The following is a 72,089-nucleotide window of genomic DNA, read 5'->3' on the forward strand; positions in this document are numbered from 1 at the left end:
TGGGGAGTTCTGCTTCAAGATGTGGGTCATCTTGACTTGGCCACAGGTCGAGTTCAAGTCTGTTCCTGTGTATCTCATCCTCTTTGGACCCAACAGCTAACTTGGGGTAGACTCTGCTCATGACAATGTAGAATCACAGGGAGACAACTGGAAACACGTGATAGGCCCAGAACTTACACACTGTCACTTTCACTCATATTCTATTAACCAGTACAAGTCACATGGCAAGACTAACATCAATGGACAAGGAAGTACTTTATGCCCAACCAGGTGGGAGAAATTGCAAAGTCACACAGAAAAGGCTGTGGGTGTGTAATTCTAATGGAGGGTGCAAAAATGAAAACCAGTGATCTAATCTGCATACATAGATCAAAACAGGTAGAGCTGGGACTCAGACTCAGAGTGATCAGGTTCTAAAGCCCATCCTTCTAACCTTCATGCTGCATGCAAACATCTAAGAATAAGAAAGTCAAGCAGTGAAGCGGTGGCAAATGAATAGTAATGACACCTTCTGACTGCGGGATTGGATCAGGCTGCACAGAGGTGATACCTGGGCCTGAAGATGAAGAGGATTTCTGACAGGCAGAGACAAAGATGAGGACATTGCTGCTGGAGGAAAGAGCCTGAGGATGGATGGAAGGACGTGATGTGATCACAAGATTGGAGTGGAGGGTTCCAAGGGATGATAAGGAGTGGCGAGAACTGAGGATGGGAAGTTAGGATGAGATCAGAATGGAGTTGTGAGCATGGCTGTGACATGATCAGATTTAGAATCTCTTGGGCTAGCTCTTCTCAAACTTTTTGTGCATAAGAACCCCCTGGGGATCTTGTTAAAATTCAGATTCTGATTCAGTAAGTCTTGGATGGGGGTGACTGAGATTCTGCATTTCTAACAAGCTCTCTGGTGATGGTGATGCTGCTATTTCCCACTTTGAGTTGCAAAACTCTGAGCAAACAGCCTGCTGTCCATTCAAGATCAGGGATTATGTTTTCCTTCTCTTGGTTTCCACATGTTAGCTGAGATATAACAGACCCACCATTGGGGTTGGAAGTTGTTGCGGCCGCTCCCGCCATCCCTTCCTTCTAATTGGCCTCCTCACCGTCACCAAGGCTTCCCAACTCTGCAGTAAAAAGCCAAGGTTCTCCATCTGCTTGCTGCATTAGCTACCTGCATCCCTATGCTCTGGCCCATTTTCTTGTTAGAGAAGGAGTAAAACAAAGGGCAGCAAAAAGCAATCTTGTGTTACTGGAGGTCTACGCAGATTCATTAGAACTTTGGGGAAGCCATCAGAAGTTGATTGTGCTTGAAGGGGTTGCTCATCTCCTCCCATTTCCTAATTTGATTTCACGGCTTTGCAATGAAGTCAGAATTAGAGCCACATTAAAGCTGGGAAGAGACAGAAAAAATTCCATCACCAATCAAGTTGTGAAACTTGCAAGGTGCTTTCTCCCAATCTCCCTCAAGGAATCACCCATTTTACTAGCATGAGGGTGACTTCAAGTGGGACCGTGGGCTGAAGAATCCCATTGGATGGATTCCAGAGAAGTCTCACATTTGTGGGTAAGGGGCTCTGGAAAAAGGAGGGAGTGAAATGCTGAAAGATCTCCTTCGATCAGGATACACTTTAGAAATAAGTGGCTTTTGGGGGTACCAGGTGAATGGCACTGGGTCTCAAACCTCAGGATGTCCTGACCTGACTGCCTGTCCTTGAGCTTAGAGAAGTTCTTGAGTTTAATGAACAGAATCATTCCTTTAAGTTCAGATGATGTTCAGGTGCCTGTGGCAGATGCGGTGATACGCTGGCCTCAGGCTCTTGACACTTCCTCCTATAGCCTGCAGGCATTTACAGCTAGTACCTGCCAAGGATTCTGGCCATGGGAGCACATTTAGGAGGCTGAGAAGGCAAACGAGTTTATACCCTGGGAATCCATCGTCCACCAATGAGTTGGTGGATATACACACTGACTTCCTCACTTCTTGCTTGGGATAACTCTGGGGCAATAGTAGAATATAGCCATTTCTGTAGCTCAAAAATAGGCAATATCATGTGATTCTAATTAATGTTCTTTCTCCATTTTATAAAGGCACGATCTCAGAGATGTTAGGTGGCACAAGGTCGGCCATTGAGGAACAGGCAAAACTGAGGTTTAGACCCAGGCCTGCAGAGCCTGAGGGTTCTTCTCTATCCCAAGCTCTTTGCAGCTTAGTTCAGTGTGCGTTATTATTACAATCTCCATCATCTTACATCCAAGGACGTCACTGAGAAACAAGATGACTAGGATACACACCCGGGAAGAGGCAAGGCAAAACTCACACCCTGTGTCTTAAGGGAACCCATTCATCTTTCCCATTTCACAATGAAAACCCCAAAATAGGATAAGCTCCAAGCAGAACTGCAATGAAAGATGAGCCGGAACCTTTCCACTTGGTAATCAGCAAGTGGAATCACACCTCCTGTACCTAGTCTCCCCAACCCCCCAACACACCTGTTACTCCCATCCTTGCCCGAAGGATTAATCTTAAGTTTCTGTCCCACGTTTCATTCACAACTTGTTCAGTCAGAAAGCCCCACTTCTTCCTGAACCCCCAAATCTTTGCCACCCTGGAGTGGTGGCATTTTAGTGGAGGAAGTTTGGGGCACTGTCTTAGCTTGGGTTCCCCCAGAAGCAGATCCTAAGACACAGATTTGAGTACGAGGAGTTGATTTCAAAGTTAATCCTAGGAAGCTCTGATAGAGGAATGAAGCAGTGAGGAGGGGAAAGAAAGAACACTGATACAAGCAAGTAACCAATGGGGAGCCCACAGAGAAGAACCCTCAGGCTCTGCAGACCTGGGTCTAAACCTGTTCTGCCTGTTCCTCACTGGCTGACCTTGTGCCACTTATCTAACATCTCTGAGATCGTGTCTTTATAAAATGGAGAAATAATGTTAATTCGAATCACATGACATTGCCTGTTTTTGAGCTACAGAAATGGCAATTTCATGTGGTTCAACCTAAGACCTATCTTGCAGGGTTGATGTGATGATTTAAATTAAAAATTGAAAAGCATGTAGTGTACTGACATGACCACTGTAGGCACCTGACATACCATTACAGCTGCTGTGACTATTATTGAGATAACATCTTATGGAGATCACACTGTAAAAAGTATAAAACTCTACTCACATTTTGAGTAAATACTGATAATAGCATCCCACCACCCAAGGACCCTGTTTACTTATCTTAACACCAACCAAGATCAAAACAAAGTGACAATCAGTGGACATCCAGATGCGGGGAGAATATACCAGGCTTTCCGTGTTTCCCAGCTCCCTGCTTAACACATTTTTTTTGTTTGTTTGTATTTCCAAATGTCATAGCAAAACCATTGTGAATAAAAGAATAAGAGGTGATTTCAGCTTCCATCTTTTGTGAGGCTCAGGTTTAAAAAATAAAAAAGGGCCCCGCAAAATTAACTTTATCATTTTAAGAAACAACCATTGAAACAGCCGTTGTGAATATATTCATTATTATACAATGCTGAGCGCTGTGCACCAGTGCGCGCAGCATCTGTCTGCTCACTAATTCTCCCGTTATTATTACCCACTGAAAGGGCAGGCGGGAGAGGATTCCAGGCAATCTCCCTTGGCAGAGGTTTGCAGGTTCCATGGAGCACTCAGAACTCCCCCAAATGTGCTCCTTGAGCATTTGGCTTGCTAATCTTGTTGACAGGACAGAAAAAAAAAACCCATAGAAAATAGCTAATGGTCTTAATTTTCCTATACCTGACAGCTAACCAATTCCTCCCAAACCAAACAGTTACTCATCTTATTCACCTCCTCTCCCCTTCCCCAAACACACACACACACACACACACACACACACACACAAACACACACACACATCCCACACTCCTCCAAACCTGTCAGTCACAGCCGTGTCTGTGCATGCATGTGCATGCGTGAGTGTTTGTGTGTGCGTGTGAGAGAGAGAGATGGGGCTTCATTGTATTTCTTTGCCTCTCAGGAAGGTCACAAATCACAGATGCAAAGAGACTACCCCAGTGGCAAGCTGGGAGGGACAGAGCGGGCTCACCTAAGTCCTATGGCAAGTAGGCACCATCAGGACAACACGTGGTATCAATCACTCAAGGTGACCACTGGGAATAAGATAAAGAAACAGTAGAGTCGGGCCTGTGGGAGAGATCTGGCAAGTGTCTTGTGGGCTGTGGGGTCTGGTGGTGACAGCTGCCCTGGCAGATCATTTCCAGGAAAGCGGGAAGCTCAGGCAAGGCAGGAGGTTCTAGAAAGGACACCAGCTACTGCTGCATCAGGATCCAGGCCAGAACTGGGTGAAAAGCTATATAGAATTTGTGACTTCTCTTTTGTTCTCCACCCCTGGGTCCTGTTGCTGGTTTAAACTCTTTCAAATGGACCCTGGACTGTGTCTGTGAACCTGAAAAGTATAAGAGCAGCGGCTGCTGTAGCTGCACCAAATGAAATGGAACTATCCTTTGTGTGCGTGTTTGTGTGTGTGTGTGTGTGTGTGTTAGGGGTGGGCTGGTTCTGCATTTTAAAGGGATGGATTAATGGCTAAATGGCTGTTCTATGCTTTAAAGGGCCAGCTGTTCTGCGGTTAGTATTACAAGATTTATCTCTTGGAATGGTTTTTTTAAATCACCACGCCCCCTCTTCCCCAGCTGTAGGCTTGTTGTTATGGGAGACGAAAAACATTGTCTGGGTGGAGGAAAAGCACCCGAGTGTGTAACTTAGACGCTTCCTGTACAGCAGACGCCTGGACACTGCTTCCCTCCAAGGGGTTCCTCTAAATTTCTTCAATTTCCTGGATAACATGGATTCTCCTCAAATACATTACAGACTCACTGGCAAGCTCCTGGAAAACAGGGATCCTACCTTCATTTCTATTTGTGGTCTCTCCACCTTCTGCTGCAGGTTTGAAGCTGTGCTTATCTATCTCCTGTCCTCAATTCTGGCCTCTGCTTCCCACTTCCTTCTCCCACCCAGAACCTTCCACCTCTACCTCTCCACAGGCGGTTCCTTCAGCTCAAATGCTTTTTGCCTTCCTCTCGAGATGCCTATATGTGCCCTTTGAATAGTCAGGTAGCCACCATCCTCCAAAAAGCTTTCCCTCCCTCTCTCCACTGAGCTCCAATGGCTCTAGGGGTCCCCAGAGATGCCCTGCCACTATGTAGGTCTCTGTTCTTCCCTTTTGCCCTCCTTTCTGAAGACAGGGTCCTCATCCTTGTTTTATTTCTTGCCCTCTTCTGCCTACAGCCAGACTCCAGCTGGGGAGTTGGGTGCCCAGGGATTCCCCACGATCGATGACAACAGACTGAGGGGCAGCTGCGGAACAACTGGAACAAATGAAACCAAGGCCAAACGTTAACTGCCTCTGGCAACTTCTCCTCTTGGGCCTCTCGTGCAGGTCCCGGAAAGGCTAAAGGTTCAGGTCATAAAATCCCAACTCCCAGACCCACAAATCATCGTTTCTAGCCTGAAGGAGACACCCAACCCAGCCAAGGTCTTCCTGGACACATATTAGTCATGAAGCGGTTCTCCCCGCCTCAGGGCCCAGTCATTTTGACTCTCCTCAGATCATCCCAGGACTGGTGGGTGGTCAAAGAAACGGTTCTCAGGGAGAACCGAGTCTCTCCTGGAATTGTGGATTCCTGGCAGCTAACTCCAGGCACCTGACCCAAAGGAGCTTAGGATGGGTTTTAGCTCCTGAGGCGGAGGCCAGAAGAGCTCACACACCCACAGGCCAGAGTTCCCTGCTGTGAACAGATGCAGCCAGAGCCATGACATGCCCACATGTGTCCTCCCCCAAGAAACCAGCTAGAGACTGCTCTTTCAAAAGGCATGTCTTTCCCTCTTTAATAAAAACCCATATTCAACCATGGGACATGCTGTCACAGACACATTATGAAGGGTTCTTGTAGGTTATGAGATACTCATTTTTAGCGGTGAGAAGGCAATAGAAGGTAGAAGTGAGACCACTGACAGGAGGGACTGTCATTGAGGCTCATCCGGAACACTGCCACTAACTAGCTGTGTGACCACTTGCAAGTTACCTCTCCACTCTGTGCTTCAATTTCTGCATCTGTTAAATGAGGGCAATAATCATAATAACCTCATGAGGTTGATTTGAGGACCAAGTGAGATAATCCAGGCAGAGCACTGGGCACAGTACTTGGCACAGAGTAAGTCCTCAAAATAGGTGAGTTGTTACTTGAATTTTGATGTTTTTAAAATCAAAGATCCACCTACACTCCTCTTGGGGAAGGAACAAAGGTCAAAGATAAGCTGAGAACTTCACATTCTTGGAAAAAACTGATTTAGCCTGGAAAGACACTGAGCAGATGGTTCATTTTAACATTTTATCATGTTGAACATCTTCTATCTCTAAACTTCCTTTTGACTTTGATTATTAAAAACAACCAGAATAGCAAGCAAAGTACTCTGTGTGTGTGTGCGCTCAGTTGCTCAGTTGTGTCCGACTCTTTGTGACCCCATGGACTGTAGCCCACCGGGCTCCTCTGTCCATGGAATTTTCCAGGCAAGAATAATGGAGTGGGTTGTCATGGCCTCCTCCAGGGAAATTTCCTGACCCAGGGATCGAATCTGGGTCTCCTACATCTCCTGCATTGGCAGGCAGATTCTTTACCACTGAGCCACCTGGAATCCCAAGCAAAGTACTAGTCCTTTAGATATTGTCCATTTGTGGGGAAAAAAATAAAGGAATTAGATCGGAAATCCAGTGGGGTTTTTTGTTTGTTTGTTTGTCTAGTTTCTATTTCCTGATTTCCCCCGAAACATCACCCCTCCCCCACTTTTAGTCCTGGGACTTGGGCAGGGTTTTGTAGTGGTGTGCTGGCCATCACTTCCATTAGCTCTGTTTGTGATCCTGCCATCCCTTCAAACTCTGTGTTCAATGACATCATGACAGCCACATGCAATCAGCCATGGTGAGAATATTTATACCAGTGACCCTGGCAAACCCTGCAAATAAGCATCTCCCTCTTCTCACTCCAGAGCTGGTTGTTGAATGTTTAACAGCACACCCTTGAGTTTCTACTGCATTCCATAGCCATATTATCTAAGAATGGCCAATCAGCATATTTCACCTTCTTAGCTTCAGTGACAGGTTCAGAGATGGATGCACGTCCAGAGCCAGACCCCTGATAAGCAATCTTGAGATGTTTGTTGAAAAAATTTGGAGAAAAAGTCCTTTTTAGTGGGAAGGTAAGGAGGAAGCTGATAATGTCAAAGTCACCACTATATGGATGTTGTCTCACCCGAAAGAAGGAAAGAACAAGATACCACGTGCTGGTGACTAGGCTGAACTAACCCTTGGATTTAAAAGGAAAGTGATCCAATAAATCCCCCCAATAAATCCCCCCTTCCTTTTCCTTGATAAGCCAGTTGGAGTCAGAGTTCTGTCATGTGACATCCAGGGGTCCCACTAAGAGAGCTGTGTTACATGTCACCTAGCATCGGGTTTTATCTGTCTGCTTGTGGTAGAGAGTTTAATGGCTACAAATTCCTCCTCTCCCAGTAGGCACGCTCCTTTGCAATGTGATTTGCAGTTTCTTCCTACAAGAAGTGGAGTCTACGTCCCCCTCCCTGGAATCTGAACTGGCCTTGCAACTTGTTTTGCTGATGGAATGTAGCAGGAGCAAGGTAATACAACTTGTGAAGCCAGGAGATCTTGCAGCTTCAACCTCTCACTCTCTTGGAACCCTGAGGTCACTATGCTCTGACATCATCATCCGTGTCGGATGAAGGACCACATAGACAAAGATGCTCAGCAGACCCAGCCATCCCTACTGAGTCCAATGCCCAGCCATTCCTCAGCTGAATGCAGCCCATGGAGTGAGCCCAGGCAAGATCAACAAAGAACCTGAAGTCAACACCCAGAATCAAGAAAAATAATAAATCACTGTTTTAAGCCTCTCACCCTTGGGGTAGTTGTTACACAGCAAAAGGTACTTAATGGATTTTAGCATCCAAATTTTATTTATCCATTAATGAGGGGATAAAAGTCTTATGTTTGGGAAGAGAGTTGGGGCTCTGGAGCCAGAAAGTTGGACTTGAGCCCAGGTTCCACTGCTTAGCAGCTGTGTGCCCTTGGGACACTTATTTAATTTCTCTGGGCTTCAGTTTTCCCATCTGTCAAGTGGGGATAATAATAGTAACTATTTGCAGGATTATCACAAGGATTAAATAAGCTAAAAGCTTATTATATGCCCAGTCTTTGGCATAAGCAAGCACTCTGTAAGAGTTAGCTACTATAACTATTAGGTATAGCACTATGCTATGTGAAATAAATCTAAACTCTGTTGAATGCAAGAACAGTGATTCTGACTACAGTAATTGTTGCAGATTGAGCTTAGGGTATTATCATGGTAGAATTCCAACTTATCCAGTCATGTCTGTAAGGAGTGGTGGGGGTGAGGGGGCATTTGTGATCAAAGAGACCCCTGGGGAAGAACTCACCCTAAGTGTGAAGGATGGTAGTAAATACTAATAGTCTACATTTATTGAGTACTTATTATATGCCACTCTAAGTTCATGACATGGGTTATCTCATTGAGCTTCACAACAATCTTAGAAAAGTAGGTGCTATTAATATCTTTATTTGCAGATAAGAAACTGAAGCTCAGAGAAGTTAAGTTACAAACCAAAGGTCACACAGCTAGTGAGAGTGGAGCTAAGCATTTCAGCCCCAGCCAGCTGATTGTAGAGCTTGTGCTCCTAACCTCTTACCACACTGCCTTGGTGCTTGGACCAATGGGCCAGAGCTGGTCAGCACCATCAACCTTCACGAAAATGATCCTACCTCCAAGCCCTGAGGTAAGGGGAAGGAATATATAATAAAAGGGCCTAGGAATTCTCCACCCTCAGTGGGCACTGAACATGTACCTGGCAGTTCTGATGCCAGTCCCTTGATGGCCTACCAGAGGTGGTTCCTCTGCCCAGACACCAGCCATCTGGCATAGGGTTTGGGCACTCCAGTCAGACATTGCTGGTTGCCAGAAGCTGTTGGGGCATCTCTGGCAGAGTTGGGTAGCAGCAACAGTGCCTTTGGAAGGCTTTGAGGGTGAAAGGGCCATTTTGACTTAGGCAGACTCTGTCACAGCAGCAATAGGAAGGCTCAGAACCAGTGGGAAGGAGTCTGAGGGGCTCCTGGTCTCTGCAGAGTGAGTGAGTGGGAATAGAGCCAGAGGCACTGGGCTGTTAATGGCTCTGACCATGATGCTATTTTTACTCCAGGGGACTCCAGATTGCAGGACCTGTCAAAGGCCACCATGAATCCAGGTGTTGGCCAAGGCAGCATCCACAGAAAAACCTCTATCCCCAGAAACATCTCCTGGTCTAACATAAGGAGCTCCAATTGTTCACAAAGCAGCCCTGAAGACCCATCACATTGCATCACCCTTTTGCTAAAGTCCATGCTTAAATTACAGCCACTTTGAGACTAGGGTGAGGGAGTCACTTGGCTTCCACGGGAATGTGATTTTGGAGAAAGTCCTCATAAACATTTCTCTATTCAGAGACTTGAGGATTTGCAAACAATGCTTCCATCACAAATAATCAGGCCTGTATAGTTCACCAACTGTCCTCATCTCTGTGCCATTCATCAAGATGTCCAGGAAGCAAAGTGGTTCCAAAGGGACTCATTCATTTATTCATAAAACAAATATTGATCAAATACCTCCTCACTGCCAGGTACGTGCTTGGGTGCTGGGTGTGTGCATGCTAAGTCACTTCAGTCCTGTCCAACTCTTTGCAATCCTATGGACTGTAGCCCGTCAGGCTCCTCTCTCCATGGGATTCTCTAGGCAAGAATATTGGAGTGGGTTGCCATGCCCTCCTCCAGGGGATCTTCCCTACCCGGGGATTGAACTCGCATCTCCTGTGGCTCCTGCATTGGCAGGCGAATTCTTTACCCCTGAGCCACCAGGGAAGTGCCTCCATGGGTGCTGGGTAAGGGGAAAAAAAAACAGCAAAATTGTTATAGATCTTGAACTCATGGAGTTCTTCTAGAAAGAGAGGTAGACATAGATCCAATAGTCAAACCAGTGTGTTCTTATAACCTGTGAAGCTGCAATGAAAAAGGGGAATGGGCTCTTGGAGAGCAAGTTACAAGGGACCAGAGCCAGCCTTGAGAGTCAGGGTTGGCTTTGCCGATAAAGGATAGCTTAAACTGATACCTGAAGGGTGGATAGGGTAGGGGTGGAAGCCAGAGAAAGGCCACTGCCAGAGGTACACTTAAGATTCTTGCCAGCTCTGAATCCCATCTTCCTGTGGTTAGGAATCCCATATCATCCACACTGGGGCTCTAGTCAGGCTACTTTCCAGTCTTCACAAAAGTAAGGAACTGGCAGTCATGCTAGGCTCTTCCTCAAGCCTGTGTTCTACTGTCCAGCTGTCCTGCAAGGACAACCACAGGCCAGTGGGATACCTGGATTTCTTTCAGAGTGATTGCTGTGGGAGGAACTGTGTTCCCTCCATCTTCTCCTCCTACAAAAACATATGCTGAGGCCCTAACACTGAGTACTCACAAATATAACCTTGTTCGGAAATAAGGTCTTTGCAGAGGGTCAAATTAAGACAAGGTCATTAGGTGAAAACTCCAGTTTAAAAAGATGCATGAACCCCAGTGTTCATAGAAGCACTATTCACAATAACCAAGACATGGAAGTAACCTAAGTGTCCATCAACAGATGAATGGATAAAGAAGATGTGGTACCATGGTACCATATAACATGGAATATTACTCAGCCATAAAAAAGAATGAAATACTGCCATTTGCAGCCAACATGGATGGACCTGGGGATTATCACACTAAGTGAAGTAAGTCAAAAAGACAAATACTCATGATATCACTTATATGAGGAATCTAAAATATGATGCGATTGAACTCATTTACAAAACAGAAACAGATTCATAGACATAGAAGGCAAACTTATGGTTACCAAAGGGGAAAGGAGTAGGGAGGGATAAATTAGGGGTACAGGGTTAACAGACACACACTACTATAAATAAAATAAACAAGAAAAATTTACTGTATAGCACAGGAGACTATATTCAATATCTTATAATAACCTATAATGGAAAAGGATGTGAAAAATAATATAAACATATATATGTGTGTGTGTGGGTGGGTAACTGAAACACTTTGCTGAACACCTGAAACAATTCTATTGCAATTTAAAAAAAGAGGTCATTAGAGTGGACTCTAACCTAATATGAATGGTATACATATAGAAGGGGAAATTTGGACAGACCCTTAGGGAGAATGTTGTGGGAAGATACAGAGAGACACAGAAGGAAGACAGCCATGTGAAGATTGAGGGAGAGAATGGAGTGATGCAGCCAAAAGCCAAGGAATGCCTGGAACCACCAGAAGCTCAACAAGGCAATGAAGGATCCTTCCCAGGAGGCTTTGGAGAGAGCATGGCTCTGCTAACACCCTGATTCCAGACATCTAGCCTCCAGAACTGTGAGATAACCCATTTTCCTTGTTTTAAGCCACACAGTTTACAGCAGTTGGTTACAGCAACCCTAGGAAATTAATACAGTGATGGAGCCACTCACAGAACTGTCCCTAGGGATCTGAACTGAGCAGCTCGAGAGGAGGGTCACAGAGGACCATTCTGGGTCAAGAGTGTGGTCACCCAGCTCAGACTACAGTGGGTGGAATGGAATAGGGAGGGCAAGAGTGGAAGTCAAGGGACAATTAGGAGGCCTGGGTAGCAGTCATGAACTCATGAGACACAAAGGAAGTAACATGTTAGTTGCTCAGTCATGTCCGACTCTTTGTGACCCCATGGACTGTAGCCCATCAGGCTCCTCTCCATGGAATTCTCCAGGCAAAAATACTGGCATGGGTAGCCATTTCCTTCTCCAGGGGATCTTCCCAACCCAGGGATTGAACCCAGGTCTCCTGCATTGCAGGCAGATTCTTTATCGTCTGAGCCACCAGGGAAGCCCATGGACAGAATTTAATTATTTACATGGCAGAAGAAGAAGCTGAAGGTTTCAAGGGTGACCCCTAGTTTTAGACTTGAGAACCTTGTGATAGCAAAGGTGAAGAGGGCCATGTGGGGTTGGTTCTGCTTAATCTCACCAAAGAAGTTAATTGTATTCTCAAAACTCTTTGGGGTTTTCTCTCATTTGATAGCTAATTTAAAAATGAAAAATGTTTTCTCATTAGAGAAGGCATTCCTCACAGAGAATGACAAGTAGAGAAAACAACTAAGGTCAGATCAGCTTCCTCCTCACTGCCATCCCGTCTCTCAGTTTGTATTTCTCAAAGGAGGCCAGTCAGCGTGGGTGTGAGGCAGAATTTTAAGATTCTGAATGACTTATGCCCTGTGTAACCCCCTCCCTCAGAGTGTGGGTGGACCAGACTTAATTAGATGAGCCCTTGAAACAGGGTTTAGAAGTCTGAGATAGAAGTCAGGGAGATTCTGCTGCTGGCCTTGGAGAAGCAAGCCATCACTGGTCCTTTAGCTGCAAGGAACTCAATTCACCCAATGCCCACATGAACTGGGGAGAAGCTGGGAGCCTCAGATAAGAATCCAAGCCCCAGTCAACACCTTGACTGTGGCCTTGTGAGACCCTGAGCAGAGGAACCAGTCAAAGCCATATCAGACTCCTGACATGTAGCAAGTGTGAGATAACAAGTGGGTGTTGTCTGGAGCCTCTAAAGGTGTGGGAATTGGTACCATAGTGTTGTTGTTTAGTCACTAAGTCGTGTCCGACTCTTTTGCAACCCTGTGGACTTGCAAAGTCCACCAAGCTCCTCCATCCATGGGATTTCCCAGGCAAGAATATTGGAGTGGGTTGCCATTTCCTTCTCTAGGGGATCTTCCTGACCAAGGGATCAAACCCAGGTCTCCTGCATTGCAGTAGGATTCTTTACCACTGAGCCACCAGGTAAGACCTGGTTGCACAGTAGCAGATTCCTAACACAGTGGGGATTCTGACTTTCTCCCAGTCAGATTTCAAAACCAATTCAGCCCTTCCTTATCTTCTTCCTGTCACATTTCCATCCATGAAATGTGCTAGATCTGTTTAAGGAGTTCCAGTGATCACAACAGCAGATGCTGGAATGCTCATTGAAGGCATGACCAGCAGACACTAAAAGCCTAATAAGGCCCCAGTAGAATTATTTGCCTCAAGGAGGAAGGTGAACTTTTCTATTGCTCAGGCTTCTGCTGGTGACCATGGGTTTGGATGCTGGGGAGCTGTGTTGGGAGACAAAGATCACAAGTGAGAGAAAGCGCTGGCCAGGCTGTGTCCTAGAAGGTAAAGAGAGAAAAATGGTTCCTGCTTCCAGTGGGAATAGCCTTTAGCTGTGGACTTTGTGGCCTCCAAGGTCAAACAGGGAAGCTTTCCTAAAGCACTAGTGGGCCTGAAGGTCTGGCACGACTGTATGGGTCATGCAATGCTCCACACATCAAACCTGGTGTCTTCAGCTGTTTGTCCAGAAAGCAGAGTCTGAAACAGAGGGCAGATAGTTTATTTTAGAGGTCATCCCAGGAATCAGGCATGAGGGAGCAGAAAGAGTGAGACATGGAAGGAAAGCGAGCCAATACATAAGAGTGCATTATTGGGGTGGTGCCATCACCAGGAAGAAGAGCGGTCAGAGACCGGCTAGATCCAGAAGGACTCTGGATGCAAGCTAAGAATTTCTAATGGCTTTGGTATCCATAAAAAGAAGCAATATGCACTTCTAAGCAGGAGTGTTGCATGATTTGGTGTTCATTTTATCAGGCTGAGGCGGGGAGACCAGGTTCAAGGCTGTTGTAGAAGTCTTGGTTGGTTGGTTTCAAAGCGTATTCTTAGAACCCGAGCTTGACAACAGGTTTAGCATAGGAGGCTGTGTGGGACACTATCACCCTTGTCCAGGACAACAGCTTCCAGCAGTTTATCTTGTGGTAAAATTTCCTTGGATGGGAGTGTTTTGCTCTAAGATTGATTAGATCACACTGTTATAGGAGAGATGGGATGTGGGTCTTGGCGAAAGTGACTAGTGAGGTTGACAAGCAAGCAGAGGCCCGATCTGAGTGCTTCTGAGGTTGGTTGGTGGCAGATGGGACATGGGGACAGAAAGCAAGAAGGTGAGCCTGACTGGAGTCTCTGGCTCTGTTTAGTTTGGTCTGGCTTGGGGGCCAGGGGTTTGTTTAATCTGGTACCAGGAACAGCCTGTGCATTTGGCTCCTTGGAGGCCACCTCTGGGAAATGCCTGGATGTTATGGAAATTATATCATTTGTTCCTTCATTCTGGAGAAGGCAGTGGTAACCTACTCCGCTACTCTTGCCTGGAAAATCCCATGGACGGAGCAGCCTGGTAGGCTGCTGTCCATGGGGTTGCTAAGAGTCGGACACGACTGAGCGACTTCACTTTCACTTTTCACTTTCATGCATTGGAGAAGGAAATGGCAACCCACTCCAGTGTTCTTGCCTGGAGAATCCCAGGGGCGGGGGAGACTGGTGGGCTGCCGTCTATGGGGTCGCACAGAGTCGGACACGACTGAAGCGACTTAGCAGCAGCAGCAGCAGGGACTGACTCAAAAATAGGTCAGACAGAGTTCCTGCTCTAAAGGGATTCACAGCCTGGGGTATTATGGTCTGCAGTGAGGAGGCAGGCGGGGAGGGGGGAGCTGTGAGTGCCCCTGAGAAGAACTGTAGCCACCGAGAGCCTGGTTGCTAGGGGCGAGGCTACCCATTCCCCATTGCCTGGTGAGGACCCCACCCTCCCTGCTCCTCCCAGGGCAATGGTGGCAGTGGCGGGGCTTGGCCTCCAGTCACAATGAGTAGGGCTGGGAAGAAGCCAGGCTCTGTCTTCGCCCCAGGCCGGAATGTGCTCGCTCAGCTGGGATTCAAACCCAAGACAATCGTGGGCTTGTGGGGAGCTTGGCCAGGAGGCTCAAGAAGGGTTTCTTTTCTTTCCTTTTAGCCTTTGAGAGCCACTGTAAAAAATGTTTTCTGCTTAATGGGAGTTCTCCAACTAGTCTGTATTTGAGAAAATAGAAAAGAGGGAGAATCAAACATGTAGATTTTTGTTATGGTCCCAGATGACGCATGAGCATGGCCTCAAATTTTAAAGTAACACAATCTAAATTGCTGATGTTCAATCAGATGGAAGATCCCAGGCGGAGTGAGAAGGGCTATTTCGCAAACCAAGCAAAGTTTCTGTAAGTTGCAGGCCAACAGTCTTACAAAGAATCCACAAAAATGGCACAATTAAGCCCCCTCTCCCCTTTTTCACCACATTGCTCTTCACACCATGAATGATTTGAAGGCTGCATGCTTTTGGATTGCCCTGGTGAAGATTTAGTTTCCAGCTCAAGAAAATCCATGTCAGAAAATTGTCTTTCAGCATTCACAGAAGATCCAGTTAAAAAACTGCTACCAAAAGAGTCCAATTTTAGTTTTTCAAAATAAATGAGCAAATGACATAAAAAATGGAATGATAATATCAAAACACTATAAATTGTTATCTATGGATTGAGAGATTATATGCATTTACATTTCCTTCTTTGAGTTTTTTAATTTTCTTGCCAATTAACTTTTTTTTTGTGGTTATAAAACATAGTGGGTTTTTTTTTTAAAGAATCCCTATGAAGATCAGTTTCCTTATCTGTCAAAAGGGAATAATTTTGCCTCACATACGATTCATGAGAATTTGATGATATAATGTATATACTGATCTGGTCATAGACCCTAAAACATATCCCATAGATTGGCATCTATGCTGTGGGCATCAATAGGCATCAATTTATGTTATGTAATTTGAAATTACTTAGTTTTATTAAGATATTCATCTGTAGTTTGATCTTGCTACTTTAGGTATTTTTCCTTCTCCAGGGTCCCCCACAGAAAGGTGAGTTGGGGGCTCCTTTGCTTCAGGGGCTCCATGTGGAATGACTGAAAAGTAGAGTATGCTGGTCCCAGGGCATGGGATGGGAAATGTCACTCCAGTCTGTTGCTTTACAGAAACATTGAGCCACTGAAAAGAATGGCCTTGACAAAATGTGCCTCTGCAGTTACCTGACCAGGGATCAAACCTGGACCCTCTTCATTGAGAGCACGGAGTCATAATCACTGGACTGTCAGAGATCAAGCCCTGAGACTTTGGAGTGGAAGCACTGACTCCAAGAACCTAGACTATCAGAGAACAAACCCTAGGGAGTATCAAATAGTGAGAACTCACACAAAGGAATCCACTTGAATACAAGATCTGGCATCACCCAACCACCAGTAGCACCCAGCACAGGACACCTCATCTAAACAAAAAACAAAACAGAAATACAAACCCAACCATCAGCAGACAGGATTACCACCTCACTCAGCCTTGCCCATCAGAGGAAAAACAAACAAACAAATAAACAAAATCTTAGCATAAATCTCACCCTATACAAAGCTTACACAAACCACTGGAACAAGCTTAGGGGGGAAGAAACCAAAAGGAAGAAAGAATTCAACCTTGAAGCCTGGGAAAAGGAGACCTCAAACACAATAAATTAAAAAAAAAGAAAAGGCAGAGAAACACTACACAAATGAAGGAACAAACTAAAAACACAGATGTCCAAATAAATGAAGAGGAAATAGGCAAACTACTTGAAAAAGAATTCAGAATAATGATAGTAAATATGATCAAAACCCTTGAAAACAAAATGGAAAAAAATAAGAATCAATTAACAAAGACCTAGGAGAATTAAAGAATAAACATACAGAGACAAAGAACACAATTACTGAAATTAAAAATACTCTAGAAGGAATCAATAGCAGAATAGCTGAAGCAGAAGAATGATTCAGTGAGCTGGAAGATAAAATGGTGGAAATAACTTATGAAGAGCAGAATAAAGTAAAAAGAATGAAAAGAACTGAGAATAGTCTCAGAGACCTCTGGGACAATATCAAATGCACCAACATTTGAATTATAGGGGTTCCAGAAAAAGAAGAGAAAAGGAAAGGGTATGAGAAAATTTTTGAAGAGATTATAGTTATTTCCCCAACATGGAAAAGAAAATAGTCAATCAAGTCCAAGAGGCACAAAGAGTGCCATACAGGATAAACCCAAGGAGAAACACACCAAGACACATACTCATCAAACTAACAAAGACTAAACACAAAGGAAGAATATTAAAAGCAGCAAGGGAAAAGCAACAAGTAATATACTAGGGAAACCCCATACGTTTAACAGCTGATCTTTCAGCAGAAACTCTGCAGGCCAGAAAGGAATGGCAGGATATATTTAAAGTACTGAAAGGGAAAAAATCTACAACCAAGATTACTGTACCCAGCAAGGATCTCATTCAAAATTGATAGAGAAATCAAAAGCTTTTCAGACAAGCAAAAGTTAAGAGAATTCAGTACCACCAAACCAGCTCTACAACAAATGTTAAAGGGACTTATATAGTCAAGAAATACAAGAGAAGGAAAAAGAGCTACAAAATCAACCCCAAACAATTAAGACAATGGAAATAGGAACATATATATCAATAATTACTTTAAATGTAAATGGATTAAATGCTCCAACCAAAAGACACATACTGGCTAAATGGATACAAAAACAAGACCCATATATATGCTCTCTATAAGAAACCCACTTCAGACCTAAAGACACATATAGACTGAAAGTGAGAGGATGGAAAAATATCTTCCATGCAAATGGGAAACAAAAGAAAGCTGGAGGAGCAATCCTCATATCAGACAAAATATACCTTAAAATAAAGAAGATTATAAGAGATAAGGAAGGACACTACATAATGATCAAGGGATCAGTCAAAGAGGAAGACATAACAATTGTAAATATCTATGCACCCAACATAGGTGCACTTCAATACACAAGACAAACACTAACAGACATAAAAGGAGAAATTGACAGTAACACAATAATAGTAGGAGACTTTAGCACCCCACTCACACCAATAGACAGATCATCAAGACAGAAAATTAATAAGGAAACACAAGTCTTAAATGATACATTAGATGAGATGGATCTCATTGATATCTTCAGGACATTCCATCCAAATGCAGAAGAATACACCTTCTTCTCAAGTGCACATGGAACATTCTCCAGGATAGACCACATCTTGGGTCACAAATCAAACCTCAGTAAATTTAAGAAAACTGAAATCATATCAAACATCTTCTCCGACCACAATGCTATGAGACTAGATATCAATTAGAAGAAAAAAAACTGTAAGAAACAAACACATGGAGATTAAACAATACGTTTCTAAATTACCAACAGGTTAATGAAGAAATCAAAAGGGAAATAAAAAAATTCTAGAAACAAATGACAATCAAAACATGACAGCTCAAAACCTATGGGATGCAGCAAAAGCAATTCTAAAAGGGAAGTTTATAGCAATAAAATCCTACCTCAAGAAACAAGAAAAACAACCTAACTTTACACCTAAAACAACTGGAAAAGGAAGAACAAAAAACCCCCAAAATTAGTAGAAGGAAAGAAATCATAAAGATCTGAGCAGAAATAAATGAAAAATAAACAATAGTAAAGATTTATAAAAGTAAAAGCTGGTTCTTTGAGAAGATAAACAAAATTGACAAACCCTTAGCCAGACTCATCAAGAAAAAGAGAGAGAAGAATCAAATCAACAAACTTAGAAATGAAAAAGGAGAGATTACAACAGACAATGCAGAAATACAAAGGATTATGAGACTATTATGAACAACTACGTGGCAATAAAATGGATAACCTGGAAGAAATGGACAGATTCTTAGAAAAGTTCAATCTTCCAAGACTGAACCAGGAAGAAATAGAAATTATGAACAACCCAATTACAAGCACTGAAATTGAAGCTGTGATCAAAAATCTCCCAAAAAACAAAAGTCCAGGACCAGATGGCTTCACAGGAGAATTCTATCAAACATTTAGAGAACAGTTAATGCCTATCCTTCTAAAATTCTTTCAAAAAATTGCAGAGGAAGGAACACTACCAAACTCATTCTACAAGGCCACCATCACCCTGCTACCAAAACCAGACAAAGACAACACAAAAAAAGAAAACTACAGGCCGATATCACTGATGAACATAGATGCAAAAATCCTCAACAAAATTTTAGTAAACAGAATTCAACAACACATCAAAAAGCTCATACGCCATGATCAAGTTGGGTTTATTCCAAGAATACCAGGATTCTTCAATATACACAAATCAAACAATGTGATACACCATATTAACAAACTGAAAGATAAAAACCAGATGATCATCTCAATAGATGCATAAAAAACCTTTGACAAAATTCAGCACCCATTTATGATTAAAACTCTTCAAAAAATGGGCATAGAAGGAGCCTACCTCAACAAAGTAAAGGCCATATATGATAAGCCTATAGCAAACATTATACTCAATGGTGAAAAACTGAAAGCATTCCCCCTAAGATCAGGAACAAGACAAGGGTGTCCACTTTCACCACTATTATTCAACATAGTTATGGAAGTCCTAGCTACAGCAATCAGAGAAGAAAAAGAAATAAAAGGAATCCAGATCAGAAAAGAAGTAAAGCTCTCACTGTTTGCAGATGACATGATACCGTACGCAGAAAACCCTAAAGATAGTATCAGAAAATTACTAGAGCTAATCAGTGAATTTAGCAAAGTTGCAGGATACAAAATCAATACACAGAAATCACTTGCATTTCTATATACTAACAATGAAAAATCAGAAAGTGAAATTAAGGAATCAATGCCATTCACCATTACAACAAAAAGAATTAAATATCTAGGAATAAACTTACCTAAGGAGGCAAAAGAACTGTACACAGAAAATTATAAGACACTAATGAAAGAAATCAAAGATGACACAAACAGATAGAGAGATATTTCACGTTCCTGGGTAGGAAGAATCAATATTGTGAAAATGACTATACTACCAAATGCAATCTACAGATTCAATGCAATCCCTATCAAATTACCAATGGCATTTTTCACAGAACTAGAACAAAAAATTTCACAATTTCATATGGAAACATAAAAGACCCCAAATAGCCAAAACAGTCTTGAGAAAGAAGAATGGAGCTGGAGGAATCAACCTTCCTGACTTCAGATTATACTACAAAGCTACAGTCATCAAGACAGTATGGTACTGGCACAAAAATAGAAATATAGACCAATGGAACAAGATAGAAAGCTCAGAAATAAACCCATGCACCTATGGGTATCTTATTTTTGACAAAGGAGGCAAGAATATACAATGCAGCCTCTTCAATAAATGGTGCTGGGAAAACTGATCAGCTACCTGTAAAAGAATGAAATTAGAACACTTCCTAACACCATACACAAAGATAAACTCAAACTAGATTAAAGACCTAAATGTAAGACCAGAAACTATAAAGCTCTTAGAGGAAAACATAGGCAGAACACTCGATGACATAAATCAAAGCAAGATCCTCCATGACGCACTTCCTAGATTAATAGAAATAAAAACAAAAGTAAACAAGTGGGACCTGATTAAACTTAAAAGCTTTTGCACAGCAAAGGAAACTGTAAGCAAGGTGAAAAGGCAACTCTCAGAATGGGAGAAAATAATAGCAGATGAAACAACTAACAAGGGTTAATTTCCAAAATATACAAGCAGCTCATACAACTCAATGCCAGAAAAACAAACAACCCAATCAAAAAGTGGGAAAAAGACCTAAACAGACATTTCCCCGAAGAAGACATACAGATGGCTAACAAACACATGAAAGATGCTCAACATCGCTCATTATTAGAGAAATGCAAATCAAAACAACAGTGACGTATCATCTCACACTGGTCAGAATGGCCATCATCAAAATTCTGCAAACAATAAATGCTGGAGAGGGTATGGAGAAAAGGGAATTCTCTTGCACTGTTGGTGGGAATGTAAATTGATACAGCCACTATGGAAGATGGTATGGAGATTCCTTAAATAACTAGGAATAAAACCACCATATGACCCAGCAAACCCACTCCTAGGCATATACCCCGAGGAAACCAAAACTGAAAAAGACACATGTATCCCATTGTTCATTGAAGCACTACTTACAATAGCTAGAACATGGAAGCAACCTAGATGTCCATTGACAGAAGAATGGATAAAGAAGTTGTGGTACATACACACAATGGAATATTACTCAGTCATAAAAAGGAACACATTTGAGTCAGTTCTAATGAGATGGATGAACCTAGAACCTATTATACAGAGTGAAGTAAGTCAGAAAGAAAAAGATAAATATCATATTCTAACACATATATACAGAATCTAGAAAAATGGTACTGAAGAATTTATTTACAGGGCAACAATGCAGAAACAGACATAGAGAATAGACTTTGGACATGGGGAGTGGGGAGGAGCAGGTGAGATGTATGGAAAGAGTAACATGGAAACTTACATTACCATATGTAAAATAGATAGCCAACAGGAATTTGCTGTATGGCTCAGGAAACTCAAACAGGGGGTCTGTTTCAACCTAAAGGGGTGAGATGGGGGGAGATGAGAGGGAGGTTCAAAAGGGAGAGGACAAATATACATACATACATATATATCTATGGCTGGTTCATGTTTAGGTTTGACAGAAAACAACAAAATTCTGTAAAGCAATTATCCTTCAATAAAAAATAAATTAAAAAAAATGTGCATCTGTGTGTGTGTGCTGGGGGGAGGAGGGGAAGTGGGCAGGAGGAAATGGAGGAGAATGTTGGAGTTCAAAGATTTTAAGAAGGTGAAATCTCCCTTAAGAGGGAGGAGGATTAGAGACTGTCTTGGACTCTTTGATGAAAGGGGCTGGTTTCTTGCAGGTCCTGCTAGCACTGGGCACCCAAACCCTGTTCCTGCACACAGTAACCGAGTAGGGTCACAGTCTCTGACTAAAGGGCTCTGGGATGGCAAGTATAATGATGTCTGTCATTCACTCTAAGTGATTCAGCATAGACCATGTGATTGGATGTATGTGAGAGTTTAAGCTTCAGTGCTAGGGGCCATCAGTTACCCCACACCAGGAGTACTCAGCTGACATTCAATCAAAAAGGTCACCTTTGAAAGGCGGCTCCTTCAAGTATGCCATCCATACTGTTCCAATAAACACTCAAAGCTTTCCTACTAATTAGTACAATGGGTTTTCATGGCTGGAATGAGTGACTTGTTAGCTAGCAGGAGGAATGCCAGAAACGGGCTCTCTTGTCACCTGTACCAGATGAGGTTGCCATGCCAACTGTGGTCCCCTCGCCTGTACACTTTGGGCATACAAGCCCACTGCCAAGGGCCAGTAGCTGCATTGCCTGGCCTGTGGGCTTTATTTTGTCATTGAAGCCCACTTTGTTGTCTGTGTGTCTAGTCACAGGGGTCAGGAAATTTATTCCTCTTGTGTAGACCTTAATCAATCATTAACCAGAGTTGGTGCATAAATACCCCAGCTCCCTTTCCCCTCAAATGGGATAACTCAGGCCTGTGGTATACACTGGCTCCAAGTATTTAGCCTACAGATTTAACTTCTAGTCACCTACAGTGGTAATGGGCTTGGCAATACACCTTTTATTGAATGGCCTTAGCCATTCTCCTATTGGTGGTTCCTTCACCTTCTAAATGGACTATCTGGCTTATGGGAAAACCCAACTGGAAGCATGAACAGGCCATAAGAAGCTAGCAAGGCCTGTAGCCCATAATCACTTGCAGTTCTAAACTGAAATTTGAAATGATCTTGTACCCAACCTTGAACAGGAGAGATTCAATCACACCATTCAAAAATCCTGCCTCTGGAGCTTTGAGATTTACCTCTAGCAAACCTTTTAAACAAGGTGGTTATTGGAGCACCAGAAAGGACAGAGACCCGGAGCTTCTAAGCCTCCAGGTTGTAAGAATTGTTCCTGTACTTTCCTTTTTAAAAAAGTCAATAAATGTCCGTGCAAGTGGCAAAATTTGTTTACAAACGTGCATTCTTTGGGCAAGGTTATAGGAAGGGTAGTTACTGCTTCCTCATCTCAAAGTTTCTCTTGGCTACAATGGCCTACCCAAAAGAACCAAAGAGCTATGCATGCTGGCACAGACTGCTTCAAAATTACAGGGAAACAGGCTACTGAACACCAAGATATATATATATATATATATATATATATATATATATATATATATATATATATAAGCAGCGACTACTGAGCACTAAACACACCCCAGGGTCCTTCCTCAAATGTCATCTGTATAAAGTACTCAAACCTTTCACACAGCCTTGGGAAGCAGGCACATAGAATTAGGAGTAACTGAGATTGACTTCTCCACCAGCTCAGATCAAGTTGAATTTAGTAAAATATACACTTCACTTCTTACACCCAGATTTATAAACTAAAACTCATACTTACACACATTAAAATTTTACATTGTCTATGTTTTTCCACAATTAACCAAACATAGACTGTGTCCTCAGTCACTGAATTTTCCAACAGGCCCATTGATTTCTGTTACTCTTGAGTTTTTCCTACCTCCATCAGCTCTTGACCAGGCAGTCCAGAGTCTCTGTCTGGACCCTGCCACATCTTCTAACTGTAATGGTTTGTTTTTGCCCTACAATGTTCCTGTTCCACAATGTGCCACAGGTAAGAAGACTTGAAAGGCTGAGTGAATCCATGGCTGGGGTCTGGAATGATCTGAAGGCTTCTTCACTTATATGCAAGGTGTCAGAGCTAAGATGATTCAAAGTCTGGGTTTCTCTGGGATGGTTGACCAAAGCATCTAACATATGGTCTCTCCTTGTAGCCTGGATTCTCTCAGCATGAGAACTGGTTTGTAAAGGGAGCATCCAGAGGGAGAGAGTATTCAAAGAATAAGCATGTCAAGAGCCATTGAGGAAGCTGCAGGGTGTCTTATGACCAAATCTCAGAACGCACAACATAACATACTTTTGCCATACTCTACTGGACAAAGCAGTCACAAGTCTGCCTAGATTCAAAGGGAGGGGATCTAACTCCCATCTCTAAATAAGAGGAGTGTCAGAGAATTTAAAGCTTTTTTTAAAAAAACAAAAAACCCACCATGGCCAGGAAGGGGTAAGAGGTGTCAAAGGTAAATCATCCATGTATTTGAAATCCTATAGGATCTTCCCTTGAATGAGCTGATCCTTCATCGAATGCAGATGAAGCTCCGGATGTTTGATATCGACTCAGTTCAGGAATGATTCATGTGATTGTTGCTGCCACATCCAGAGGATGAAATGGAAGGGAAGACAGCTGAAATATTAATCTATGGAGGCCTGTCTTTTCATGAGGTCTTATAAATTATACAAAGTGAGTCACTGGTTCTAAGTGGATTAGCTGCCCATCATGTAGGCAAGGTCATGGCCCATGCTCTAGTTAAGGAAGATTGTTTCCCTCCAGTTTAAATGATAACATATCTAGAGAAACTTTGAACTTGAATGCAAGTAGGCAAGCTAAGTTGAAATTTCTTATCATGAAACCAAATAAATTACCTCTCTTTGAGGCAGAGCAGTAGTTTCTTAAATTCCAAAGGAAGGAAGTAGGAAGTGAAAAATAAACCAAAGTTTTAATGAGTTGCCATCCAGAGAATTTATACAGCTTTCCAAATCCTTCTAGGAGCCTGGATTCTCTGACTTCACAGTGGTCCATCGAGGTCTTTGAAAGTTATTAGGTGATTAGCATAATGATGATTTCCATAATTATGAGATCATCTAATATATTTGGAGAATTCCTTCAAATTTTTGAGGGATCTTTAACAGTGATTATCTAATTTTATTCTCATAATCTTACCATAAGATGGGATGGACTAGTAAGTCCATCTTACAGATAAAGAAAAATGAGGCACTCAGGAGAGTTCATACATTGTCCAACTTAGCCAACAATGTTTTGGCAGGCCGGCCCCTGGAATCGACACTCCCACCCTAATTCTTTAACCAGATAATATTAATCCTGCAATGGTTTCTATGGTGCTCGAGTGAACATCTGTGATGCTCCAGCAATGTTCACAGTTCCTCCCCAGACACAAAATCACAGACCAAGGGCTGAGAAGAAGAAGGCTTGAATTTCTTCCTAGTCAGCCTGTCTCTCAGCATCCTCTAGCATACCCTAAATCTTTCAAGGCATGTGGTGCTTCAGAACTGCTTTGAACTATAATAAAAGGCACCATAGAAATATTCCTTCCAGCTGCTGAGCTTACAAGACTAAGGGTGATCTCAGATGCCTCTGGGCACACTGCCCTGTGCAATGAACAATTAACCTGGAGCCAGTTTCCTCTCCTTAGAGTTCAGGATTTACTGGCTGACACCACACAGTCACTGTGGGTCATGTTAGTCCATCTATCCCTCTACCCCGTATGTCTAACTCATCACCAAATCCTCTCTAATGCTCATAAACACGTCCCTTGGCTGTGGGTATACCTGTGAATGTTTAACAGCGGACTCTACCAAAAAAGCAAAAAAAAAAAAAGCAAAGCAAAACAAAAACAGCCACCTACGATTTGTATGTGGGCCAATTTCACCATTGCTAATTTCAAACTAACAATCTGACCATGTTTCCCTGTTGCATGAGACCCAAGCCTGGTTCCTTAGCCCAGTATAAATCCTGATATCTACAGCAAGATACACAAGTTCCTTCAGGGTCTGAAACAGTGGTTCTCAATGCTGGCTGCCCATGAGAACCACCTGAGGATTCTACCTTTATTTAAAATGTTCATATTTTGTTCATGGAGTTTTTGCATTCATTTTTATTTTTTTAAACTACTGCATTCACCTATCGCTTACTTTGATGACTGGGTTTGTTGCTGTCCCCTTAAATTTCATAGGAAAGGCAAGTACTTCATTTGGTTCACTCTAGTCCCTCTTCTGCTACCTGAAGAATTTTTTAAAATCCCTGTGTCAACACCACAACCCACACTTATTACAACAGAATCTCTGGAGGTGGGAACCAGGCATCAATATTTTGGAAGCTTCCTGATTAATTCTAAGTCCACTTTGAGAACCTCAGTCTAGCTTTCCTGACTTTCTGGCTTCATCTCTTGCCTTGGGTGTACTCTACATTTGCAATCTAGCAGTACAAAATGTCTGTAGGTCCTAGAACATCCCAGGCAGCTTCATATCTCCAAGCATTTGTATTGGCTGTTCTCTCTACTTGCAATATTCTTGCTCCCTGTGCTATCTACTGAAGCATTATTCTTTATCCCAAACATACGCTAAAATGCTTTCTTGGGCTTCCCTCACCCCATGATGCTAATCCCTGACTGTATTAGTCATCCACTGCTTCGTAACAAATTGCCACAAAACTAGAAGCTTAAAGCAACGTACATTTCTTATCTCCCAATGTCTGGAGGTTGACAGTCTGAGCCCACGTGGCTTAACCAGGTCCTCTGTTTTGGAGACTTTCATGAGGCTGCAATCAAGATGTCAGCTAGGTCTGGTGTTTCATCTGAAAGCCCATCCCCCTCCCTTCCCACTCCAGTCCTTCCTGAGGTGGAGGTTTATTGCCAGTTGTTTGCCTCTTTTCCTCTCAGCTTCATTTCTGCCCTTCTGTGCTCTGCTCTGCATCATTCAGGGTTGGAATCCTATGAAACCAATTTCCCAGACTCATTGGCCAGTGGGCTCTCAGGCAGGTTCTTCTAATGGCAAGAAGTGGCAGGTGACTGGGAAGGTGAGAGGAGACAGAAGATCTTTTTCTGTTTTTCTCTTCAGAGTGGCATCTTTATGAGCAGGGGGCATCTCTAGGCTCTAGGGACTTTGGTGATTCTAGAGGGCCTTCTGGAGTTTCAACAATGGCTCTATTCTGGCAAATTCTCCAGCTGCATTGGTGGAGAGCAGGCCTCTGAGCTCTAGTGATGTGCCTCCTGCTGTCTGTCACTCAGCCTAAGAGTGTCTGTGACTTTCCACCAGGAGTTGCTAATCTCTAGCTTACCTCATATCATCGGTTGGGTTGTCTGGAAGCTGATACTGATGTGGAATTTGGGGTCAGGATATTTACCAAGGAGAGGGAGCAGGAGGCAGCAAGATAGGGTAGAGGGAGAAGTCAAACTGTGATTCTGATTTGACCGAGCTTTGGCCAACCCCACAGATGTCGGATATAGAACCCTTCAGAGGTATCCGCCAGTGCACCAAAATGGCGTCTCGGAGGGTGTGGCCTGACCAAGTACTCTCTGCAGCTGAGGCCCACCCTGACAAGAGCTGACAGCTGAAAGCTTTTCTCTCCCAGCACCCCCAACACTCTCGGCATCTGGGACAAAGTCCTTCCTTCCGGGAATTGTGGGTAGAACATCATGGTGTCCACCACACATCTAGTCTCCCTGCCCATCCAATACTTTGGTACCCAATTCTGTGTATCCAGTTTTGAAATACCTAGAGTGTATTATGCTGTCTTGACTGCACATTCACTGATAACAAAAGGCACAGTGCCATCTATGAAATGAAAAGGTCATCATTCAAGGGCAGTTACTAACAGACAAGAGGAGCAAGTGAAAACTCACATGGTGATGGAAGTTGGAGTCTCAGACAGAGAGAAAAGGGCCAGAGGGCAGCTGTCAGCATGCTCACTCCCCATGCACACCTACTGTGGTCAAATCATGAGGGTGGCAGTGGAAGGAACTAGAAACACTGAGAGAGATGTGGAGGGTTCTAAGCATGGGCGGGTGCTGCTCCTTGCCTCCTAGGGGAAGTTGCAAGCCCCTCAGAGTAAGCCCCATATTCAACCTGATGCTTATACCCATGGTCTCAAACAGGTGATTTTAAATCGGAAGAAGGAACCAGAAATGAAGGGGGAAAAATGCATGCTGACCAGTTAGCCCCCTTTAAGAGCTTTCGCAGACATTCCACCCGGTGACCAATATAGGCTGGAAAATGTGGTTTTGATTTGGCCATATTGCCGCCCCAAATAAAATAGTATTCTGTTTATCAGGCAGGAGAGGGAAATGGATACTCAGTAGGCAATTAGCAGTCCTCACCACAGATGGTGATAGTAAATTGGCAAATTCTGAGTATATTCTTCCTTGCCAAAATTAAAAGTTGACATCATTATGGCAGTCCCCTTGATTTTTAAAACATTATATTGGTCTGTGAAATACAAAACCCAGGCCTAGCACTCTTAATCACTTTGCTGTACAAGCTTGGACTAGGGTACACGATTCTGTGATAAAAAATAGCAAATGTGAAAAACTCATCTAGGCTGAATGGCAGATGAAAAAAAGACCCTGAGAGACCTGCCCACCACACATGTGGCCTTTCTTTCTGCTTCTCTTGAGTGACCAGGTGCTCACTGTGCCCTTTTGAGACACTTCTGCTGTCCCATAAACAGGTCCTTAACACGGGGTGTGGTGGGCCATGTTGGAGAGGAGAGTGGCGCAGCCTTCTACCCCATCTCCTGGCCTCGCTAGCTCTGTCCCATACTCTAGTCATCCTGAGTGGCCTGTCCTTCCTGGCATTCACCCAACATCTTGCCTCCATGGCCTTCCTTGAACTGCTGCCAGTTGTATTCTTGCCAATTTCCTACAACTATGTGGGAAAATTCCTTCCATCTCTTCAGGCTTAACTCAAATGCTGCCTCCTCTATGGAGTCTCTGAGCTCCCTTCAACTTGAAGCAGCCCTTCTTGTCTGAACTCCCAGAGAACTTCACTGGTGCCTCTATTATAATACTTTATCCATATTATGGTTATACAGGTATGTTTGATTCCTTTAAGCGAGCATGCTTATCTTTTTTATCTTTTTAAAATCTTTTTTAAAAATTGACATGTAGTTGATTTTTTGGGCTTCCCTGGTGGCTCAGTGGTAAAGAATTCACCTGCAAATGCAGGAGACTTGGGTTCGATCCCTAGGTCGGGAAGATCCCCTGGAGAAGGAAATGACAACCCACTCCAGTATTCTTGCCTGGAAAAGCCCATGGACAGAGCAGCCTGGTAGGCTATAGTCCATGGGGTCGCAAAAGACACAGACATGACTTAGTGACTAAACAACAGTAGTTGATTTATAATATTGTGATAGTTTCATATCAATGTAAGCCCAGAACTTAGAATAGTAACTGGCACACAGAAGGTACTCAGTGCATATTTGCTGAAAGAATAGATATATTAAAAATGCAGAATGAATAAACATTATAATTAATGAATGCAGAGTCAATGGATGCACATATTAAAAAATCAGAATGAATGAATGAAGAAAGAAAAAGAGGGAAAGAGAAAAGGATGAATGAAGGAATGAATGAATAAATAAATAAATGATCACGCAGCTCCTTCTGGGTGAGCATTGGCCGGCCTCAGCCTTGACAGCCTCCAGGGTGGATAACTCACAAACTCAGCAGCATGCACACCTTCTCTTTGTCAGATTTTCCCTGACAGGCATCCTCTCTTGTCATTGCTGGTTATCTTTGCTATCGCTGAGCCACCCTGTGTCCTCTCCCCCACAGATCAAGAAGGGAATCCAACTTAGCAGGCTCAGCATGACCAACAGGGAAGAGCAAGTCTCAGCTGCCAGCAACCAGAGGGCAGCTGGAGTGACAGCCAAGCACACATCTTTCTGAGATGGACAAAGACAGGCACAGAGTCCAAAGGCATCCAGGCAGACTGGAATTGGTGTGAATATAAGGGAAGGCCTGCATTTTCCACAGCTGGGGCGGGTAATCAGGCCACATTGGAGGCCAAAAGAAAGAGCCCCCTTTGCAAAATGTGAATGCATCCCATTTTGTCGAATGTTAAACTGAAACAACAAACTGCAGCCAACCAAGCCACCTACCAACCAAATAAGTAAACAGATAAAGCAAAGCCAAGTAAAACCATCCCCAACACCTTAACTTGGAAAAGCAGCTTTTCTTTTTCATGGTAAACCTTATCTCTTCCAAGACGACATTTGTTTTCATCAGGTTTCACAGAAATAGAAGGGCAGGCTCTAACTCCCTGATCCTGCTAATAATTGGAATTCTCCCTCCCCCCCCCACTCCTCATTTCACCCCCTTCCTTCCTTTTCTCTGGGTCTTACCTCTGCTTCTCTTTCTCCCTCTCTGCCCTCTCCCTCCCATCCCTCACCACTGGGCAAAGTCCTAATGCCATTTCCCTTTTCCCACGTGTCTTTCCCAGATTAGCAAGGAAGCAGGCATCACAGAGCCCGCAAAGAAATAGCTTTGCTGATAGCTGTGATGTCAGCCAGCAACGACATTTCCCCGCCCATGATATCAGAGCTAGAGCTACAATCAGATTGAGTATTGGGGTACAGGAGCTATCTCATTTCAAAGCATTTAACAGGCATTAACTAATCCATCTTTGCTGGTGAGGGAGGTGGCGCCCCACTCTCACAGAGGGGCTGAGTTCGCAGCTGCTTAGCAGACACTGTGCTTTACTGTGTGAAAGTGGAAAACAGGAAAGGAAAAACGCATCTGCCACAGTAAATTGATATTCCTTGTGCAAGCCCTGTTTCCTAGAAAGGCACCTCCTTATCAGATTCCAGACCCGAGTCACAGTTTCTATTTGAGGCTTGAACTGCACACAGGTAATTATTTCCACCCATTTCTCCTTCCAGCTAATGGCAATGTGAAGGGTAGGAGGGCATGTCTACCCTGAGAATAATAAAAACAAAACCCCAAATCTCCACCAACAGTGGAATGACATGCAAATGACCCAAGGCAGGGAGCGGGCTGAAGGGGGCTGCTCTCTGGATGTGATGGTGTCAGCAGCACGCTGAGCTCTGAGTAGTTGGGTGAAAGCATGGTGGGGAATGATTGAGATCAAGACTCAGGAGAATGAGCACGTGCACAAGCATGCATGTGTGTGTGTGAAGAATGCAAAAGTGGGAGAGTGGGTGCACCTTAGCCCATGGTTTGAAAAGCCACTCTGGTCATCCCAAGAACCTCTTGTAAGAAGACAGTACAACCTCACAGGTAAAATTAGTTTTCTGTTTTAAAAATGTTCTGCTTTGTCAATTCTCCAGGTAGCTTTTGACTATACAAGGTATTAATACAAGGCCACTGAGTTGCTTGCAAAGCTCAGTGTATCTGTATGTTTGCCCTCAAACATAGCTTTTGTTCTAAAAGCTGGGACATTGCAGTTTGATTGTTCTTCAGGCCAATCTCTGTGCCTTGCCTTTTCCCTGAACTGATCACTTTCAGCTCATGCCAGAGACCTAGACCATGTGGTCATACAATGCTGTGCATCACATTTCCATGAGGATGTCTGGAGATGCCACCTCTGCTTTCTATTTCTCTTAGAGACACAGAACTTCAAAGCTGCCAGGGTCATTAGAGATCATCTGGGGTCAACTTGTTCATCTTATAGTTGAGGAAACCAAAGCTCAAAGAAGAGCGTTGGCTCTTGAGAAGCCAGCCAGCTAGACCTTGGAAGACAGTACTCTTACTAGACTCCTAGTCTGCTCAAATCCATTGCAAGCTTCTTGAGGGCAGTTCAAGTCATTTGCTGGTTACTTTGCCTGCATTTCCTATACCTTCTTTTTTAAGTCTCTTCTGGGTGAGCAGTCAGCCCCACAACCCCATCTGCTAGCCTCTGTTGGTGGCGGGGGGGACCAAGAATGGATGGCTGATCTAAGCTGTACTGCTCAATAAATCTTTTCCAGGAATTGGGAATTTAAGTATCTGTTGTGTCTAAATGAAGAGCACATGTCAGGCCCTCAAGGGAGGTCCAATTTTTCCCATGAACGACAAGAAGAAAGAGAAAATGCCAGTTGCTGAGATAGGATTTAAGGGCCTCATAGAGAGCATCAGTGGGAAATGGCTCACTACCTGCTTCCCAGTGGATTTTAAGTTCTTGTTACATTCCTCATGAGTCCTGCTGCCATTCCTGCCCTAGAGTTCTGGGAGATAACCACAAACTCTTTCAGTATGTGCTCCTTTTTGCTTAAGACAGTTTGAATAGATCTCCGTCACTTCCTCCTAAGTCCACATACTACTCATACTTTCATTGCCAACTTCTACTGCAATGCCTTCTGTATCAGTTATCTATTGCTGTATAACAGATTACTCCAGAACATAGTGGCTAAAAACACAGACAGATAAAAAAGTAAAACCAACTATCTCACAGTTTCTGACGGTCAGGAATCTGGACATGGCTTAGCTGGGTTTTCTGGCTCAGCGTCCCTTGCAGGGCTGCAATGGATGTATCACTGGGGTTGTAGTCCCATCTCAAGGCTCGGCTAGGGGAGGATGTACTCCCAAGCCCACTCGCCTGGCTGCTGGCGGGCTTCAGGAGATCTGCTTCCAAGCTTGTGCACATGGGCCTCTTTACAGGCTTCCTTTAAGACATAACAGGCTTCCTTTAAGATGTGGCAGCTGGCTACTTCTAGAGCAAGCAACGCAAGAGAGAGTGAGAGAAAGCACCCAGAACAGGAGCCAGTCTTTTCACAGCTGAATCTTGGAAATGACATCCTAACACTTCTGCCATATTCTGTTAGAATAGAGCCACTGGGTCTGGCCCACACTTAAGGGGGTGAGGAATTCACAAAGGCATGCGAGTGTGTGCTAAGTCACTTCAGTTGTGTCTGACTCTGCGACCCCGTGGACTGCAGCCCACCAGGCCCCTCTGTCCATGGAATTCTCCAGGCAAGAATACTGGAATGGGTTGCAATTTCCTCCTCCAGGGGATCTTCTCCACCCAGGGATCAAACCCATATCTCTTTCACCTCCTTCATTGGCAAGTGGATTCTTTACCACTAGCGCCACCTGGGAAGCCCTTCACAAAGGCATGAATGCTTAAAAGTAAGGATCATGGTGCTGAGGTGGTTTCTTGAAGTTCTACACCTGAGCTTGGATTACTACTCAAAGTTTGCTGAATGTATTCATAGATTTATCAGAGATATTCTGTATTTTCTGGGCCTCTTTTGTCTCTTCCTTATATTTCTGGAGCACTGTCCAATTGAATAGGATATAAAAGCAAGTCTCCTTTCTAACAAGTACACATGATGATGAAGTACCAAACTTCTCTCAGCAGCTAGGTTGCAAATTCCTTGAAAGGAGGAATTCTGTCTTATACTTTGTAATCCTGTGAAAACCATCTGCAGTCAATAAATGTATAACCATTGGTTGAATGGATCTGTGTACACCAGAAAGAGCTCTACATGGGTCTCTGGCATCCAAGTTCTACTTTTGGATCAGCTTTCAACTATTTTGATCTTGGGTACATCATAACGTCTTAGGGCCTTGATTTTCTCACCTTTAAAATAAGGAGATTAGCTCTTTAAGGCTACTGTAAACTCACTCCAGTTTTCTTGCCTGGGAAATCCCAGGGACAAAGGAGCCTGGCAGGCTACAGTTCATGGGTTGCAAAGAGTTGGATACGACTTAGCAACTAAACAACAACAATGAGTAATATGTCCTAAAAACTTCCTCCTCATTTAAATTTCCTTTGAGGCAGGGTATCAGACACCTTTAGTGACCCTCATCATCCCCTTGGCCGCAGTCTCATTTCAGCTGCATCTACCATGGGTACATTCATCTCAAGCTGAGGGTGTTCATCTTCTTTCTCTCCTTGGGCCTTCTCAACCCATGTGAGAGTTCGCCTAGTCTATGTGCCTATGTGCAGTTCACAAGTCAGATTGAGTTAGCACCCCAATGACAATCCTCAACCAGGGTCAGATGGCAGCTAGTGGCTAAACACCTCAGCCTCCTGTCCTTCCCGTGGAAAATTCTGCAAGGCATTCTCTAGATTCTCTGTGAAATCATTCACTGTTGACTTCTGTAATATTCGTGTTTCTTCTCTCCCTAAATCACTCTCTCCTTTTCTTCACTCTTAATTGCTGGGATGACCTCTTAAATAAACTACCTTCATGCAGGACCTTGTGTCATGCTCTCCTTTCCAGAGAACCCAGACTAAGAAGGAGGCCATTTCTTTCTCTTCCCATCCTTTGCCATTAAGTCTAAACCATGTGAAAGTTTGTGTCAGGAAGACAAAAATGTGATGCAAGTGGAGTCCCAACCAGACCAGAAGAGCTTGCTCCTTCTGGCTCTCTCTGGATCAAATTTCAAAATGGAGAGTTATCTGATGGGAGTGAAGGCAAAAGCCAAGAGCAGAATTGAAGTCATCCACTCTGCCTGGGAGGGGCTTTCCTGGTGGCTCAGACAATAAAGAATCTGCCTACAGAGCAGAAGACCTGGGTTCAATCCCTGGGTTGGGAAGATCCCCTGGAGAAGGGAATGGCTACCCACTCCAGTATTCTTGCCTGGAGAATCCCAGGGACAGGAGACTGAGTTTCTGGTGGGCTATAGTCCATAGGGTTGCAAAGAGTCAGACATGACTGAAGTGACCTAGCACACATCCACTCTGCCTGGGACTCTGGGAGGAGATGGTCAGCACGGTCCACCTGCAATCACCTAGGGCAGGGAGTGGTCAAGCAGAGAGCAAACCCGAGGCAGCAGCCCTGAGATATGCTGGCAGGCAAGGGATCCAAGACATGCAAGATGCTAGCTGAAGAACTCACCAGAGTGGGTTAGCACTGTGGACTGAAAAAGATCCTAGAGTCAAGGAAATTGGCTGGGCTACCTGAGGTGGAGACTAAATAGGGATCATGACCCATGGCTCAGGGGGTCTTCAATAGCAGCCAGGGCTGAGGAGGACCCAAATCAGCAGGGAGGACCTCAAGGCCCTAAGTACTGATTTCAGCAGTTGCCAGCGTTATGGACATTTATTATAGTGGTGACATGAGGGACCCAGAGAGTGGAACAGTGGCACTGAATTTCAGATTCTAACCCCATAAACATAAGGATGTAGCATACTCCCTCCCCATACCCAGGTGCCATCTTGGAAACGATCAAGATAGGGAGAACAAAATGGAAAGAGTAACTATTTCAAGCAAAGGAGACTGAATTTCCAAAAATGATGGTTTAACTGAGTAGAGTAGACCAGGTCAGAGCCAAGTTTAATACTCACTTCCAGTTCTGTGGCCCACTTCCTTGTGTGTGCTTGTGCCCTCCCATGGACACATACACACACACACACACACACACACACACATGTATGTGTGTGCATATGCTAAGGCATGTTGGGCTCATAAGAAAGCCCCAGTCTGCTGTAGAAAATCTTTTGGAAGATCTGAGCAGAGCATGTAGAAATCTTCATGGTTGTGAATGGGGCAGGGATTTTGGAGGGACCCACCCACAGATACAGGGTCTCCCAGCTGGGGCAGCTTTCCAAGCTCAGACTGGGCTCATTTGGGCTGGAAAAGCCACATCAGCGTCAAACTCATCTCCACAGGTCTGGCTTTAGCTAGGAGGCAGAAGTCAGGGCTCTTAACACACACAGCAAGAACTGTGAAGGAAGGTTGGGGTGGGGGGACCCCAGCGTTTGCCTCTTTCATCTCCGTGGGCAGTCTCAATTTCCCTGGCCTCCAGCTCGGCTTTATCAAGGCTATCTGAGTCCCCCTGTCTTTTCTGGCCTCCTCTGGGATGCTTCCTCTGCCATGACAGTTGCTGAGGGTTCCCCAGGGCAGGTGGAAGCATGATTTGCTTTTCAAGCTCTGCCCACTTATTGATCTCCTGTCTGAGAAATGTCAGCAGCAGCCAGGAGCTCTCCCCACTAAGGCACTTAGCTTGGAAGCCTGTGGTATCTGCCTGGATAAACCCTCCGCCTCCTGCCTCTCTGGCTTTAGAACTCTCCCCACCCCCACCTCGGGAAAAGTCTTCTAAGATGAGATGGCAAGAATCAAACAGCGACATGCTTTGAACACTGGGATGGGAACCAGATTTAAATTGGGTGAAAGCCCTGAGCTCAGAGCGAGTGCATTTCTCTTCCTGCCATCCCTCCCCATCTTTGCCTCTTGTCGCTGGGAGCAGGTTAGGCAATCTCCCTCGAGGAGCCTGGCCAGGGGCAGGAGCTTGGCCCATGAGTCGAAAAGAGGGGCTCTAACCCAGGACCTGGGCAGATAAAGGCCATGCCATTACTTCAACTGCCATCCCCTCTCGCTACACCCCAGCTCTGATATGATTTAAATGCAGGATTGGGAGGAGGGGAGGGGAAGAGAAAAAGACTGTGTGTTTAGTGGTTAAACCTTTTAAAGTTTAAGTGCATAAACAGGGCCTTCTCTGTATCTGTCTATAGCAATTCCCATGACAGTTACAGCAAAATTACAGAAACTGGGTCGTTTATATAACCCTTTGTATTGTCAAAGCACATTAAATGTCTGCCTTCCTGCACCCCGCTGAGCTGTCTTCAGCTGTCAGATCCCCATACTGCAGCTCAGCACACTGAGGGTAAAGCACTTTGGCAATGCCGATGCAGAGAAAGCTGGACCCTCAGGTGCAGCTAGGTCTGGAAAGTGAGATTTCAATTTCCTCTAAGCCTGAGTCCCAAGGTTTCAAACATATTGAACCCTCTAGTTTCTAGCCAAATGTTTTGCCACCTGGCCAATGGGTTTATTCCCTGAGTGGGCAGACACAGCATTTGTCTTTTATTCTGGACAAGTTTGAGAGATTGCCTTCATCTATGTATTCATTTGATAAAAAAAAAAAAGGACTTATTAAATGCTTTCTAAAATGCTAGTACCAGGAATAACATGCAGCCACCACTGTTTAAGGGACTTTGTATCTATGAACTGTTAATCCTCATTTTAATCCAGTGAGAGAGATACTATTAGTATCCCCATTTTACAGGTGAGGAAACTGAGGCACAGTATAATGGATGTTGTGCGCTGCCCGGATGGCACTTCACGACTGAGGCACTCACTCCTCCAGCTGCTGGGAGCATGGACAGCAGACAGTTCACATATAAAGTTTTTTAAATGAAGACTGTATATATCTAAGGTGTACAACATTTAATGCCCCTGTAGAAACTGCCGTTAAGTTCACACCCCCTTCCTGGGGGCAACCTATATTGAATGACAGGCTCATTCAGGGATAGAAAATCCTGCCATCTTGCCTCAAGTCTTCAGAACAACTCCACAGGGCCACCTGAGATCCACTGCTCCCTGGGGGTCCATTGAGGTCTCCTTTGTGACTACATCACAGTTCAACTCTTCCCTTAACCCAATCAGGCTTCCTTTACACTGCCCCCACCCAGTGCTGTGGACCCCAAGGGCCCTTCTCAATGAACCTCTTGCGCTCACATCTTCATCTCCATCTCAGGATGTGTCCCCCAGGGATTGCACCTGAGGTAAGAGGATAAGTAACCTCCAGCTCATCAAGGTCACAAGTGCACTGTTGAGGTAGTTTCAATCTTCTTAGTTGGTAACCACTACTTCCTGTATGAGAGGCTCCTCTCTGCTCAACCCTGAGCCTGGTAATTTATCCATAGTCGAGCCATTTAATCCTTCAACCCTTGGGATGTCACTACCCTATTCTGCACACAGGGGCCTGAGGCTCAAGATGTTTAGCCAGGGGGTGGAGGCTTCAGCAGACTTTGAAAGTCTGGGTCTTTTGGCTCAGTGGACAGCCCTGGCCCCAGCCGCAGCCATCGTTCTACTACAACCTGTACACACCTCATCCAAGGCTTAGGTTGGAAGCGAGGTAGGATGCTCTTCTACATGAGACTGCTCCTGCCCAGGAAGTGGTGCCATCTGCAGTTTCTTTCCACCACTCTGCCTGAATCCCAAAGCTCTAGATTTCTGAGCATTTGGACAGCTGTATGGGTTCCATCAATGCCATCATAACCCTTGCCCTTGGCAAAGCCCTTGCATATGTGTCCCCTCTATCAGGGTTAGGGATCCCTGTCATTCTGTGAGTCAGGCAGCTTGTGCCTTATGATCCCTATTCCACAGATAGGAACGCTGAGACACAGGGCAGAGGGCAAATCACAACCTGGTCCATGGCAGAACTGTGACTTGAACTTAGGTCTTTCCCTTATAAGTCCCATCCTCTTTCCATGTTTCCCTGCCTTATTCAATCTCTATCCAACCACTTCCTTTCCTTGACTCCCTTCTTGTTGCGCAATATACATCAGGAAGTTCATTCCCAGAGGAGTCCCAAACAGCAACTGGTGTGATATGTGGGCTTCTGAGAAACTCCCTAAACTCTAAATGCTCCCTTCCACCGCTGAAACCTGAAATTCCACCATGGCTACAGTCAACCCTGAGAACTAATCATTGCCTTCCCCTTGAAATTTTCTTTCGACATGCAAAAAGCAACTGGAACTCTTCTACAATGCTAATGGGTCTGTAAAATGGTTAAAAAGAAAAAAACCTTCAGAAAATTTGGAAAAGTTGAAGTGTCTTGAAGAGTTAAACATGTGTTTTTCATTCTATCCCTGGGTATTTACCCAAGAGAAAAAAAAACATTATACATTCAAAGACTTGTCCATGAACACTCAGAGCAGCTTCATTTGCAATACCCCAGACCTGGTAATAACCCAAACGTCCATCAACCAGTGAATAGATAAGCCATTTGTGGTTATATCTATATTTTTCAGCAATAAAAAGGTACAAACTATAGATGCATGCAATAACATGGATGAACCTCAAAAACACAGTGAGTGAAAGGAGTCAGGTACAAAAGAACACAAACTGTGTGATTCCATTATTCACATAAAGTTCTACAACAGGCAAAACTCATCTATGGTGATGGAGGTTGGAATAGTGATTACCTTCATTTAGAGGATGTTTTGACTGGAGAAGGGCACAGGGAATTTTCTAGGGAGATGGAAATTTTCTTTATCTTAGTGGGGTAGTGTTTACATAGGTGCAAGCATTTGTCAAAACTCATCAAACTGTGCACTTCAAATGGGTGCATTTTGTATGTTCATTATACATCTGTAAAGGCGATTTAAGAACATAAGTCGCTGACACAGTAGACATGGTATTCTTGATCTGTGCTCTCTGGAGTCTCTGGGATCCATAAAACAATATATACGATTGTGGGCTTAGGTGTCTATTACAGGAAACAGGCTCTCATTTTCTTCAGGTTCTACTCTGACAAGAGTGTCTGCAACTCGATTTTAACATAGACACACAAGAAAAAAGCACCTCAAATAACCATTCTATATGACAAACCCAGCAGACGATTTCCTTCACAGAACTCGGGAGCTTTGGGGAGCAGGATTTCTGCAGGCGCAGGGCCATGGTGGAAAAGGAGAGGTTCCAAAGGCGGGTACAAGGCCAGCCTTGCACCGTGGAAGGGAAGGAAGGGTTGACGGTCAGGTCCAAACCTGAAGAATCACCAAGCTGTTTCACCTTGCCAACCAGTAAGACGGAGAAGCCACAATCACCTAGGTATCTACAACTTACACAGGTTTGAGATCACAACCTTGTCATGCCTGTTTAAACCACCATGATGCAGTGAAATCCTATTATCTGCCATGTATTACTGTGCCGACAGATGTGGGTGGAAACCGTGGACACCATCAGATACACCTCATTCCCTGGGGAACTGGGGGAGCTTGGGAAATTCCATCCTGGCAGAAGCCTCTTTGAACAGTCATCTGAGCACTCCAGACTTCAGCTGGGATGGGGAATGGAATGGGTTATGCCGGAGCAGCACCTGGGGTAGGGCAGCACGTGTGTGCCTGTGGGAGCATGTGCACACACCCGCAAGCACTGTGCTGGCGCTTCGTGAGATATTTCAGAAACTAGCAGCAGCAGCAGCACTTGGGAAGCTGAAAAGCTGAAACCTGTGAATCAATCCAAGCACAAAGCTCTCGGTTTCTAATTCGGTACCTGTGTCCAACACCTTGCAAAGAGTCAATCTGTGCAGAACCTCACACTCTTGGCATTTCTGGTCCTCTGTTCTAAGGAGCATGCAGTAACAGCAGGTGTCTAAACCATTGATTTCTTTTAGAGGATCCTACACCATCAACGACGTTTCTTCTGCTCTTATAAATACTCAGGAACTTTCGATGCCCATACTCAAAACACTCAATAAGAAGTTAAAACTTCTGTCTTCTACAGGCTATGGTTGAAGTAGACTCTGGGGATATTTTAACTCATTCTCTCAAGGTATATTTATCAAACATCTATGTGTCAGGCCATGAACGTACAGCAGGAAACAGGACCCAAAAAAGCCCTGCCCTCATGGAGCTCACATTCTAAAAGAATAATGAATAAATAACTTGTACATTATGTTAGATAATACAGTAGGAGAAAAAGCAGAAAATGGCAAATGTGGGGCTATAATTTTGGATAGGCTGGTCATAAGAAATCTCATTAAAAATAGGACAGTTAAGCAAAGACTTTTAGGGGTGATGGAGTCAGCTGGGTGAATATCTGGATAGACAATCGCAGGGAGCAAGACCAACCAAGAAAGGCTAGGAAGCAGAAACATGCTGAAGTATTAGAGGGACAGCAAAGAGGGCCATGTGGCCAGAATCAAATGAGCAAGGGAGGCTAGAACTATGAGATGAAACTAGCAAGGTAGTGAGGGCCAGATTGTGTCTCTCTCTCTTTAGTTGCTAAGTTGTGTCCAACTCTTGCAACCCCATGAACTGTAGCCTGCGAGGCTCCTCTGTCCATGGGATTCTCCAGGCAAGATACTGGAGTGGATTGCTGTTTCCTTCTCCAGGGGATCTTTCCAACACAGGAATCAAACCCAGGTCTCCTGCATTGCAGGCAGATTCTTTACCAGCTGAGCTATGAGGGCAGGTCCTTGTAAGACATTGTAAGACTTGAACTCTGTAAGGACATTGTAAGGGCTTTGACTCTAAGGGAGATGGAAGGTTCCAAGCAGAGGAAGAAACTGCTCTGACTTCAGTTTTAAATGGATCTTTCTGGCTGCTGTGCTTAGAACAGACTATAGTAGAGGCTGGGCCAAAGGAGTCTGTGAATGTAAAGAGAGATCAATGGAAACTATGCAATCTGAATAACAGACAGAAAAAAATATTGGAAAAAATGAATAAAGCCTCGGGGAACTGTGTGGTCTAGTATTTATGTCATCAGAGACCTAGAGAGGAGAAAGAATGCAACACTGAAAAAATATTTGAAGAAATAATGGCTGAAATCTTCCCAAATTTGGCAAAGGATATAATGTATTCAAGAAGCCGATTGAACCCCAAATAGGATAACCCCAAAGAAATCCATGACTAGACACTTTATAAACTGGTAAAAAATAAAAATGAAGAATACTCGTGAAAGCTGCTTGAGAAAAACAATGCATTACCTAGAGGGAATCAACAATTTCAATGATTGCAGATAGCTCACAGAAATGATAGAGGCCAAAAGGATGTGGGACAGCAGTTTTAAAGTGCTAAAAAGAAAAAACCCCAAACCTGTCAACACAATTCTAAATTGAGCAAAAATATACTTCAGAAATAAACGAAGGTGAAATCAAGATAGTCTCAGATGATAGAAAATTAAGAGAATTTGTAACCCACAAAACTCTCAAAGAATTGCTAAAGGAAGTTCTTCAAACCAAAAGGAAATGACAACAGAAGAAAACTGGGCTATCAAAAATAAAGGAAGAACAACAGAAGTGGTCAACATCTGAGTAAATATAATAGATTATTCTTCTATTTTGAGATATTTAAAATGTGTTTGCCCATTGAAAGCAAAAATTACAACATCATTTTCCGGGGGTTTTAATATACATTGATATAATACATAAGATGGATATAGCACACAAGAGGGAAGATAAAAGACTTTAAACAGTGGTATATTTTGTACATTTCAATAAAAGTGGCAAAATGTTAATTCTAAATTGATGGTGTAAAGTTATATATATATTTTATAATGCCTAGAGCAATCACTAAGATAAATATATTAGTTACAGTCAAAATCACAATAGATAAATTAAAATTGAATACCAAAAAGTTCAGATAACACTATGACTTGATGCAATGTGATATTCTAGAAAAACGGAATGAGCAGACAAATTGGTGAGATCCGAATAGATTCTGGAATTTAATTAATAATAATGTGACAATTTCTGGTTTCTTGATTTTGACAAACATCGTAGTAATGTAAGCTGTTAACATTAGGGGAAACTGAGTGAGGGATAAGAGAATTCTCTGTATTATCATTCCAACTTTTCTGTAAATCTGAAAGTTTTCTAAAATAAAGATTTTACTTAGAAAATGTTCAAATTACCCCCAAATAAGGCAAGAAAGTGCAAACAGAAGAACAAAAACCAGAGGGAACAAATAAAACCAAATAACAAAGTGATGCAGTTAATCCAAACATATCAATAATTAGTCTAAAATACCAATTAAAAGAAAGATAGTCAGAATTGATAAATAGAAGAAAAACATGTCCCAACCATACACTGTCTACAAGAAACTCATTCAAATATAATGATACAGGTAGGTTAAAAATAAAAGGAGAAAAAAGATGTACCATGCAAACACTAATCAAAAGAAAGCTGGAGTGGCTCTATTAATATCAAACAAAAGAGGTTTCACAGCAGAGAAAATTACCAAGGATCAAGAGGGATATTATATAACAATGAAAGGATCAATTCATCAAGAAGACATAAGAGTGCTAAATGTGCATGCACCTAGCAAAAGAGTTTCTACTACATGAAGCAAAAACTGACAAAACTGAAAAGAGAAATAGACAAATCCACAATTATATTTAGCAACTTTTCAACATTTGTTTCAATAGACAGTCAGCAAGCATATAAACAATGACGTCAAACAACTGAATCTAATAGACATTTATAGAACATGCCATCCAACAACAGGAGAATATGCTATATTTTCAAGTGAACATGAAACATTCACCAAGATAGACAGTATGCTACGTGTCTTAACAAATTTAAAAGAATTGAAATTATACAAAGTGTGCTCTCATACCATAATGGAATTTAACTAAAAATCAGTAATAGCAAGGTAACAGGAAAAGCATCAAACGCTGGAAAAGCTAACATACTTCTAAACAATCTTTTATCAAATAGGAAATACCAGGTGAAATTTAAATATATTTTGAACTGCATGAAAATAGAAAGGTAGCTTATTGAAATTTGCATGATATATCTATAGTAGTGCTTTGAGGGAAATTTATAGCATTAAATGCTTACATTAGAAAAGAAGAGTTCTCAAATAATAACCAATAGCTTCCATCTTAAGAAATTAGAAAAATAAGAATAATCTAAATCCAAATCAAGCAGAATGAAGGAAATAATAAAGACCAGAAATCAATGAAATAGAAAACAAGCAATAGATAAAACCAATCAAACCAAAATCTAGTTCTTTGAAAAGATCAAAACAATTGATAAATCTCTAGCCTACTGACAAAAAGGGAAAGAGAGAAAACACAAACTTCTAGTATCAGGGAGGAAAGAGGGAATGTCACTATAGACTCTGCAAATATTAAAATGATAATAAGGAAATGGCATGGGTATCTATGGATATGAATTTGGTAACTTAGATAAAATGGACCAACCAATTCCCTGCAAATCACAAATTAGCAAAGCTCACTCAAGATGAAGCAGATAATCTGAATAGTCCATTAAATATTTAAGAAATTAAAGCTGTCATTAAAATCCTTCCAAAAAAGAAATCTCTAGGATCTGATGGTAAATTCTACCAAACATTTAAAGAAATAACATCAATTATATAAAATATCTTCCAGAGAACAGCAGAGCATGGAACACTTTCCAATTCATTCTGTGTGGCTAACATTACTCTGATACCAAAGACAAAAAGAGCAGAAAAATAAAAAACTACACCCTACTATTTCTCATAAACATAGACACAATAATCCTCAATGAAATATTAGCAAATTGAATCCATCAATATATAAAACCACAGCACAACCAAGTGGGATTTAGCTCAGAAACACAATATTCAAAAATGGATAAACATAATTCACAATATTGACAGTCTAAAGAAGAAAAACCATAAGATCCTGTCGATTAATGTCAAATAAGTACTTGATAAATTTCAATATATATTCATGATTTTTTAAAAACTGTCAGCAAACAAGAAATAGAAGGGCTCTTCTTCTACTTGATAAAGAGGCATCTTTACAAAAACCCTGCAGTTAACGTCATACTTGATGAAAAATGGAATGCTTTCTTCCTGTGATCAGGCACAAGGCAAGGATGTCCACAGCCACCCATCCAATTCAGAACCAGTGGATTAAGCAGTGCAATAAGGCAAGAAAAAGAAATAAAGCATAGGTATCAGAAAGGAAGAAGTAAAATTGTCCCTGATTGCCTACATAGAAAATTCTAAGGAAACTGCAAAATAAAACCTCCTAGAACTAATAAATTTAGTAAGGGTGCAGACATAAGGTCAATACAGAAAAATAAACTGTAATCCTATGTACTATTAATGTACAATTGTAAAGTAAAACTTTAAAAAGCAATGCAATTTATGGTCAAGTCAAAAGAATGAACTTCGTAGGCATAAATATAACAAAATATGTACAGGATCTGTATGCTGAAAAATATAAAGCAGTGATAAAAGAAATCAAAGAAGATCTAAAAGAACTGGAGAAAGAGAATGATAGACCATGCTTATGGATTGTTCAAGTTCAACATAATAAATATGTCAATTCTCACTGAAATGATTTATAGATTTAATGCAACACCAATCAAAACCCCAGCAGACTTTTTGTACAAACAAGCTGAATCTAACACTTATACAGAAAGACCAAGGAACTAGAAGAGCTAAAACAAATTTGAAAAAGAATAAAGATATCAAGTATGATCATTCTCCATTTTCAGACTTACTCGATAGCTATAATAATCAAGACAGTGTGGTATTGGCAAAGGATAGACACAGAGATCAATGAAACAGAATGGAGTGTCTAGAAATAGACTCATAGCAGCATGGCCAACTGATTTTTAATGAAGTTGCAAGAAGCAGGCACTGGCCCTTTTACACATTCTGTGGACAGGGCAGAGATGAGCATGGAGAGCCCTGTACTGAAGAGACTCTTTAACTTTCCCCTTGGCTCCTGAGAAGAGGGCTGGAGACCCTTCCCATTCTCTGCAGCCTTTTCAGAAGTAGCCAACAATGAGGAGAAAGGGGTCCTCGGAAGAGGAAATAGGAAGGCCCTGGTATGTGTAAGGGGTGAGGGGGCCAATGCAGCTGGAGCATGGGCAGCAGGGGCAAGAAGAGGAAGTGAGGACAGAGGTGGCAGGGGACCTAGTTGGTCCCTGGGAGGACTTGGAATTTCCTCAGAGGTGTGCCATGAGAGGGTTTGGAGGCAGGGAGTGATGCAATCTGACTTTACCTTTTAATAGACTCCTTCTCACTGCTGAGTTGAGAAATGACTGAAGGGGGTGAGAGGGATGGAGCTGGGGGTGGGGAAGGATGCAGCAGGGGGACCACGCAGGAGGCTGCTCAGATAATCCAGGTGACAGATGATCATGGCCTGGACCAAAGCAGAAGCACTGAAGGTGAGGAGAAGTGGTCCATTTTGGACATAATTTGAAAGTATGGGTTGTAGAGTGTGTGTGTGTGGTGGGGGTGGGGGGATTTGTGATGAGAATTTCTTACTGTTGCAGTAAAAAAAAAGTTTGAGAAGACTGTTTTTGGAATTCTATTTCCCCTCCACTCTGCTCACTGGAAGGCTGACTCAGGTCTCACAAGTGCTTCAAGCCCTTGGATACCCAAGACTTGGGAATGTGTGCTTGGAATGTGAGCAGAGGGTCACTATCTTGGCTTCATGGGAACGTCTGACCTCTTCCCCTGAGGTCTGTGGAAGAAGAGCCACTCTCCTCAGGTGACACACTAGATGGCTGGGCTTCAGGAGCCCAGCCCGACTTGGGTAGGTTGGACCCACTCAATGGGGTTTCAAGTCACAAATGGACAGGTCACAAAGCCTTTACTTCATTTTATTGATTTTTTAAAAAAATAGGTGTGGAGAACTACCTAGTCTCCCAGACAGAGTCTGTGGCACACTTTCAGTTTCTGTCCGCTGCTCTGACCATGCATGGGAGAGGCACTAGGGTGCTAGCCACCTTCCAGTTCTTGCTGTCCTTAACTGACCCTCTCTAGACAGCCAAAAGGCCTTCACTCATGAACCAGGCCCACAGTGCAGTAGCCAGGGTGGTGGAGCAGGGAGCTGATGCCCTCAAGTCTCCTGCTTTGCAAGTAGCCCCTTGGCTGTCGGCCTGCAAGCTCCGAGCCTCCACTGATCCAGGCAGGGAAGGCTGACCAGACAGCAGAGGCAAAAGACCAAAGCGGGGTGATGAATAGTGGGAGGTGTCCACCGAGCAGCATGCTGGGCCAGACTACCACTGTGAAACACAGCTGAGGGCCAGTGCCTATTGTAACATTTTTCTTTTTAGGCTTCAGAGTTGTTATGGGCTCAGTTATATCCCTTCCAAATTCATATGTTGAAGTCCCAACCCCCGGGACATCAGAAAGTGACTGTGTTTGGAGACGGGGTCTTCATGGAAGTGATTAAGATGAAATGAGGTCACGAGGGTGGGCCCTCATCCAATACAACTGTCCTTATATGAAGAAGAAGTGGGGATACAGATGGCGCAGAGGGAGGGCCATGAGAAGACATGGGGAGACGACAGCCATCTACAGCAGCCATGAGGTGGGGACCAGAGAGGTGCCATGCAGAACACTCCCCCAGGCCTCTGCTCTCAGCATCCCTCCCCTCTATTCCCACAGCCTCAGGGGGCCAGTCATGGGAGTGGTTGTAGCAGAACTTGCCAGGCCCTCTGCACTGCCTGGAGCATAGCTAGAAGTTGCTCCCCTGGTTGCCTGATACACAGCTGCAAGTGGGTCGCCGGGGAGGAACTGGCCCTGAAGGCCCAGCCTTCTTCCTGGGCCTCTGAAGCCAGTTTTGTGGGGCTGGCCCAGGGACCACCCACGATCCTCTTCATGAAGCCGGAAGCTTTAGCCTGTGGGTGCACCTGCTCAGAGCCTCCAGGAGAGAAGCTAGGGGCTGTTTTTAGCACATACACCCTCTCCTCTCTTTCTGTCTTTTTTTTTTTTCCCCTAAATAAGAGAAGGCAGTTCCTTCGGTACTGGGAGCGAAAAGAGGGAGGGGGCCAAGAATGAAAGACTCCGGGAGTGTTACACATCACAGTGGGCGTATTTTATGGAAAGCAGCCGACAATCAGTGTTTGCAGACGCCTTTTATTTTATATTATTTCCTCATCTGTTCAGCTTTCTTGGGCAGGAGCCAGAAAGTTAATATTCTCAGTCAAAGTCGGCCTTTTATCTGTCAGGTTCAAAATGAAACCGAGTCGCTGGGGTTTTAAAGCATCTCTGGCAAAAGGCAAACACACCTTTTTGGCAGCTCTGGCCCAGGGGCTGTCGCAGGGGTTGCCGCACCTGCCAGCAGCTCCCGCTGAGGCCCTCTTACTGGAGACTTTGCTGATGGGCCGCTGGGGTTCCTTAACCATGATACGGGTCACTTAAAAGGCAGTAGGGTGTCCCCAGGGAGTCTGGTTTGGCTGTGCCTGTTGGGGTCATCAATACACAAGCAGAAGGTGCCAGGGTGGCCTCAGCCGAGGGCAGTTTGGCCAGTTGGGAGGCAAGGTTGGGAGGGGGCAGTTAACCCCTGTCTGCATGCTGCTTGCAGTCCTGAAAGCAGCCGGAAGGAGTAGTGGTCTGAACAGAACTGTGGTGGTTTTAAAAGAGGCCTCCAAATTCTTCCACACTCCCTGCCATGACAGGGTGGAGCCTCAGACCCTCCCCTTTAATGTGGGCTGGTTTCATGACTCACGTCTAACAAAGAATTACAGAAATAACCAGAAGTGATGCTGGGTGATTTCCAAGGATAGATGATTAAAAGGGCCATGCACCTTCCACCTGGCTCTCTCTCACAGGACAGCCACCTTGGGCACTCTAAGCGGCCATGCGAAAGATCCAGTTGTTCTGAAGCTGGCACGCTGTCAGGACCACATGGAGAGACCACCCAGAAAGAACAGGAGCCCAGCTGTGCCAGCTCCCAGCTGTCGGAGTTGTCCCAGCCCAAGCAGCAGACATCTGAGAGAAGAAGCCTTCAAGATATCCCCACCTCCAGCCATCTGACTGCAGCGACTGGAGACACTACCTCTCTGAGCCTAGTCACCCCAGAACCTCGAGGGGTAATGATAAAATGGCTGCTTCTGTGTTACCCCATCAAATTTGGGGTAGTTTGATACACAGCAATAGATAACCAGTACATTGACCCCCTGCCTTCTGATTTTGTCTCCTCCAAAGCAACATTGTGGAAAGTGGGTCCCCTTTGGCTATACAAACCCTCCCTTGACAGGACAGCCTGAAGGAACAGGTTGCTGACCTCAGGACAAAAGGGCTAAATGAATATCAATTCTGACTCTTCCTGACATATCTCCTCGGTCCACTCACTCAACCCTTCTGGGCCTCAGTTTCCAAATCTATAAAATGGGGATGGTGGCTAAGGCTGGCTTCACAGAGATGTTAGAAAGGTCAAATGAGATGGTGGATGTAATGCTGAGATTTCCCAACATCCCGAGACACAAGATCAGATAAATAATACGCTTCTCCCCATCACAAGTCTATGGCCAGAAAATCTATGCAACCTGTAGCAAGTGTAACCTATGTGCAACTCGAAGAGGAAAGGGGGCCTTTGGTAAAATATAAGAACTATTCAGAAGCTCCTTCTCATTTTTACGCTTTATCATAGGTTACGTGGGGGCAACCAATGGAACCATCCAGCTGTGGAGATTCATTTCATTTGGGGGAGTCCATGGCTTTGTGGCCTTCTCCCTTATACCCCAATCAAACTGAGGGTTTCTGCTGTCAATCTGGGGGCTCTCTTCAGTTTGGAGACCAGTTAAAATGTACTAGGGTGTCCCTAGTGCTAGAATTTCAGAAACCCTGGTATCAGTTACACACCACCTAATACCCGACTCAGCTGGACTCAATAGCATATTTGAGGATCAACTGAAGTTGAAAATTGGCTCTGTGGGTGGAGATGAGGAGGGACAATTTTACCTCCTGCTACACAGCCCTGCACTTAGCTTGGACCCAGAATTCTGCTTGCCTTTCTGAGTGTTCTGCCTTCCCCACCAATCCTCTGGTGAACTTTTGGGGGCCTCTCCCTTCCTTACAATATGGCCACTGCTAATAAAGGCATAAATGCTGCAAAGCACTTATTACAGTAATATTATCTTTATATTACCCCAGCATTACCAGGCTGTGCACAGGGGCCGGGGAGGCGGGAGAACCTCTTCAGTGCTGTCAGTAATCGGAGGAAGGCAGTTTAGTTTAATGATAATGACTTACACTTACATAGCTGCCCTCATCCCAGAGGACCCTGGAGCACTTCACAAACACACTCTCATTCTGAGCCTTTCTAACAAACCTGAGATGCAGCAATGCTTATAAATAATATATACTCTGAGTGCCTCTATATCCTGCAAATGTATGGTATAAATATGTATAAGTATAACAAATATGATTTTTGCATGTTACATTTATAATCTTTAAAAAAAAAAGGTGACCCAGCATGGGTGTGCAGCCACAAAACAGACTCACAGAGTGCGAAATTCAATAAATATCGATATTGCACAACCATTTACAACAGGTACCAGCCTGGGGCTTTTAAAAGCTAAGGAAATCCTTCAGGGTCTACATTCACTAGGTTCTTCTTTCACCGGAAAGGTTATTCTCAGGTCAAATTTATTCAACCAGCCCAGCTCTGGGTGTGGCAAACACACACATATGGATAGTCCTAGATGCCTACCTGGGCTAGCTCTGAAGCCCTGATGCTGATGCTGTGTGATTATGGACAAAGCACAAACCTTCTCTGGGTCTCAGCTGAATCCTTAACATAACTGGATTGTGGCTGTCTGATAGATCATGGTATGGCTCCCCATCCTTCAGGCTCTTGCTATTAGAAAATTATACATGTGCGTCCTTTTCCATGTGAATTTGTAGGATTTCCCATCGGAGTAGGCAGAGCTTCCTTTCCCACCCCATGGATCTCAGAGAGCTAATTCTTAGGTAGGTTGATAAGGAGTCCAGGGCCCTCAAGGAGGAAGGGGTCTGGGGATCTCAAGGAAGAGAAAAGGACAAATGGTTGTTGTTGTTGTTTTCCTACATTGCTTTGTCTTAGTCACATAAGACTTTTTTCCTTAAACTCTGAGTTGTTATGACAACAATCTTTAAGACTAACTTTCTTAAAGCCCAGAGCTAATGATTACACAACAAAATAACTCATCTTGCTCAAGGGTATGTTTTTCCTTAAGCTCCGTACTAATGATTATATAACAACAATGTGTCTTGCTCAAGGACATGTTTCTCCTTCTTAACAAGAACTTTCTGACTAATCTTGTTATCTTAAGACACATGTTGTGGGAGTGGGTCTGGTAAGACCTTTCTATTGTTAGTTCTAATCTTGTTAATTTAAGATGTATGTTGTGGGAGTGGGTCTGATAAAATTATATAAGGCCTTGATAAGACTAGCAAGGGGGGCACTCTCTGTCCCCTTCTGATGTCTATGTCAGAAGCTTTCTCTGCCCTTTTTCACTGTAATAAAACTTCTGCCACACAAAAGCTCTGAGTGATCAAGCCTGGTCCCTAGTCCCGAAGCTAAATCTTCTCCAGAGATCTCAAATCTGACATCTTTCATCATAAGCTATCAGATCCTGGGTTTGACCTGTTTCCTGATCAGTGTTTTTTGTTGTTGCTGTTTAATCACTAAGTCATCTCTGATTCTTTGCAACCCTATGGACTGCAGCACTCCAGGCTTCCCTGTCCGTCACTGTCTCCCAGAGTTTGTTCAAACTCATGTCCATCGAGTCAGTGATGCCATCCAACCATCTCATCCTCTCTCGTCCCCTCTCCTCCTGCCTTCAGTCTTTCCCAGCATCAGGGTCTTTTCTAATGAGTCAGCTCTTTGCATCACGTGGCCAAAGTATTGGAGCATCAGCTTTAGCATCAGTCCTTCCAATGAATATTCAGTGTTGATTTCCTTTAGGATTGCCTGGTTTGATCTTGCTGTCCAAGGGACTCTCAAGAGTCTTCTCCAGCACCACAATTCTAAAGCATCAATTCTTCAGCTTTGGTGCTTAGCCTTCTTTATGGTCCAACTCTCACATCTGTACATGACTACTGAAAAAACCACAGCTGATCACTATTACTTGTAACAAACTTCTCCCAAAGTGAATCAAGTAAAACAACCACTGTTTTATTACCTTCATGGATTCAGTGGGTCAGGAATTTGGTTAGGGCACAGTGGGGATGGCTTGTCTCTGCTCCATGATATCTAGAATTTCAGTTGGAAAGAATAGAGGGCTGGTAGTGACTCAATGGCTGGAGGCTGGGGCCACTGGAAGCTTTGTTGTCTCACAAGTAAAGCCTTGGCTGTCTGTCAGCACGGCGGCCTCAGCATAGTCAGACTTCTTACATGGCAGCTCAGGGCTCCAAGTGCAAGGGATCCAGCAACAAGGTGGATGCTGCATCACCTTTTATGACCCATTCTTGAAAAATCAGTGTGGTGTTCACAGTCCTTTATCATCAAAGGAGTCCTAAGCCCATCTGGACTCAAGGTGAGGGGAATTGGACTCCGCCTCTTGGTGGGAGGAATGTCAAAGTCACAGTTGTAGAGGAGGATGTGCAATGGGATACATTGTTTGGCCACTCAGAAGAATTTTCCACACACTTAGTGGCTCACCACCATGTACAATTTTACCATTCCTGTGGGCCAGGAACTAGAGCACAGCTTGGCAGAGTTCAGTCTCCTCATCTGTGAAGGGCTTGTGCTAAGCATTTTAAGAATCAATGGTACAAACAGAGGAAGGTGCTTGGGATACCAAAGAGAGCTACATGAATGGTTCTTATTATTCTCCAACTAGATGGTAAAATTCCTGAGGTCAGGAACACTGGGTTATATTCATTTTGGATGTACCATGGGACCTAGAACAGAACTAAGCATACGGCTGCATGTCAAGGTAAGCTGGCTAGAGGCAATGAGGGATGGATAGATGGACGAAGGGTGAAGACTTTAGTTCCAAGAAGATTCTGAGAGCCTATCAAGGAATAGGAGGGGGGAAGACAGCCAGTGTGTCTCTGTACTATCACAGGCAGGAAAGCTGGCCATTAGAATGAAATATAACAAACTTATTTTGTCTCCTTCCTCTTGCAGATCACCTGAATGTCTCTGGGTAAAAGATGCAGTATCATGTTTACAACTGGGCCTTTGAAGTCAGACTGACTTTAGTTTGAACCCTGGTTCAGCCCTTTTCAAGCTGAGTGACCTCAAGCAAATTATCGAACCTCTGCGCCTTCAGGTTTCCCAGTAGTGAAATGAGGGTTGTGGAAGAAGAATTGACAATGTATGTGAGACAGCTCAGGGAGTCCACGTGGATGCATGTTTAGCAGCAGCTGCTACTGTGAGGGCCACGGAGATACAGGGTGTTGAAGCTCAGGCTCCAGAAACCGAGTTGCCTGGTTCAAAAGCTGACAGCACCACTTTCTGGCTGTGTGGCCTCAGGCAAGTTACATAACCTCTCTGGTCCTCCTCTCCTCATATGTAAAATGAGGATAATAAATTTATAGGCTTCATTGAACAGCTGTCAAGGATAGTAAGATAGGACAGTGCTTGGAATAGCACATGGCCCATGGCAAGTACTCAGTGACTATTAGTTGTTGATGGCTTGCTTCATCATCTGCTTTTCTTCCTTCTCCTCTTCCTCCTCCTTGTCCTTTTCCTTCTCACTGTGCATAGTGGGCTCCTTTCAGTTAGCCATCCGAATTCTCTGCTGCTTGTATTGCAACAGCCCCTGAGTTGTCTCAGACCTCCTCCTCAACTCAATTCAACAGACGTTTAGCCTCAACTCAGCTGCTCCAGTTAGAAACCAAGGACCCAGAGCTGGCATCTTCCTCTCCTTCACCCATCACTTTACAACCACCACCAAGTCCCATCAGCACTCCCTCCAGGGTGTTTGGAACCTGCACACAGCTCTCCACCTCCATGACATCACACAGTCCCAGCCACCATCATCTCGGCAGGACAGAGCGATCATCCCTAAGTGTTCTTACATTGTCTTCTACGATCTGCTCTCCACTTAGCAGCCAGAGCAGTCATTGTCATTAGCACTCCCCTGCTTAAACCATCCTGATGGCTTCCACTCCACCAGGCAGAAAACCCAAACTCCTAAGCACAGACCTCAGGGCTCTGCATCCAGTTCCTTCTATCCTCACCCTGGCTCCTTAATAAGCCAAGCCCCTGCCTGCCTCAGGCCATTTGCACCTGCTGCTCCTTTTGTGCCAAATGTCTTTACATCCCCCACCATCCCGAGAAAACTTCTCATCCTTCATTCTTCCACTTTATGTAGCAACTGGAGAGACCCCCCCCCCAACTCTCCATTTAAAATAGATCCCTTTGTATCTTCGTTGACAGCCTGTTCTGTTCCGAAGTGTGGTAACACCACAATTTGTAGTCAAATGTTTGTGTTTGTGGACTTCTGATCACCCCCATGAGATTGTCAGTTCTATAAGGCCAGGGAGGAGGGCATTCCTAGTCTGACATATAGTTGGCCCTCAAGATTCATTGAGTGAATGAAAGTATTTACAATTTCCTAGGTCCTTTCTGAACAGTTTCATCTAATACTTAGCAATTCCTACTAAGAAACACGCTCAGAGAGGCAGAGAGAAACTTGGTCAAGGTCACCCAGCTAGTGACTGGTGGAACCCCTAGGGAGAGCCTCAGCCTAGGCCAAGAGCATGCCCCTCCCAGAGCAACCCACACCCAGTGACCACTTGACATGGGGTATAAAGGTCTAGTCATCTTGCCTCAAGTTATTGCATCACTGATGGGCCATTCAAACTCCAGAGCTCCCTATGGGACCGCCAAGGGTGTCTCTAGGCCTACATCACAACTCAAACTCTCCTCTGCCCTCTCCCGCTTCCCCCCCCTTGCCCCCACCAAAGGTACAGATCTCAAGGGTGTTCCCTAGTAGACATTCCATTTGCTAAACTCCGTCTCAGAGTCAGCTTTCTGGGACATCCAACTTGTGACATTCAGTCTCCAGACCTTCCCATTACCTATTTAGCTTTTGCACATAGTTAATGCATTTTTACCAAGGGCAGTCCACCTCCCAACATTTTTTTTTTCTTGAAGCAGAACAATCTGCAACTTCTGGAGCTTACTCATTCCTGAATCTGGGTTCTCCAACTTGAGTGTGTGAAAGGACTTGTTAAAACACAAACTGCTGGGCCTCACACCCAGAATTTCTGATGCACAGGGTCTGGGGTGGGGCCCCTGGGATATGCATTTCTGATTCATTCCAGGTGATGCCGAGGCTGCTGTCTAGGGACTGGGTTGTGAGAACCACTGGTATAGGGAAGTGAGAAATAGAAATTGTGAAGATCTCATCTTTGTCCTTCAGTTTCCCTGGTGGTCCAGATGATAAAGAATCTGCCTACAATGCGGGAGACCCAGGTTCAATCCCTGGGTTGGGAAGATGCCCTGGAGTAGGAAATGGCAACCCATTCAAATATTCTTGCCTGGAGAATTCCATGGACAGAGGAGCCTGGCTGGCTACTGTCCATGGAGTGGCAGAGTCAGACATGACTGAGTGACTAAAACTTTCACTTTTTTCACTTTCATCTTCATTCTAGTCTCTGTGGTCCCTTAGTAAGGTAGCCCCACAAAATTCCCTTCCAACTGAGAACTGACATTTAATGATGTCTGAATCTTTAAAAAGAGGTCTGGCCTGAGTAGACCCTTGGGCCAGGTGGCCAAGAGACTGAACACAAGGAAGTTGCTCTTTCCCCAAGTTTTCATCCATCTAGAACCCTGACTTCTATTTCTGTTTTGCATTCAATTCCCCTCCATCCTACTTCCAGCCCTCTTGAGCCCCACCTTCTCAGGAAACCATCTCTCCAGGCACGTGTGCGCCAGACACTCCAGGCAAAGCCACTGACTGTTCTAATCTACACTCTGTGTCCCTTAAGCTGGAAGTCTCCAGAAGAGTGACAAGGAAACAGCCAAGAGGTGGGCTGAGGCTCAGGCAACTAATTGAAGAATGACTCCTCTGCGGGGTGTTAATACCTGGCAAAGAAGTGAATCTACTGGCATTTTTTTTTTTTAGAGTTTAATAAAAATATATATGCACCGTGAGAAAATCATAGCAATAATTCCTTGCACCTTTGTTCCAAGAAGCCCAAAGCACTCCCCATATATTATCATATTCATTATCCTATTTTCTTCACGTTTCTCATTAATTTTTTTCTGAGGTGATATATTAATATGAAATTCTAAATCACATTAAGAAGACCACAAGCCCAACTCATTCTCCTCACCCTAACTCCACCTTTCTCTTCTCCCCTTTCCATCCATCATCCTCACTGCCCCTTCCTCCTCCCACCCAGGGGAGTGTAAGTCTGAAGTGTGTAAGCAGCTGATGGGGTTGGTTAGAAGACTGGAGGAGGGTGGGGATCAAAGTGCTGCTTTGTCAGTGGGCTGCACTGCCAGGCCTCCTCCCCAGGACCACTTGATTAGACCAGGACTCTGGTGCCCCTTGGGAAAGAAGCTGCCTGGCAGCCCAACTCCCCTTAACGGTGTAAAACCTACTCTCCCCGCCACCTCACATGCAAGAGGGAAAGAATCAGGCTCATTACAGATATTATCATGCAACACTTCATATTTCAAAGAGCTTTATAATCGCTAATTAGTTATTGCCAGAGAATATGGAAATGGCACCTTGCTGGAATCCCGCAGACTGGAGACCAGACTTCCACAGCACTGCCTGGCCAAGCTGGGCCTGCCTCACGGTCTCAGGAAGTGGGGCCGACTCCAGGGCAGAAAGCACTAGGCTTTTAGTCCTGGCCAGTGTGGTTCTCAGCTTCCTTGGTGTCTCAGATGGTAAAGAATCTTCCTGCAATGCAGGAGACCCGGGTTCAATCCCTGGGTCAGGAAGATCCCCTGGAGAAGGGAATGGAAACCCACTCTAGTATTCGTGCCTGAAGAATCCCATGGACAGAGGAGCCTGGTGGGCTACAGCATATGGGGTCACAAAGAGTCGGACACGACTGAGCGACTAACACTTTCACTTCCTTTCAGTGTGGTTCTCAGTGGATGCTCCTGGGGTCAGCAGACTGCATCCTGTCTGCGTAGGAAGAACACAGACATGGGCTCCTGCTTCAGGTGGTAAAAGAAAACACACAACTGAAAATTAAAACAGCAGTCTCAGCCAGCAGAGGCAATGAACCCTATGCCCTTCCCACTGTGCTGAGTTCAGTTCTCAAGCTGATGACTGGAAGGGGCCTGGGGTTCACATGCAGTGATGCCTGCATGCACAGCAATGGCAAGCTCGCTCAAGAAGCCTCCTGAAGATCTCAAGGGCACACAGGTGTTCTGATGAGGGGTGGAAGTGCCCTGTTCCTTTTCTTTCTGGCTCTGGGATTGCAACCACGGGGCTAGGATGGACCACAAGTGTCTCTCCCCCTCCTACTCTGACCTGTATCTTCTCCAACCAGTCTAACTCCACTTTCAAAAACAGTTCTTGAAAGAGGTTAACATCTACAGACTGCAGCCCCCTCCAGAGAAAGGAGGGATGAGGAGCAGCCTCATTCACCCAGGATAACCTTGATCTCATTTGAATTTCATTACAAATCCACTCAGAAGCCGGAGTCAGCAGGGGCCTTCAGGAGGTGGGCCCTGGCCAGGCTGACTCAGCCTTCTAGGAGGGACGCTGTCTTGGGTCAGAGGGGAGGATGGAGGTAGGGAGCACTTTTCTTTAAGACTCCACCCCTCGTCTTTCCTGTGAATGGGGATGGGGAGGCACTGGCTGAAAGAAAACTCTGAGTGAGGGCCACAAAAGATTTCCTTCCAGCAAAGCTGGTCCACCTAGGTCAGATCGGGACACAGACTGGACACTAGACACTAGAGTGTCCCCACTCTAGTTTCCAGAAATTCCGCCAGTCCCTGTGTGTGGGAAGCTCGGGGGTTGCTCCAACTCCTAGGGAGTGATCAGTAATCTGAAACATGGATGTCCCCAGCTTTCCTCTCTTCCTGGCCATGAGGGATGCAGAGGCTACTCGGTGGCCTTATCATTGTACTTCCTCTAATAACTCCGGTGTGTGTGCCAAAGCTGAGTGACCATGAAGGGATGGAGACACGCATCTGCTGGGATTAGGCCTCAGTCTGTCTTCTGGAAGCTGTGTCTATGATACCCAAGACTTTGCATCTGTTGGGTTCCCTATCAGAAGCTGTCTGTTCTTAGCATGAAACCGTGCTGTGAAAGAGATTGATGTGCCCCTGGACCTAATTTCTCAGCACACCAGCAGGAAAGGAGGCACTTGCCCTTGCCTGCATTGCAGATGGCAGCCCTGGTAATGAGAATGCACCGAGGTCCAGACCGTTTGGCAGGGACAGGTATGTGGGGGTGGGGCATTGGACCACACAGAGAGGTTTCCCCAGGGCTTTGGGCACAAGCACTTATGCAATCTGGGTCCTCTTAGGACAGGACAACTGGCCCCTCCTGCTTCTCCTTTCTGCCTTAGTTTCATGCTGAGGCAACTGGCTGGGAGTTCAATTCAGTTCAGTTCAGTTGCTCAGTCGTGTCTGACTCTTTGTGACCCCAAGAACTGCAGCACACCAGGCTCCCCTGTCCTTTACTATCTCCTGGAGCTTGCTCAAACTCATGTCCATCGAATCGGTGATACCATCCAACCATCTCATCCTCTGTCACCCTCTTCTCCTCCCGCCTTCAATCTTTCCCAGCATCAGGGTCTTTTCCAGTGAGTTGGCTCTTCGCATCAGGTGGCAAAAATATTGGAGGGTCAGCTTCAGCATCAGCTTGGAGGTTCCAGCCAAGGTCTTCCTGCAGAGCTTAAACTACCACTGCGGTCCTCTTAGCACACCTCCCTACCCCTGAAGTCCCAGAAGTCAAAAGTGTCTCCCCTGGTGAGGGGTGGGGAAGTCTGACCTTCTTCAGGATTCCTTCCTCTCCCTCCCACTACCCAGAACTGCCAGGAGTTTTACAGAACCCAGACTTCCTTTCCAGCTTTGTCCCCTTCGGATGCTCCAAGCAAACAAAATACACTTCCATTGCAAAGGCGACCCAGAGCCTTGCATCTCAGCTCTGTGGGCAGCTGGAAGATGGGTCCTGTGAAGCTTGGGTGCACACAGCCCTCAGCCTCCCAGCTCTCCGGCTCCAGCTTTCAGCCACCTGCATTACCGTGAGAACAAAGTGTTGAATGAACCAGCAGGAAAAATTCCTTCCTAATCTGTTCAAATCTACTCTGCTCCCTGTTACAGATACTGCTGGGGGGTGCAGGTGCACATCCACTCCAGGCACGCCCTCTGGTGCACACACACATATTCTGGTGGTGCCCTCGGCCCTGACATGCCTTCAGCTTTAGATTTGCATCCTATCACACTGGGTAACTGTCAGGAGCGGAGTGCTGATGGAGGGAAGGGAAAGGGACCATGCTCTCCACCATTCCAACTGCTCCCTCTTTGGGCAGAAGGAAGGGTCTCCTGTCTTGTCCTGCCTTCCAACCAAGAGCAGGTAGAAATTTAACTTTTAGAAAATTAGAAGAAGAAAGGAAGGAGAAGGAGCAAGAAAGGCAGGAGGAGCCTGGAAGCTGACTTCAGAGTTCTTCTCTGACATCATTAGGGAGACACAACGTGGGGAAAGGAGAGGTTTGGGAGACAGGAGGAGGCGTCCCACGTGGCACAGTGGTAAAGAACCCACCTGCCAATGCAGGAGATGCAGGAGTCTTGGGTTCAATCCCTGGGTCAGGAAGATCTCCTGGAGGAGGAAATGGCAACCCACTCCAGTATTCTTGCCTAAAAAATCTCATGAACAGAGGAGCCTGGCAGGCTACAGTCCACGCGGTTGCAAAGAGTCAGACACGACTGAATGACTGAGCACACATGGGAGTCAGACTTCCTGCAGGGACCTTTGGCCAGGAGTTCACTTAACCTCTCCAAGTCTCAGTTTTCCTCCCTCTTAAGTGGTAGAGAAAAGAGGATAATGACACTTGTCTTTTGGAGGTGCTGGGAGGAAGAGCAATAATGTTTCTAAGGAGCCTGGAACAGACGGGGGCCTTGACAAATGGCTGCTATTATCACACCGCCTGAATGAGAAGGGATCTTGGAAGGTGTCAGTTCTGGGCTCCATTCACAGGGGACAACATAGGACACATGGTGATATGCTGCCTTCCTTCCTTTACAGCACAGCCAGGCCCCTGATGACTCATTCTAGATATTTAGTCACCTGGGTGATGGTGGGAAGAGTGGCAGGGGTTGTAGGTTACACTGGCGCCCACAGGGATGAGCGCTGGGGGAGGGCGGCGTACAAGGTTAAGGCAGTGGTGCGGGCAGATCCCAGGAAGAGCTCCAAGGAGAGAAAATATGCACAGTATTTACCGCCCTGATGGCTTGAGGTTTGGCCAGAGCCACCAGCAGGACCAGAGACACAGGAAGTCATGGGCATGCAGCCCATCCATGCAGCGAAAGGGTAGAGAGAAACCCCAGGTTTGTGGCCACCTGCCCAGGAGAAATGGGACTGCCTCTCTGGCTGCTGTCTTGACAAAGTGTTTCCAGATCATTCTCTCATCCTTTCTCTGAGCCTCTGAGGTGTCCTGATTGAGCACAGGGAGGCTGTCAGTGTGGTGGTTGAGGATCCGGATTCTGGAGGCAGACCTTCTGTGTTTGAATTTTGCCTCTACGACTTACCAGCTGTGTGATTTAATTTCAGTGTGCTTCCGGTTTCCTTCTCTGTAAAATGGGAGGACTTAGCGCCATGCCAGATCCGTGGTAAGCGCTCTTGCAATACTGGCTTTAATAATTACATTCCTTGGCCAGTTGCCCAGCATTGGGAACACTTTTCAGGAAGAGGGCGGGTCAACTCGGGCTTTCCTACTGATGCAAAGGGCAGGGAGTGTGGGGCCCAGGCGCGGAGCCTCCATCACTTAGCTTCTTGCAGCCACGTGGATCTGCAGCGCGCTCCTCCCTAGGCCATTCTCCGGCGGGGGTGGGTGGAGGGGGTGCTGCCTGGCAGCAGGCTGCCTCCCGAGTCACAATCGGCTCCAGCCGCGCTTTCACTGAGCTCCAGGCCTGCGCCCTCTCTCGAGCTAGACTGCCACGCCGAGGCGGATCCAGGTACCGCCTCCAAGTCTGTCCTGGCAGCTCTAAAGCCCCCGCGTGCTCAGCGAACCAAGCAAGCCGAGCGAGCTAGCGCCGTCCTGGGACTCAGGACAGCCCAGGGTGGCCCTTCCTGTTCCCCTCCCCCAGCAAGAGTGGGGGCGTATGGGTGGGAAGCTGAGATGCTGCCTTCCCTGGTACAGTGCTGAGCACGCCTGGAGCCCTGGGCTCAGAGAGAGAGACTTTGGCTCATCTAGGGGAAAGGGCTGGGGAGTGGGTGGCAGCCCTCTGGGAGTCAGGGAGAGGTTGAGGGGGTGAAGGCATCTTAAGGCAGAAACGTAATAGGAAGATGATGGAGAGAAAGGGGAAGGATGGGGGTGGAAATGGGGAGAGGGGAGAAAGGAGGAGGAAATGAAGGTGGGGGAAGTGGTCCAAGAGGAGAAGGGAGGGAGCAGGTGGGGAAGGGGAAGTGGGACCATGGATCTAGGAGGAGAGGAAGGGGCAGGATGGAAGGGGGAAAGGATGGGAAACCTTGGGCTCTGCTTCTTGTCTGCTATCACCCCAGCACCCCACCACTCCCCTACACACATTTCCAGGAGGGATTTTGTAAAACAGGAGCCACAGGGAAAGAGGACTGTTGAGAAAAGCCAGGTGTGCATGAGCTCTGAAGTGGTGAACCCTTGACCTTGGACATCTGAGGGGCTGGATGCAAAAGTCCTGTGCCCCCTGTCCCCTCCCCCCGGGAAAGTCAATGAGTCCAAGTTCAAATCCCTCTTCTGTCTAGGAGGTTCGCTGGGCATATGACCTTGGAAGCAGGTGGCAACTTGCCCTGAACACTAGCTATCACATTTATAAAAGGGGGATGATGTAAATGCCTGCTTTGCAGGGATGTTAAAATTAAATTAGGTTAACCAAAGAAAGAAAGAAATGGAAAGGCCTTGATCTCAGTGGTCATGACTTAGCATTTCATGGAGTGCTTGGAGGAGACACACATTGGTGCCCAGCCTGAACTGGAACACCCATCCCCCAAGTGCTGTGTGTTAACTGACCCCTTCTCACATGGACAGCCCCTTGCCCCCCAAATGTCTGGGAGATAATCACCTCTGTCCCCTGGGCCTGGGGCTACTGACAGCCAATGCCTCTCTAAGCAGGGCCTGGAAGTGGGTACAAACCCAAATAGTTGCCTCAGGGTGAGCAAATCCAGAGCTTCCCAAGGAATCAAGCTGAATGAAGACTTACCTGAACTCATGTCCTTTCAGCTTTCCCCTGCCCCATCCTCCTTCCCTTGCTTCCTCACAGACTTCTCCACTCACACCTTAATTCCTAGCTCAGGCTCTGCTTGCTTCTAGGGAATCCCACTTAAGACAACACCATCCTGAGGATTAGTTGTCAATCTGCTGGGACCAAAAATGGGCCTAAGGTTGGCAATAGGGACCCCTGGAGCTAGAAGGGAGGGATATCCCCTAAGGCTATGGTTTCCTGGGACACCAGGCAGCCACCAGCCCTTGCAAACAGGGCTGATGCCGTACCTTGAATATTTCAAAATGGCCACCAAGGAGCCTCAGGTAGGGAGGCTGGTGGAAGGGGAGGCGGTTGATCTTGGGGGCTTGCAGAGATGGGAGAGTTTGGGAGTAATTTAAAGGATGAGAAGGAGTCAGGGCACATTTGAATGGGGGAGGTGCCCACAAAGCTTCCATTTTGTGTGCAATTAGTCTAGGGATGCCCTCATTTGCATAAGGTTCATTAATTTGCATAAAATTGCTTGAGGCCCTAACCACCAGTACAGAAAATAAAATAACATGAATCAATTAGCGGGACTGACTGTGATTGGAAGAAGCCTGGCGTTAGGGAATCCTTCTCCTAACTCAGGAGCACTAGGTAAGCAAGAAGGCTACTGGAAGGTGACCCCTCCAGACCACCTCAGCTGCCCCCGGGAGGGGAGCTCTGCCCTTCCCCTGCCCTGCAGAGGGATGGCAGGGTTCCCGGAAGTAGGGGCACAGGAGGGGCCTGAGCAGACAGGAGCAGCAGACTCCAGCTAAGCGGAGGACATGTGAGAGGACCGCAGGGATGATGAAAGGATGCAAAGAGATGGGTCCAGTGCGGGAAAGGAGGGGTACTTATCTTCCCAGCCCCCATGTTTATCGAGGGCCTTTTCTGCCTCTGGCCTGAGCCACACATAAAGTCTCATTTGGTTCTCGTAACAATCACAGGAAATCAGTACAATTACCCCACTGGAGAGATTCAAAAGCCTGAGTTTGGAGGGGTTACAGATTTGCAGAGGCAAATGGCAAACCTGGGCTTGCCCAGCTCCAGAGGCCCATGATGAGCCCCCAGCAAGAACAGTGCCTGGCATCCGGCAGGACTGCAATAAATATTTGTTGAATAAGTGACTGATGTATGTGGGGATGAGCTTTGAGGGGAGGTGAAAGTCAAACCGAGGATGCTGTGTGTCAGTTCTTAAAGTAAAACAGGTTAAAAGTGAACTGCAGCATGCAATTTCCTTAAGGAAAAAAAAGTAAACCCTATCAATCACCCTGGGAGTCTGTGAAGATGTGGCTAAATCTCATTTCTCCCCCATCATCATTGTTGTAAGCTGGCCTTTTGGTTCCTCTTCAGCATCACCCCATCTTACACTCTGCCCATTTTTTGAGCCACGCCTGGTGCTGCCTGACATGCCATGCCTTCAGTTCCATTCTGGAAACTTGCTCCTTGCTGAGAGAGCCAAAGTCCCAGCTAACTACAGCTGAGAAGCTGAGGTCGTGGTGCCCAGGCCCAGCTCCCACCACTGAAACTATGTGGGCTCTTATCTTCCATTTCCATCCACTAGTAAGCCTTCACTGATGAATCACCAATTTTTCTCTCCATCTTTCCCCTTCTCTCTTCCACTGACCTTACTGCTTTATAAGAACTCTCAGGGATTTTTTTTTTTTTTTGCCTTTGCTCTCTCCCTGAACCTCTTCGTCTCCCAGAGCCACTGTTAATGAATCAAATTGCCCTTCGACTCAAATTACGAGGAAAGCAGCCTCACCCACTACTCGTGGTAGATGGGGTGGCTGCCCCTGGATCCACACTGGCCTCACAGCAATGGCTCAGAGTGGATGTTTATTTTTGAATCTCACATCCTTTATCTGAGAAAATGGACTACCAATGGGAAACAATTACCTACCACTTACCCCACAGGGCTTATGGGAGCAGATGGCACGTGCGATGGAGAAGCAGCACAGTGCATTAATGTCATCAGCAAGCATCACAGCCATAATGAGCCCCCATCACGGGGACTGAAAAGCGGAGGGAGGAAAGAGCAACAGCTGGGCACTTCAGCCAGATGTGGTTGCAGTCACCCAAATGGCTTGTTCCAGTTTCACTTAATGGCAGAGAGCGACATTCAGCTATGAGAAGACTCACGGAAAAGAGCCCCTGCTTTCAACTCTGTCCATTGTCAGGAAGCCACTCTGAAGGGAGCACATGGCAATTCATTGTTTACCTGGGCCCACTGAACTGCTTTCTTCTGCTCTGACTGAACAAAGCCTGTGTGTGTGTGCGCACGCGTGTGTGTCTGTGACCACACAGTGCCTCTGTTAATTCTGCCCAGAAGGAAATGCAGGAGACAGTTCGAGTAAGGTCTATAAAGCTAGAAGTGATGTTCAAAGATAATACATAGTGGATGTGAGAAAGACCTGCAGGACACTTCATGATTTGCTGAATTTGGACACTGTGATATCAGGGACTGTAAAGACAGGACGACAGGTCGATTTCTGAGCTACAGAAAGGACAAGGATGAGGATCAGTGATCTAGCCAGCATCCCTGACACTTCAGAGGGGTCTTGGCAGAAAAGGAAAAAGCGCCCCACTGCTGAGTCTCCCCGACCCCTGCCCAGCTGGCATCACAATCATGACTTCACTCCCCACGCCCTCTCCCCCACCACTTTGGCTTTGGGCTTTCTCAAAGCTGAGAGCAGGTCAGGATACCTTCGGATTCTTTCTTCTCCTTCCCAGCTGGACCCAGAAGTGGTTTCCACACCAACACCGAGAACGTAGAGGGTCTTAGCACAGATTCTGGTTGCTCACATTGGGTGACAGGTTCATCTTGTATGATCCCCTCATTTGGCAGAGAAGGCAACTGAAGACCAGAGTGGAGTGAATGACTTATCCAAGGTCACACAGCTTATGACTGCCTGGCTCCACTGATAGTCTAAGTTCCCAGACTCAAACTAGTACATTTTCTACTACACAATAGACTTTATCCAGTTACTATCTGTCCTTATTCCTTGTCACAACATAGAATTTTTGGGGGGTTAACTGTTTTGTGTAAACAAGGCTGATGTTGGGACTTCCCTGGTGGTCCAGTGGTTAAGAATCTGCCTTGAAATGCAGGATACTTGGGTTCAATCCTGACTGGGGAGTTAAGATCCCACATTCGAGGAGCAACTGATCCCAAGTGCCAAAACTAAGACCTGGTGCAGCCAAATAAATAGATACCTTTTTAAAAGGCTGATATTTATCAATATAAAGCCTAAGCATTTCTGGTTTAGTTCATCTTCACGTCCACGTTTTTCAGTTGCTGTGAATGCTGCTGGAGTCTTCTGCCTCCTGCTCAACCACTGCAGGGAAAGTGCTCTTTGCAACTATGTATTTGTTGCTACTGGCTTCCTAGATGGCACTAGTGGTAAAGAACCTGCCTACCAATGCAGGGGATGTAAGAGCCTCGGGTTCAATCCCTGGGTTGGGAAGATCCCCTGGAGGAGGGCATGGCAACCCACTCTGGTATTCTTGCCCGGAGAATCCCATGGACAGAGGAGCCTGGTGGACTACATACAGTCCATAGGGTCACACAGAGTTGGACACAACTGAAGCAAGTTAGCATAGCACAGTATATTTGTTGGCACATTCAAAGGATATTGTACCAAACCTCCTTTTACTTACCACCTTGGTATCATTTGACACTGCTGATCCCATTGCCTTCCCAGAAAGCTCCAGTTCAGCGCTGCTCAAAAAGCATGTTATGTGGACCCATACCAGTAGGCAAACTGCTGCCAATATGCAATGAGATAAGGACAGCAACTAAGAATAATCGAAACTTTTATAGCTATTTGACAGAATGATTTTTTTCTGCTGAATCTAATAATAAAGTTTGTATTTTGAATGTCTGATAATGTTGTGTTAATCCATTTTTATTGCATCTTATTACAAAAATATCATCTGTGACACACTGGAGGGGAAAAAGCCTAGTCCTTCTCCAAAGATAACAGGAAAAGCACTGCTATCAGCCTTTATCTTTGCTGAATCTGGCTCTCCTGGCGTCCCTCCCATTCCACTCCTCCCGAAAGATTGCATGTTGCCTGCATCTCTTCCTGCCCACAAAGCTTTGCTCTTTCCTGACCAACTCCAGTGCATCTATCAGATCTCAGCAGAGAGGCCACTCCCCTGGAAGCCTCTCCCCCATGCTGCCTTGTCCTGTCCACACAATCCACACAATAGGACATGTCAGACTCCACTTCAGCTGCAAAACAGTGTGGTTTCCTCAGTCCCTAGCCCACTTCCCAGCACGCAGTTTGACTTTTGTGGTAGGAATGAGTTTCCTGTGGTGGTGGTGGGGCTTGGGAGCCCACCCTTCACCAAGTTAGCTGGCATTTTCGGTCCACTCATTTCCTCCTTTTTTCTTCATCCTCCCTGACTCTTGCCGTAGGTATCCTGATAGTCAAATTTTAACAGTGAATTAACAAGTAGGACAATCCCATCTGAGGTCCAAGTTAAAGTCAGAAAACTCCAGGTTGCAAACCATCTTAGAAATCATATTGGGTTGGCCAAAAAGTTTGTTCGGGTTTTTCTGGCAGATGGGGGAACCGAACGAACTTTTTGGCCAGGCCGATATAATTTCCCTTTGGCAGGGAGCAGGAAGAGACAGCATGTGGAGTTTCATCCAGAGAACTTATCCCCACTATCTGAGGGCATTCTGGGACTCTGCCAGCCTCTGTGGAGGGAATTGCCTCACTTTAATTTAAGCACAGATGGGGAGCTTGTATTTAAGCCCTGGCCAGGTAGATATTCTTGAGCTGGGAAATCCTGGGGACAGAGGAGCCTGGCAGGCAGCAGTCCATGGGGTCGCAGAGAGTCGGACATGACTGAGCACACATGCGCATGCATGCAGGTAGAATGTAACCCACCAAGTGGAATGTCATAGCTTTCTCTGCAGTGTGAATGAATGGCAGCCAGGGTGACCCTTGGGTCTTGAAAGGGGGACTAATTAGTCACCCTATAGCACATTGAAAATAGAAATGTCAAGTATTACTATTAATAGTCATGTTTTCTCTGCTCTGGTTGGCAAAGTCCCTCATGCCTTCATTCCAGAACCTTTGGAAAGTAATGAGAAACATGATTTGGAGGGAAAAGAGAGCTATAACTGTAGTGTATCTCAGTATGACTGGAAAAATAAAATGCAGGTGAATATGCTGGCTTTCTAGAGTGACCCTGAAGACTAAAATTCTAAGAAAAATATTAACTGCTTTAATACATAAAAATGTTGAAACTTTGGCATTGCAAAAAATACAAAACGCCATAAACAATTAAAGGACAAATGAAAACCTGGGCAAAATGTTTTACACAAACAGCAAGTGAAAGAAGAAGATCCTTAATATGTAAAGTACTCTTAGAATCAATAAGAAAGTGAGGAATACCCAAACAGAAAAATGGGCCAAAGGCCTAAGTAGGTAATGCAAAAAAGAAGAAATACAAGTCGACCATATATGTAAAGATATGCTGTTTTATATGGCATCACTTTGATTACCAGTGAAGCTAAACAATAGAATATAATTATTCATTTACCAGATTGGCAAAGATAAAACATATAGATCATCTTCAGGCCAAGTGAGGGGGAATGGGTATCTACTTTTGTCACTAATAGGATTGTAAATAGGCACAGCCATTCTGGAGAGTAATTTGGCAATGAATAACAAAAACATTGTCTTTCTACTCATGGATTCCACCTCTGTGAATGAATCCTAAGCAATAATCAAACAAGTACACCAAGATGTGTACAATAAGATTGGTTACCTCAGTGAGTTTTATAGTAGCAAAACTGGAAGCTATCTAAATGTGTATCAGTGGCTGATTGGTTAAGCATACAGTTGAATACTATGCAGTCCTTTAAAAACATCAGTGGCTTAATATCTACAAATATGGAAAGGCCTCCATGACATCTAGATGTCACTAAAGGAAACAAAGAAAGCTGGAGACTGGGGGTGTAGAATTGTTTTTCTCAGGCATTTTTAAAAGTGTGTGCATGTAGAAAAACATCTCAGTGAAAGTGCTCTAAAATCATACTTCTTGAAGGGTGAGATTACTGGTGATTTTTATTTTCTTCTTTTATACTTTTCCATAATTTATTGACTTTTCACAATGAAAATTTATAGTTATCTCCACTAAAAAAATATGTTTTAGGAGCACTTGGTCTGGTTATTCTGGCTGTTCTACAGAGGTGGGAGAAGCAACAAATAAAGACACAAATATATAAATAAAAATAAGGAAGTAAAATTTGATTGTTCCTTTCTGGAATTATATCATTACTCACTTCGGAATGTACTCACTTTATTCATGGAAATTTCCATACCCCCAGCAGCCCCATTTTTTTCTTTTGAAAATATCCCAGAACATTCTATTACATTAACTGCTCCTGGAATTATTCCTGGGTATAATACTTGTATTTTTAATTTTAAAAATCTCTAATAAAAAATAATTGCCAATAAACTGTGCTAAAAAGCATCTCTCCTCAGGGACATATATTATGATCTCAATCCTCTGAGTGAAGCTGTGCAAAGAAGTCCCTCTGGGTCCAACTCCACTGGGATAACTGCCGCCAGGTATACAGGTGTACAGGGCATGCTTTGCCTTTGCTAGAAGCCAGCCCTGCTAGTAGTGCCTCTAAGTGATCTTTCCACATATTGACTTCTCATTCCATTCTTACAGGACCAAATTAGGGCCTGCCCCCATGTTTAGAAATGTAACCTGGGATGCTAAAGTGTCTTCTGTTAGTAAGTCTTATGTCATCTTAATATGAGGATAAGAATATGAAGGATGTACCAATCTTCCACTGAGAAAATATTCCCTAGAGAAATAAGACAAGTCACAGTTCTCTCAACTGTATCTTATTATATATAAAAAGGCATATATATATATATATATATATATATATACACACATACATATATACATACACACACCACATACATATATACATTTTTAGTTTGAATCATATGAAATTTCTTACATTCAACTCTTTTTCATCTATAGAAATGGCAATTTCATACGGTTCAACCTTACATATTCTTCAACTGGTCGTATCTGGACAGTTTTATACTATGAAAAAAATTAAATAGAAACTAATACCTCAGTGCTGCTGTTGTTGCCTTTGTAGAGCAATTAAAATCTCTTTCCAGGGAAGCAAAACAGTGACTATTTTCAGTGAATTTCCCTACGATGAAAGTATACCTACGTGTGTATGCGTGTGTGCATGTCCTTAGAAACAGAAAATATACATTAGTCTTAAAAAAATTTGTCTTAATCTAACTTTCTCCTGTGTGCCATCTAACAACTGCTTTGTTGAAGTTACTTTTGGAATCTATTTCTTTTTTTTCAAAACTTTTGTCTTAAAAATAAGGAAAAGTATCTTCCCAGGTGATATTACCACACTGCTGTTCATTTTTCACATTTCAGCTCCATTCATTTCCTTGCAAGACCATTCTGTCCTTTAACGGCTGGCCAGAGATGTTTGGGGCTTCCTTTGTGGCTCAGCTGGTAAAGATCTGCCTGCAATGCGGGAGACCTGGGTTCAATCCCTGGGTTGGGAAGATCCCCTGGAGAAGGGAAATGCTACCCACTCCAGTATTCTGGCCTAGAGAATTCCATGGACTGCATAGTCCATGGAGTCCCAAAGAGTCGGACACAACTGAATAACTTTCACTTTCAGAGATGTTAAGCAACTTGCTCAAGGTCACACAGCTAATTAGGGTGGAACTGGGACTAAACCCTGGGCTTTGGGGCTCTTCCACCCTGCAAAGGGAGTAAAGGTTGTTATTATCAGCTCCTCTCATGAGGGAGAATCAGCTAAGTTAAAAAGCCAAGCTGGGAACCAAGAGCCTGGAAGGTTTGAGGGAAAAGATCATCAGTTGACAAATTATCGTGATCATTATTAATGTTATTATTCATATGCTATGTCTGCCGCAGAAAACAAAGGTTTATTTTAAATGCACATAATAATTTGAGTTTGCTCCAACATTTATTTTCTGTCTAAATTATTTTTTAACTGATATGAATTCAAAGACTTCTGAAGACAAAAAGCAAGGCTTTTAAAAAAAATCCATAACCTTAAATTAAGACCACATTTATTCACACTGCTGCTCACAGCCCAGAACTTTCTCCCTTTTAACCCTTCAGTGACATCAGCAAGCCACATTTCCACCTCATCTTGGTCCAATTTTTCTTTTTGTTGGTAGCAGCTGAATTGGAATACCAAAGTATAACGCATTTCACAGTAAGAATCCTAATGGGATTTTTAGTAAACGGGCCCTACCAGCCCACTTCCCCAGTGAAAACATGCGTCTAATTGATCTCCATGTAGAAACAGCAGCTGGTGATCAGAACCACTGTGCTCTGGTGGGTAATTATTTTTATCAGGACAAGCACTTCCACCAATGATAAGAGAGAAACAGCAGGAAGCAGGGAGAGACGTACAGAGAGGGCCAAACAGACAGACAGACATAGATAAGACTCAGCAAAAACCTGCCTGCAGAACCCACAGCCTAGCAACCTGAAGTTGGAAGTTTCTGATAATCCATGATGCCCTGGAGCCAGGTGGAGGCAGGGAGGGGCTGGAGGGGCCAAAGGCGCCGGCTCCCCGCGGCGCCTGCGCTGGCCCGGAGCTCTGTCAGGGGGCGCTGTGGGGCCGCAAGTGTCGATTCCCCACCCTCCAAAACCCGCAGCTTCTGCCGGTCTGCCTGCCTTGGTTGAAACCCCCGTAGCTCTTTTGGCAAAGAGTAGGTGTGTCCTGGCCAGATTCCAGTTTGGGTAATTACAGCCTGTCAACCTAAATTCCCCCCAGGATTGCAGTTAAATATGGTACCCGTCTTCACAATTAAATTTTCGCTCTAATAGGACACTCGATTGTCATGTTACGTGACAGTTAAATAGCGGCTGCATCGTACCCTAGAGGTAGCTGCACTTTTGTAGTGACTACAAAGATTTCTCCGGGTGTAATAAACGACCTGTATGGACAGAATCGGGGGCTCTTTTTACTAAATGAGAGTTGGTAACTCTAGGACTTTGCTCATTATTCAATTTTTTTTTTCTCGAACTCATTCAGGAAAAAAAAAAAATATGAGGAACACTTACTACTCCAATATCATCTCCACTTTTTTCTCCTGGAAATAAAAATCAGGATGCCAGGTTGTTGCAGGAGCCGAGTGGGAGGGAGCCTCTAACTACTCTTCCAGCTCCAGGTCCCCTCCATTCCATCCTTTCAACATCACAGGATTCTTGCCTTTCTCTAAACATGCCATGGACTTCTCCTACCTTGCCTGTGTTCCTGGCTCTCCCACAGTCTGGAGCATCTTTCTTTTGTTTTCTGGTTTCAGAGATCTTTTATCCTGCCAAGGTCCAGCTTAAATGCCACCTCCTTCATCCTCCCATATTCTCCTCCAATTCAGTGTTTCTCCTCTTATGGCCCCCATTCGATATAGCTATTACCCTCGCTCAGCACTTATTAAAATTTTTGTTGTATATTACAGTAAGTTGTTTACATATCAGGCACATGCACTGAACTATGAGCTCCTTGAGGACAGGGGTCTTGATTACTTTTCCTTATACCTGAGCACAACGATTAACAGGTATGTTTGATGGAGAGGAAAAAAAGGCATCCCTTCTTTCTTTTCCAAAAGCATAAGTAAGAATAGCTGATATCAGTTTCCTATATGCTGATCATTGTTTCAGCCCTCACCATCTCATAAAGTATCATTATCACTGTGTCCTTCTTATAGATTCAAACACTGAGGCTCAGAGACGTTAGATAATTTGTCCAAGGCCACACAACCAGTAATAAGTGGTGCTAAGAACGAATCCCTTGGGGTTTACCCTTCTTCACCCTGGAACCTTGTACCTTTATGCTGCTGGGTAGTATAGATTTTTAATTAAACATATCAGCATCCCCACTGTCTTCAAAATTTTACATCAATCCAGGTCTTCGTAAAGCACAATTCGTTTTCTGAAGGGGTGAGCGTGAGGTTGGGAGAAGATGATGAGACAGAACGCACTTGTCTCCATCTGCTTAGGCTAGCCTAAATAACAAGTGGGCTGCTTTCCGAAATCCACCTTCTTGTTTGTCAGTTTCCATCCTTGGGCAATTATTTCACACTGAAAATGAGAAGGTGATAATCTAAAGTATTCACAGCCAGTCTTGCCTACAGAGGTGTGAGCAAAGAGGAAGATCGCATGTTGTGATTACAGAGAGAAGAAACAAACCCCAGTGATTGCGGTGTGTGAGGAAGGGGTCAGCCTCATTATTCTAAAGCATAGTTTTCTGAACCCATAGAAATATTTTATTCCAACAAGTTAATTCCTTTAAGTGGTGAGCGCTGAGTGTGGCAGACACGATTATCTTTCTTAGGTTCCTGGCCGCTTTCTCCCCGCCCGGCTGGGGGAAGGATTTCTGCAGCTCACCTTGTGCAATTAGAAACAGCCCCACAGGGCAGAGGTGCAGCCTGCGTTGTGAGATACTCTTATGCCGCTGAAATAAAAACAGCCTTTGAGAATATTCTCCTGCCAAAATCATTTTAGCATTTCACTGTCACACAGCGGGAGGCAGCGAGAGAGAGAGAGAGAGAGAGAGAGAGAGAGAGAGAGAGAGAGAGAGAGAGAGGCAGAGAGCATCCCTTCCACGAAAACCGAGCAAGACCTCATGAGTCTTTCCCGTGTACAAGGAAATTAATTAATTTCCTTTTTTATTTTTCAAAAAGGGGGCCATAAAAACATAGTTCAAGATGTTACATTTTCATAAGGAAGAAGTCTCTATTGTAAATGAGGACCTCTTTTAAGACAAGGCTGTAATGAGATTGCCCGTGGTGATGATGAATGGGGAGGGTGAAGGGTCCTTGGCTTCCTTCTGGGAGAAGAAACATCCTCGAAGGCGGAGGCGGGGGCTGCCTCGGGGCGGCGGCAGCGCTGATAACAGCGCCAAATGCTGTTCTCTCCCAAGGAGCTCACAGAAGAAAGGCTGTTTCAAAACCAAGG

Source organism: Giraffa tippelskirchi, chromosome X (assembly GCF_054371585.1).
Source record: "Giraffa tippelskirchi isolate mGirTip1 chromosome X, T2T-mGirTip1v1.2.pri, whole genome shotgun sequence".
Taxonomy (NCBI): Eukaryota; Metazoa; Chordata; class Mammalia; order Artiodactyla; family Giraffidae; genus Giraffa; species Giraffa tippelskirchi.